The sequence below is a fragment of the Rosa chinensis genome, chromosome 7, assembly GCF_002994745.2.
Source record: "Rosa chinensis cultivar Old Blush chromosome 7, RchiOBHm-V2, whole genome shotgun sequence".
Lineage (NCBI taxonomy): Eukaryota > Viridiplantae > Streptophyta > Magnoliopsida > Rosales > Rosaceae > Rosa > Rosa chinensis.
The window spans coordinates 69,294,813-69,359,189 of record NC_037094.1 but is presented as its reverse complement, the minus strand read 5'-3'; the positions used below and the strand labels follow the sequence as shown (position 1 = coordinate 69,359,189).

General features: G+C 38.7%; 4 protein-coding genes across 4 annotated transcripts; 1 reads left to right on the top strand and 3 right to left on the bottom strand.

Annotated features, from left to right (window-relative positions):
- Nucleotides 1–28,652: 28,652 nt before the first annotated feature.
- Nucleotides 28,653–29,144, top strand: LOC112178491. The gene has a single exon (XM_024316629.1). The coding sequence runs from the start codon at nucleotides 28,653–28,655 to the stop codon at nucleotides 29,142–29,144; it is 492 nt and encodes a 163-aa protein (XP_024172397.1).
- A 642-nt stretch (nucleotides 29,145–29,786) lies between these two features.
- On the bottom strand, nucleotides 29,787–31,010 carry LOC112178489 (transport inhibitor response 1-like protein). The gene is made up of 3 exons (XM_024316628.2): nucleotides 30,826–31,010; nucleotides 29,936–30,437; nucleotides 29,787–29,858 (listed from the first exon to the last, which is right to left on the bottom strand). Exons 1-3 carry the CDS (start codon nucleotides 30,993–30,995, stop codon nucleotides 29,787–29,789), a joined length of 744 nt encoding a protein of 247 aa, XP_024172396.1. The 5' UTR covers nucleotides 30,996–31,010.
- Nucleotides 31,011–40,694: 9,684 nt separating this feature from the next.
- On the bottom strand, nucleotides 40,695–41,210 carry LOC112178488. Its single transcript, XM_024316627.1, has one exon. It carries the CDS (start codon nucleotides 41,208–41,210, stop codon nucleotides 40,695–40,697), a length of 516 nt encoding a protein of 171 aa, XP_024172395.1.
- A 5-nt stretch (nucleotides 41,211–41,215) lies between these two features.
- On the bottom strand, nucleotides 41,216–42,034 carry LOC112178487. Its single transcript, XM_024316626.1, has one exon. The coding sequence runs from the start codon at nucleotides 42,032–42,034 to the stop codon at nucleotides 41,216–41,218; it is 819 nt and encodes a 272-aa protein (XP_024172394.1).
- Between the last annotated feature and the right edge of the window lie 22,343 nt (nucleotides 42,035–64,377).

The window sequence follows — 64,377 nt, the reverse complement described above, 5'->3', positions numbered from 1 at the left end:
GTATAATAGCTTAACTTACAAAATTATTGATGTGAGACACGTATATATTTTTTCGAGAGAATATCATAAATAGTCACTTAATTTTTATCTGTTCAATACTTTAGTCATTCACTTTTTAAATATATAATTTTGGTCACTCAACTTACCTCTATTATTTATTTTAGTCACTTTGTTAATTTTTTCATTAAAAAAAAATTTATTTGTCAGAATATTAAAGATGTTTTCGTCCAACCAATTGTGAAAAATTGAGAAATTTAAATTGAAATGATTGAGAGAGCTGACTTAATCATGAGCACGTGTGATGCATGTGATTTGATTTGTAAGAGTAAAATTCTTCTTACACCAATTTTTTTTGTTTTTTTTTCAAAAAGAAGAAGATATTTTACTAATAAAATATAATTAATTAATATAATAGATTCCGAACTTCTCCATCTTCCTCAAAAGCTTTAATGGCTTCTGAAACTTCATTGCCCCCGCGTATCGCCTCGAAATCAAAGCAAAAGTGTCTTTACTGAGGAGGCCTTTGTTCTTCATGTCATTCACCAGTTCCCAAATTATCTTGAACCGTTTGATCTTACCCAGAGCTTCAATTAGAGCATTGTAGGTCTCTTGTAATCCTTAAACCCTTATCCAATGAAACGGAATATCAAATCGTTCTATAATTAAAGCATTCATTTAGTCTTCTTCACTAGCTCCAATTTCCGCAATCAGCAATCCCTTCATTTAGTCTTCGATCCAAACCCCAATCCCACATTTACAGGGTCCTTCAAATTACTGGATATGTTTGTTCTTCTCATAATAGCTCAAGTCTATGGTTTCAATGATTAATCTTTAGTGTGTAAGCATGACTAATTGACTATTGATCAACACATTGTCGTTTCTTTTTTATTGTAGTCCAACCGAGAGGAATATAGTTACTCGAATTTGGCATATAAAATTATATGTCAAATCTAACTATCTGGTTAACTATGCTGACCTTTACATGCCATTAATTCCACACGCCACTTGAATTGAAACTTCTCCAAACCCAACCGTGTACTTCTAAAGCCCAAGGCAAAGTACTAGATCAATAGATGTTTTTAAATTCACATCGATGAAGAAGTAATATAATGCAACCGGGCAATACAAACACCATATTTGTTACTTCTCATATCTCAATTTACTGATTTACTAGTCATTTGGACGGTAAACGATAATTATTTTCACTTTTTACTTTATTCGATACTTTTAGTGGCCAAAAAAAATTGACTTTTTATTTGGGTCAGTTTTTGAGAAAAATTTCTGAATGAAAGTCGTAGAGAACATTAAACCAAGTCTGTGGACACATGGTACGCTTAAATTGAAGTCCGTATGCGAAAGTTATAGCTGAAAAACTAAAATTACTGTTCATGGTAGTTTGATTTCAAAAGGAAAAGTTACTGTGGTAGGTTTCCATTTCCCGAAACCAACCCTAGTAAATTTCTCTCTCTCTCTCTCTCTCTCTCTGATAGTTCACTGTTTTCCGTCGTTTCTTCACCATCCGACCACTTGATGGCGCGCCACTGGTGTTGATAGGACCGCCTGCTTCTCCCTCTCAAGCCTATAGGGGTGGTTCACGGCGATTTAGCCAGAGAAGAGAGATTGAAGTCAAAAACCTCCACTGTAGCAGTTTGACATTTTTGGTGATTTCTCCCTATTTTGGCCACCATCTTCGATGATTCCGGTCATTCTGGAAAGCCCATCCTCCATTGATGAATCCCTCCAAGTTTCATAACCCAATTTGAGGTGTGGAAAGAGAATTGACGATTTGAATATTTCACTGTTCATATTGGTGTTTTTGCGGTTTTGCTTCAATTCCGGCCAACCAAGGTATTTTCTGGCATTGTCGTAGTTGAGAAAGATGTTAGGAATGTTGAAGTGATCTTGCTGGTGAAATTTGGTGATCTGGTTTGTGGTTGGCCAGCTGCTCGTGGGCCCTACGCGCCTCCACTATGGGCGGCGCGTAGGGTAGGATTTGGGTTTCTGTTTTTCGCTAGTTAAATTATTTGTGAGTTGTAGAACTTGTAACTATGAATTTTGTAGAAATTGGAAAAGTTTGATATCGATTTTGATTTTCTCTGAAATGTGGAGCTTTGATTATTGGCGAGAATCCGACTGTCGAATTTCTCTCGGTTCTGCCCTAAAACCTTTAAATTAATGAATTGGTGTTAGTAGTGAAGTTTGGGTTGAATCTGAGAAGTAATGGAGATGTTGGTTTACGTGGGGTTTTTGGATTTTGTTTTAGAATCGTACTCTTTTGTCGAATTATTGTTTACGAAATATAATTGTGTACATGACAAGGTACTGACCCATCGCTCGACAAGGATCCTTACGCTTGGGTGCCACGTTAGCCGTATACTGTGAGTGGACCTTTGATTTAAATGATGCATGCAAAGATTTTTCCGACTTATTGATTTATTCATTTATCGTTTCAATTATTGAGCATCTATTTTAGTCTCGGATTATAACTTGATTTCAGAATTGAATTGGTTTATTGATTGGTTTTCCATCATGATTTTTGTATATGAGTTGCGGATGCTCGGATTTGGATTCATGATTTATGATGATTTTCGACGAGTTATTTTCCGATATGATTTCCGGAATTAAACATTATATTTTTATTCATTGATTGTGAGATTTCTGCAAGATTTTTGAAAATGGGATTTTCTATGGAATTTTATCTATCTATTATTTTCTCGCTTATTTGTTGCTGGATTTGAGAATAGCATTTTGGCGTGTGTGACATGTCGTTGATTTTATTTTGTTTTCATGAGATTTTCCGAGTACGGTTGGGAATCATACTAGTGCCTTGTTATGAGATTTTGGGGAAGCTTTACTTGTTTTCAGTTTTCTATTATTTTTCTTCACCATATCTGGGTCGATTTATTTATTCTTCTCCTCATGTGAGTGTAGGCGAGCATATTAGTACTCCTCCCTACTTACTATGTGTTTGTAGGTGAGTTGAGCATAGAGCTTGGGAGGCTATGACTCGAGCCTCGGAGGTTTCCCTTCATTGCATGGTGATATTTTTGTGAAGACCCGAAATTTCATTAAATAAATTCATGTAATTCAATGATTGTTTGGATATTTGAATTATGAATATTGAGACTATTTTGTAAGTCGTTGTACGAGAATTTGGTTTCAATTCGATTTTATTCGAAATACATGTTTTAGGGGTTACGAAGTTTGACTTTTATACTTTTAGATTCTGTGAGAACTTCCTTCACAAAAGTTGTAGAGCGCGTCGATAAGAGTTCGTGGACATGCGGAACACAAAAATCGGAGTTTGTATGAAGAAGTTATGGCCTTCGGAAAAAATTTCTATTTTGGGATATATAGGAAAAATCTGAAAATAATTTCAGAAAATCCGAATTTCTGAAAATAGAAAGCTGAGCTCTCTTCTCTCCTCAAATCGGAAATCGCCGATTTCCTTCCACCAGCCATATCTCCCTCCACAGACCACGTCCAACATGCTCGCCTCGACCTTGCGCAGCTGCCAGTGGCAGCTTTGCACAGCGGCGCGGCCTGTAGCAGCGGCGGGAAGCAAATCCCGATCTAAGTACAATTTGAGTTCAACACCGATATCTCGAGTTACCGGCCACCAAAACTCGAGATTCTTAGCTCATTAGACTCGCCTCAACTTGCTAAACAAGTACCAAGAAGGATCGCACCTGAAGTGGAAGTTTTCACGTTCGTTGGAGCTGTCATCGGTTTCTGAAAATTTTCCGGCTACCTCGACTGGTTCTAGGTAATTTCGATCCCTTCCCGTCATTTCTAGCTTACATGCTAGTTAGGAAAATTGTTCAACTCGATGAGACGAAGAAGAGCAGCCTGGCCCCGACGCCATTGGGGTTGGTCGGCGGCTGCAGTTTTGCCTCTAACTCCGGCGGCCTTTTCCAGCCACCTCCGGGGACCTCAAGGGCAGTTTTTGCCCATTTTTATGTTCTACATGTTGATACGATCATGTCAACGTACTTTGCATAATTTTTGGTGATCGTTTGATTTAGTTATGAATTTTACGATTTCGATTGTTCGGTTTGTGATCCGTGAGGATTGGGCCATCCGATCGACTTATAGTTTTGATATAATGATCGTAGGACTGTCCCGATGACTTTGTGTGGTCATGGGTGAAGATCCGATCGCTGGATCTTTGTATAAGTGCGTTTTATGAATTGTGCGCTAAGTTAAATATCATATTTGGTTAGGTGATTGACGGTTTGAGTTGGCGGACGATTGTGAATCGTATTTTGAGCTGTTAAGAAGGCACATCGGGAATTTAGAGGTGAGTAAATCTCACATGGTTCATTTACGAACCGAATTTCCTTATTGCTCAATTAATTGCCATGTTGAAAAATGGTTTTAAGAAAATGAGTTTTAAAGTATATAAAAAAATGAATTTCTTGGTTTTTTTTACTACGTGTAAACTATAGTTGGTATTAGTGGTCATTCCTCAGTGGATGATTTCGTATATATATATATTTACATGAATATATATGGAATGGTGTGACATTGAGCCATTGACGTGTGTGTGGAATTGTGATAACTTGGTTATGATATGATATTGTTTTTGAAATTGCCATGATTATTGACGAATGTTTGTGATAATCATGTTGACCTTGTGAGTTGAATATAAGGTAGAGAATGAAGGTTTCGAGGACCGAATGGTCTAAGGTCCTTCGGTTTAACGATAACCGGAGTGTATGTGTTTTGTGGTTGTGGGAAAGACCACAGTAGTGATAATTATAGGTTGTGGGAAAGACCACAGTGGTGATAATTGTAGGTTGTGGGAAAGACCACAGTGGTGATATTTGCAGGTTGTGGGAAAGACCACATAGGTGACATTGAGGTTAGGGGATTGTTAGGATGTATTCCTTGTTGTTTTTCGTGAGTTGGTTTGACGTTTTCTTTGTGGATGTTGAGATTGTTGGTTGTTTACTTGAGTTAAAAGAATTGTGATTCAATAAATCAATCGTTCATTTCTTGTTTACTCATACGAGCTTTCAGAAAGCTTACCGGGTTTTGTGTTGTTGCAATCCCGGTACACTATTTAAATGGTGTAGTGGATAATCTTGCAGGTCAGGATAACCAGGGCGGTGATCGTGCGGTTTAGAGTATTAGTATTTGATTTACAGCATTTGTATTTGTGAGGTGAGTTATGCTCATTTCAGCCTTACAATGTGATTTGGTGAGAGTGTGCTGTAATAAATAACTTGAGGATTTGGTTTATGTAATATTGAGTGGTGTGAGGTGTGGTTGTTTATGAAAAAAAAAATTTCAGGATATTATTTGTATAAATTGTTTTAATTCATGTTTTAGGATTTGAGTTGTTATTCAAAATCCGGGGCGTGACAATTTTCTTCCCCATATCCTTCTGTTACTTGACTAGTGGAACTAAACCGATCTTGTTAACCAGCGTGGCTAGTCTTATATTCTTGAGTATCGGACTTTCAGCCTTTTTACTTGGTTATTTGTGACTAGCGGGGCTAGTCGGTTTTCTTGAACTTAATATCATTCGGTTTATTTTGCTTAATTGTTGCATGCATCGGGTTTCTAAATGAATAAATGTGGGTGTTGAAACCGAAAAAAATTCAAAAGCCCATAAAGAAAAATATTTTCCGTAAAGGAAAAAGTGTAAAAGAAGCACGTTGATTCTAGGAGTTTATTTTAACTTTATCTACTGTTGGGTTACTCTAGCTTTATTCAAATTCTACAAAGGAGAGAAAGTAGAACAATACAACAATTAATGAAGCTGAAGGGTACACGTTCAGCAGATAAAGGTAGAGTTATTGATGCCAAATTCATCACAAACTCTCAGCCTTGATATGTTTGAGTCCAACTCCATCACTATCACGTCATCTTGGCAAACCCAAGTTGCCTATATATAAAGAGAGACTCTACAGCAAAAAAAGGGGACGGAGGAGAGGAACACAGCAGCTTGAGGAGGACCGTGAAGAAGCAGAGGACAGCAGAGGAGAGGAAGAAAGCAAGAAAGAAGAGGGTGAGACTTCCACCGATCTGCACCTTTTCCTTTGCTGTTCTCAAATGATGCAGGCTTCCAGTGATATCGAGCTCCGACACGGCATGCCTTAGGGTGCCGATTGTAGTCGAGCTCCGGCGCGGCGTGCCCTAGGGTGCCGAAATTGTCTTGAAAGCTCCAGTGGCGGTACTTTAGAGTACCAATACTGTTTTAGAGCTGCACGATGTCGTATCATCCTCAAATTCTGGCGACGGCTTGTTCTTTTGAAGTCCCAGCAGCAAGCCTTGCTCTCAAGTTCCAACAGCGCCCCAAAAGTGCTCTGCTCAAGTTTGCAAGGAATGTCAAACATGCAAGTTGAACTTGACTCTCTCATCCTCACTGACAGCAAAGAAAAAAGAAAGCAAAAAGCTTCCCTGTCAAACTATTCTAACAAAAACATCCGAGCAAAGAGAGTCCTTGAAACTTTGAGTCTGCTGCTCTCAAAACTCAAAGCAAGCTCGGATGGTTTTCTCTTCAACTAGAATGAAAGAACGAAGGGAAAACAACAAAAATTAACCGTGCAGTTCGACACTTTGACTTACCCACTGGAAAGTGGTTCACTTCATTAAAACAAACAAGGATATAAAGAAACTCGAGTGTTTCAGTTGTTCTTCAGTAAGATGACAAAATCACCTCTTGGTGTCACTTAATGGAGCATGATCACGTGATCAAGTTTTCTCCAACACCAAGGACAAAACTCAAATAAAGAGAAAAAGCATGTTAAAGAAGACAATAATTAAGCTTGGCGGTGTGTGTTGCAGATTAATCATGAAAGTTCAATAAAGGTGGCTTTTCTCTTTGCATGAGACAAAATGGAACAAGGTCCGCTCTGTAGTTTTAAACACACGCACTTCAATGTGAAAACAAATGCAAGTGCCAACATGTTCTTCTTCAATGACAACTGCAATCAAGGGGATAGAACTCGAGATAGCGGTTTCGATGATTCAAGGCTCAAAATTGGGTGATTAAAGTAAATTTGGTTTCACCCACAAATCGCTGGAGTCTCTGAATATCAACTGAAGGGGTTTCACCCCAGATTCTCCTAAATCCAGCGCAGGTCATTGAAATTTCTCCTATGAAGAAGCCAAGTCGCGACTTTGCCTTCCAACTGTGCTTTGTTCATCTCCAATTCATCCTCAAGACAGGCTCGTGTTTGTCTGGGAAATAAAAGAAAAAAAGCGGAATAGCTGGGGACAAAAGGAAAATAAGAAAGGGATGAAAATAAAAGCATGGGAGAAGAAAATAAAAATAGTAGCTGGGTGCCCTTATCAAATTTGGGTCTCTGATAAACTTCTCACGGGTGTCCATAATAAATTTGGTGCCTGAGGAGAAAGAGGCTTCATGGGTGTCACCGAGTTCAAGACGAAGACTGCGAAACGCGACTTGGAGTTCACTCGGCATCGTGGGTGTCCAAATAAAAATTATCCGGACATTGGTTCTGTGACAAATACTTCGAAACCCAAAATAAAATTTCTTTTGGTACAAAACCAGGAAAGCTCAAAGCCATAGCGTATTAGCGCTATGAACTACAGTGGTTTGATCCCTTCACAGGGTATGTAGGCAATCTAGCGACCCACTAGATGCAACCACAGATTCAAATCGAATCCCTGACTCCACCAGTCAAATTCACCCAAACACCAGAAAAATAAAATCATTCCCAAATTACCCAAAAGCAAATGCAAGGGCTCTAAACCCTCACAAATATCCCAAACACAAATCTAAAAATAAATGGGTCATCTACCCATTTAAATCCCAAATGCTGGAACTACATGTGGTTTGATCCCGCAAGGGTATGTAGGCAATCTGGAATCAAATAATCTAGATGCAACCGCATCCCAAACACTATTCCTATTCCAAAAACCCAAGCCTTCCAATGGGTCATCCACTCATTGGAACTCTTGAACTACGAGTGGCTTGATCCCTTCCCGGGTACGTAGGCAACCCATTCCAAAATTCGGGTGCAGCCGCAAAAACAAACAACCACACACTGGTTTCTTTATAAATGGAATCAAAGGGTGTTTCCCTTGTAACATGGGATTGTAATTAAAAGACACATTCTGTCTTGAATGGGTCGAACCCGAAATAATTAAAACTCTGTTCTGTTAATGAATACGAGTGAAATTACGTTGGGTGACATTTTACACTTTGTGCAATTTTTTGCCCAACAGTGGGAAAGTATAAAATCCCTCTTCTTTAAAATTATTTATTTTTGTCAACTCACGCTAACATTTGTATCTAATTTTCCCTAGGTCATTCGATTTCAAATGCCCAGTTTGCAGAGTAGCTGTTTGGCATAGTAGGATTCGGGGCATAGCTTATGTCGCTGTTGTATTTCATATTGTAGGTTACTTATTGAACCTACTTGTATCTTGAATTCTTTGCCTCTTTTAGATTGCTCTGATAACCTGTGGGAAAATTGTTTTAAAGTCTGGGAATTGCATTTGTGTATTTGGAACATACTGTATTTCGGATTTCAGTTGCTTATTGTGGAGTTGTTGTGATCTGGGGAGCAGGGTGGCTTCAGGAGGTTAAGGATGGTTGATTAGAAGTGTGAATGTGTTTCTACAAATTTTGGGTAGTCCATTTTTAGGGGTGACTTTGCTGAAATTTCGGTAGACTTATTCAGAAGGTGGGCCCCACAGGGCCACCTAATATTTTAGGGTGGAGTTCAGGGCAGGTCCTGTCAATATTAATAATCAAAGGGGGTTTCTAATAACACTCAAACATCCAATAAACTCAGTAGCATATAGGGAAAGTAACTTCAGCAGTCAAAAATAGAAGACAAATGAAATAAAGTCATAATATCCATTTTAAAACCAAAACTTAATGACTTGAGCACAGTTCTAAGTAGTAACAGAGGGATTTGTAGCTCCAGACAGCCCGGACCTTTTCTTGGCCAAGCCCTCACTCCGTCGTTCTCTTGAGGCAAGGAGTTTCTGGTCAGACTTCGCTTTCACAACCCTCTTCTTCTTGTCTGCAATAGATATTCTCCTTTTCATTATTCTCTTTTTTTGTTTAATAAATTATTTTTGCAAAAAAAAGAAAGAAAAAAAAACACCCTCGTTACATTTGGCTTGGTAGTACCAGTGTGTAAGAGCATCTTTAGCATTGCTAGTTATTTTTTAGTCAAATTTTAGTCAAAGTAGCTAAAAAATCATTTTGGCTAGCCACTTTAGAAATACATTTGCATCAGTGCTCTCTATTTTAGCTATTTTTGAATTTTTATTATTTTTTAAAGAAAGATTAAATAGTTTAAAAGTATTTATAAATTACAAAAAGGGATTAAATACTTGTTACTCCTTGTAATTTGCCCCATAAAACAATTCAGTCCAAAATTTTAAAATTAAACAGGTTAGTCCTTATTCTCTCTAATTCTCACACAGGTCCAAATTCTCACACAATAAATCTAAAATGACTATTTTACCCCTCATTTCCTTTTTTTCAAAAAAATCTCTCTCTCTCTCTCTCTCTCTCTCTCTCTCTCTCTCTCGCCACCGCCTCTGAAAAACGAGCATCTCCGCTTGTCCCGCAAAGACTCAGGCAACAAAGCTGTGGATTTTGCAGAGGTGTCCGACCCTACAACTTGATCTGGAAGTGGACCCGAGAACCCACCAATTGAAGAAACTAGAGGTGGCAAACAGTGTTACACCCCACATCCGATTTACCCCTTTTACTGAGTTATACGAATCAATGTATGTTTTACCATACGCGGGTATAGTTTTATCTTTTAGGGGGGTGGCTAGAAGTTGACTTTTTATGAGTTAACAATTTGAGAAAATTTCCTTCAAGAAAGTTGTAGAGAACGTTAAACCGAGCGCGTGCATATGTGGTACGTAAAAATTGGAGTTCGTATGTGAAAGTTATAGCTTAAAATGTGAAAGTTACTGTTCATGGTAACAAAAATATATATATGGAAAGTTACCACTGTAGGTTTCCATTTTCGGAAACCCACGGTAACTCTCCCTCTCTCCTCCCCCGACCCTTTCCCCTTTCGGCCCGAGCTGGTTCACCTCCGATTTCTCCCTCCTCCGGCCGACCCACGACGGAATCCGGCTATCCCCAAGCTCGTTTCCTCCCCCTTGACACATTGGTGGTGGTATTTTGTGAAGATTTGGCCGGAAAAGCTTGATTTCGCGCCGGGAAGGTAACTGTTGCAGTTTGCGATTTTTGCCGATTTCCGGCGATTCCGGCCTTCTCCGGTCACCAGACCGGCGTTAAAGGTCGGGTTTTTGCTGGAGATTATTTCCCCTAAGGTCTTGCTTCTCAATTTGCAGTGTGGAGGTCGAATCGATCAAACCCGATCCTAGGGTTCTTGAATTTTTCTGGAAAATTTTCACCGGCTTAATTGGAGCTCTTCCAGGTAAAATTGGCACTTGTTGTAGTTGAGAAAGAGATTGGGTCTGTTGAGTAGGTGGTGCTGCCAAAATTTGGTGGCCATTGGTGGTGGTTGGCCGGTGGCGCGTGGGCCTGATACGTCTAAAAGATGCACAACTTAAACCTTGTACTCAAATATCATCGTTGGTAATATAGTGATCAAGCAAGGGTCATTACCCGCTGAAGATTGTTCCTAAACTGCTAAACAAATGTCACAAACTACTCTAAACCATGCTACTGAACAGTTAACGAAAATAAATTAATTAACTAACCTGGACTCGATGGAATTTTCTATAAATTTTACATGACACTAAAGACACATTGAATAATACGTATGTAAAATTTCATTACAATCGGAGTTGATTTGATATATGAAATAATTCACGTAAAACTGAACACAGTAAGATAACAGAGCAGAAACAGATTTTATAACTTTAAAACTATTGACAGATACAAAGCTAAGGACTCATTCTCCACCACCAAACACACTCAATCATATCAAATCTCAGTTATGGAATCTTAATTCTCAATTGAATTTACCCGAAGTTAACTCACAAGCTCGAATTAACCCATTACCCTTTCTTAGTTCCTCGTTAAGTGAATACAAGCTCACCACTTAATCTATTTCCGATTATGCAACCTAGACACAAGCTCGCTAAGTTTAACATATCAAAATCATTAAGCAAGAAAAGGGTTTGGATAAATCTAGGGTCACAAGTACATTGGTAGTCTTGCTAAACCTAGGGCTTGAGTCACATGTAATTCAAGAAAACATTTTGCTACTCAATTGGAATCAACAGACGACATATACGAATCTAGTGTTACTCCTAGCATTAGAACCCTAACCTATTCATTTAGTTGCGCACCTAAACAAACAAGCAAAGATTCATCTTGTAGACACAGTGAAACAAACACTCAATTGATAATATAGAAAACCAAAAACTGAATTGTTATCAATATGAATTGAACATGTTTGGGGCTTTGAAATCGCCCCTAGCTACAAAAGTATTTAGATAGACATAGTCATGAACAAAACAAAAACTAGAAGAAAGAAATAGGAGGAGATGGCGGCTGGATGATGGCAGAAAGGATGCCGTTCTTATTTTCTCTTGTGCGGCCAAACGTCCCTACTCCACTGAATGTCTCCCTTCTTTATTCCTTAAGAGACTTTCACTTCTTTTCCTTTTAGGATTCAAGTAGCTTCTCCTCTAAGATTCCTAATAATTTTCACCCATAAAAATATGTCATATATCTCTAATAAACAGAGATATTCAGTTAATACTCGTCGGTGGGCTTCTAAAAGGAATTCGGGCCTCAAATCATGGATTTCCGTCAAAGTGTCAGATTCTCGGACTGCCCGACCTTGCTGTACTAAATCGGCCATAACTTCTTGTAGAAAAATGATATAAATGAACTGTTAAAAGTTCTGGAAACTAGACATCCAAGGCTTTCCAAGCATATAAAGCTCACTATCTAGTTCATTCTGAACTGCTCTCAGTTTCATGTCGAAGTTGACTGATCTGCACAGGCAGATTTACTGATTTAGCTTCCTTTCCTCTACTTTGCTCCATAACACCTACAAAACATAAAAATAAAGTAAATGACTCAGATAGATGGAAAACTAGCTAAGAAAACATGAAGAAACCAACACAAAATCATATACATTTATGAGCTTATCAAAGTCCCCCACACTTATCTTTTGCTAGTCCTCGAGCAAAACAAAAGAAACTAACTACTATAACAAAGGACACCGACCTAATGTCTTCCAAACATCTCAGAGAACTTATAATGCGCACAAGTATGGTCAACAAAATTCAAGCAGTCACATATCAAAATTCACAATTTCACATAAGAGCTAATTTATTTTGATAACCATAGTGCTAAAGTTATAATACATGAACAATCAAACTAGTGCAACAAAGGATAACCAACTTATTCATGGGTCAAACAAGAGTCAACTCAATTTCTCACAAAGATGCTCTCAATTTCTTTTCACTCATGATTTTCTGACTTGATGTATAAGCATATATTTCGCTCAAGTTATATGTGAGAGGAATGATGTAATAAGACAAACAAATAGCTCACATATAATAATAAGAAAGAAAGGCATTTTCTGAATTTTGTTTACATATGATCCCATGATTGGAACGCCAAGACTAGGACGAAAGGCCAGTGACACCATATGCTCACCCCTCCACACAAGTCTCCACAAATCGAATGCACACCTTCAAAGATCAACAAGGTCTTTATTCAGGGTTGTAATGGGGCCAAGGGTTAAGGTTAAAAGAAAGAAAAGGAAGGAAAATTCAAAGATCCTAACGAACCTAGTGGAGCACTAGAAGAACATAAGAGATAACAAAATCTTGAAACTCCTCAAGATAATCAATCTTCAAACACATGAAGCAAGCAATTATTTTTCAAGGCCAGATGTCATCTTCTTGGGCCTTTGCTTCATTCTAAACCTTTCTTCTATCACTTGTGAAATAGGACAAAGGCCAAATTTTCTTGAACAGGCATTCAACTCAAAATAAACTCCTTATTCATAAAGGGGGACTAAAATCCATACACACTTTTTTTCTTTCTCTTTTGCCGTATACTTATTTTTTTCTTCATATTTTTTTTTCTTTTTCGGCATACATATATATATATTTTTTATGGACAAGTCTTACCCCCACACGTGCTTACAAAAGTACCTCGAACATAAATATATCTCTAAAAATATTTGCTCCACTAATTCCTTAGGATAGGGTAATGATACATCTATACTAAGCTCAGGGTTAAGGAATTTGTGGGTGATGAAAAAAAAAGGCTTAATGTAGGCTCAAGGGGGTTAACTAGGGGATTGCACATCTTGTGTGCATAAAAGGGACACAGGTTAATTTGGCTATAATGGTAATCCTAGTGCCTTTATCCCTTCCCATCCATCATGCAATTCAACCATACGCTTCAAGAGGCTTTGGGGCAAGTTCTAGCATTTGTCCTTATAAAATATGCAAGTCGAATCCGAGTCTCAACCAAGATGAATAAAAGATGAGATCATGCAAAATCCTCGTCAAGAAAATAAGATGATTATATACTAAGCACTCAGAAAATAAATAGCACATATACAGGCTCAAAAGCTCACAAGGGTTTAAATCAAGTTTAACCTGTCATAGCATGCATCCATCAATTCTCAAGTGTTACATTAATCCAACCATCAATGTATATAAATCAAGCACAATAATCATCAAAATCTATTAACAATTATTTGAAATCAAGAATCTAACACATGCCTGCAATCCTTTTGTGACCAAAATATAAATCCGAAAGTTCATGCTCATCATAGAGTTTGGAAGAACCCTAAAGACTCAACAGAAAAAAAAAACTAAGAACTAGACTCTTTTTTTTTTCTTCTTTTTTTTCTTTTTTTTTTGATTGAAAAATAACAAAAAGTTCAAATTCCTTCCCCCCACACTTAAACTAAACATTGTCCTCAATGTTTGATCTAGATAAAATCATGCAATGATATAGTTAAGTATAGAAGGAAAGAGAAAACACAACAAAAACAAAATAGTTAAGAAGAGTAGAGAATGCTCCCTCTTGTAGACCTCCCAATGCTAATGATCTTTGGATATCAACCTCAAGGCTATAAGTCTAGGGCAAGCTCTATGCCAAATGCGCCAAAGATACTCCAATAATGCTCAAAGTCATTAGGAAACATCACTTTTCACAAACTGATTTCAGCTAAAACCTTGCAGCATCCCTATTTCCGAGGTTCATAGCTCATCCAGTAAGAACCGGAATTCAAAGGTTCCACTTGGAGATGAAAGTTCATATTCAGGGATTTCCATACATATATGGCACGCATTCCAACTCCAAGGGATGTAGAAAATAGAGACCTGCAAAGTTAGCAAAAAAATTACAGAAAACTGGCAAAATGCTGACAGAATGACCTTCGTCCATTCAAACCTGAATACAAGAAGCTACAGTGGTCACATTCAGAAACCCTTTGGTATAAATGAAGTAGAAATCCGGGGCTTCAAACCCATATAATTTTGTCTCATTTGGACCCCCGGAAGTATCCCCTGTTTTGCACTTTATGTGGCTCTGATGCCCAGTTTTCTGCTTTTCTGTTCCGACCCTCCTGTACTCAACTGGAAACTGCAGAAGGTGTGAAACTTGAAATTTAGATCTGCCAAAGCCATTAGAAAATAGACATCTGGGGCTTTTGATCCATATATAGTACGTCTGTTGGTTCCAAAGGAGCTGTGAACGACAGCTGTTCAAAGTAGACTGAAATCTGGGCGTCAGAAAAACTGGTTTGATAAAAAGTGACTCCTCTAAATCTTTCTCAACTATGACACCTGCACACACACACAAAAACATAAAACCGAACAAAACAAGAAGCAAAGAAAGAGAAGAAAAGGAATAAAGAAAACATCCCTTAGAAAAATACCGCAATCTTCCTCCTTCATTCATTGGGTTGCCTCCCAAGAAGCGCTTGGTTTAACGTCCTCAGCCTGACAGCCGGGCCAATTCTTTAAGAGTAAGCAGGAGGTTTTGGTCTTGGTTCCATGAGATGCTTGACCTTTTTCAAAGATGCTAGGTGATCCCTTGTAAGCAACTTGTGCTCCTTGGTAACAATGGAAAGAAAGGATTTCAACTTTCTCGTTTTCTTTCTCTTCTTCCATTGTCTCATTCTCTTCTTATGTCCCACAAGCACGGCCAAAAGAATCTTCTTATCAAAATTGGGATATTCATCTATCATCATCTCCACATGATCAACAAACTCCAGAGTTTCTTGTATGGAGGGAACAAATGTAAAGCTCGAATGTGGCAAGTAATGGTCAGGTGGTCGGGCATGTGATAGAATTAGAGGCCCGTCTATAGGAGATTTGCTGGACTCCTCTTCTAAGCAATCCTCCATGTCATCCTTGTATTCTTGATCTTTATGAGCTATGATGATTGCTTTCGGCACTTGGTACTCATTCGCATGAAGTTGAACCTTACTTTCTTTAATGTAAAATTCCTCGTTTGTCAAGGATTCTTCAATATCACTATCTTCATATGCTTCAAGCTCGGTTGTATGGTGTGACACATAATCCTCACACGTCCCAACCTCAAGTTTCTTTTCATAGGGCTCATCCAAATCTGTATCCTCATCCTCATCCAAAATTGACTCATGGAATACATTATGAGGTTGAGGTAAGGCTGTGACTTCAAGGGATTGCCCTAAAGTTGTAGTAAGTGTAGGAGGGCACTCCATAAGTACCTTGGCCTCCAAAGGCTCATTAGCTTCTGCCCAATCTTTTTCCTCACTCGTCAACACCTCATGATATGACTCTTGAACCCAACATTGTGTTTCCCGCTCCTCTGTTTCTTGGTTCAAAGAATTAATAATTTGCTGGATATGTTGCTCAATATTCTCCACGGCTTTGTCCATATTCCTTGATGATTCTTCCGCACTTTTCGCAACTGCTTGTACAATTTCCTCAAGGGAGGGCATCATTGGATCAACCAAGAGGACTGGTACTTGATCTTGGTATGACGGCCACATGAATGAATCCATATTGTGATGATAAGGATCATACATAGGGACTTGATAAGGCTGCCATGAGTTGAACGCTTCCGGATTCCATGAAGAGTTAGCATTAGTCCAACCATTGTTGTAAATGCTTGAGTTGGGATCCTCCCACATTATAGTAGCTTGCTCAAAATAACCTTGGTATTGCAGTCCGCAAATAAAACAAAACAAACCTAAGTTAGTATATTACAAAATTGAAAAACATGCACAAAAATAAAACAGATTAACAATCAAGGAAAACAATCCCCGGCGACACGGCGCCAAAAATTGATACGTCTAAAAGATGCACAACTTAAACCTTGCACTCAAATATCATCGTTGGTAATATAGTGATCAAGCAAGGGTCATTACCCGCTGAAGATTGTTCCTAAACTGCTAAACAAATGTCACAAACTACTCTAAACCATGCTACTGAACAGTTAACGAAAATAAATTAATTAACTAACCTAGACTCGATGGAATTTTCTATAAATTTTACAGGACACTAAAAACACATTGAATAATACCCATGTAAAATTTCAGTACAATCGGAGTTGATTTGATATATAAAATAATTCACGTAAAACTGAACACAGTAAGATAACAGAGCAGAAACAGATTTTATAACTTTAAAACTATTGACAGATACAAAGCTAAGGACTCATTCTCCACCACCAAACACACTCAATCATATCAAATCTCAGTTATGGAATCTTAATTCTCAATTGAATTTACCCGAAGTTAACTCACAAGCTCGAATTAACCCATTACCCTTTCTTAGTTGCTCGTTAAGTGAATACAAGCTCACCACTTAATCTATTTCCGATTATGCAACCTAGACACAAGCTCGCTAAGTTTAACATATCAAAATCATTAAGCAAGAAAAGGGTTTGGATAAATCTAGGGTCACAAGTACATTGGTAGTCTTGCTAAACCTAGGGCTTGAGTCACATGTAATTCAAGAAAACATTTTGCTACTCAATTGGAATCAACAGACGACATATACGAATCTAGTGTTACTCCTAGCATTAGAACCCTAACCTATTCATTTAGTTGCGCACCTAAACAAACAAGCAAAGATTCATCTTGTAGACACAGTGAAACAAACACTCAATTGATAATATAGAAAACCAAAAACTGAATTGTTATCAATATGAATTGAACATGTTTGGGGCTTTGAAATCGCCCCTAGCTACAAAAGTATTTAGATAGACATAGTCATGAACAAAACAAAAACTAGAAGAAAGAAATAGGAGGAGATGGTGGCTGGATGATGGCAGAAAGGATGCTGTTCTTCTTTTCTCTTGTACGGCCAAACGTCCCTACTCCACTGAATGTCTCCCTTCTTTATTCCTTAAGAGACTTTCACTTCTTTTCCTTTTAGGATTCAAGTAGCTTCTCCTCTAAGATTCCTAATAATTTTCACCCATAAAAATATGTCATATATCTCTAATAAACAGAGATATTCAGTTAATACTCGTCGGTGGGCTTCTAAAAGGAATTCGGGCCTCAAATCATGGATTTCCGTCAAAGTGTCAGATTCTCGGACTGCCCGACCTTGCTGTACTAAATCGGCCATAACTTCTTGTAGAAAAATGATATAAATGAACTGTTAAAAGTTCTGGAAACTAGACATCCAAGGCTTTCCAAGCATATAAAGCTCACTATCTAGTTCATTCTGAACTGCTCTCAGTTTCATGTCGAAGTTGACTGATCTGCACAGGCAGATTTACTGATTTAGCTTCCTTTCCTCTACTTTGCTCCATAACACCTACAAAACATAAAAATAAAGTAAATGACTCAAATAGATGGAAAACTAGCTAAGAAAACATGAAGAAACCAACACAAAATCATATACATTTATGAGCATATCAGGGCCCCACGCGCGGCCACTGTGGGTGGCGCGTGGAGCTGCAGTTTATTTTCAGTTTTGGCTCTATAAATCCCTTAACGATTGTAGAATTTTATACATGAAGTTTGGTGGAAATTGGAGGAATTACGAATTGAGTATAAATGGATAATTATCGATTTACGTGAATTCGATCGCCGAAATTCTTTCGAATTCACTTTAGAATTTATATATCGATGAATGAATATTGTTGGAATATTGTGGATGGATTCGTTGTGAATTAAGGAGTTGGATTTTGAAGGGGGGACGTTATAAATTTAAATTTCTAATTATCGTAAAGTTAATTTCCGTCCTGTAAATATTTTTTTACGAGTGCTATTCCTACAGGACGAGAGGAATCTTCGTACGAGGAAAATACCGAGCGACGTCAGGATTGATCACATTCTGTGAGTGGACTTTTATTTTTGAAAGGAATGATGCATGCATTTATTTAATCGATTCCGAGGTTATAATTTATTTATCGATTTACTTTTCCGAGCATATGGTTATTTTCAGAAATGGTTTTGGATATTTGGTTATTTGAAGGTTTTATGGCGTGCGGGGTCACGTCATAGGATTACGCTTATCTCCTCTTATTTATTTATTTCCGATATGATTTTCGGATTTATACTATTTATATTATACTTATATTCAGCGATTTGAGATTTTTATGAAATTCGATGAAGTTAATCTTTATACTTATTTATATCCTATTTATTTTGAACTTGAGATTATCTTGGCGTGTGGGACACGTCGTTGGAAATTCTTTTATGAGAGATGGGGAAGCTTTATGTACTTATGGATTTACTTGGTTTTCGGGTTTCTTTTGCCATACTTTGGGTGACTTATCATTGCTAGCATTGATTTCCGCCTTTGTGGCGCGGTGATGGGATCACCGTAGCCCTTCCGCCTTTGTGGCGCAGGTTACTGTCTCTGTGACAGTAATTCTGTAGCCCGGTATCCTATCGCTACACTTAGTGGCGTAAGGGTATATTACGGGAGTTATGGGAGTATTTTAGCCTGGGAGGCTCACTCGTATGGCTATCGCCTTCCCTACTCACTTTACTACTTAAGTTAGCGGGGCTAGCTCGATTTCCGTGTAACCAGCGGGGCTGGTCTTATTTTCCTTGAGTATTCGAGTTCCAACTTTTTCTTCTAAATCGTATGTGACTAGCGGGGCTAGTCGGTTTTCATGAGTGGAACTCCTTTTGTTTTATTTTCGTTAATCACTGCATGCATCGGTAATTTTTTAAAAGAATAAATGTGGGAAAGTATAAAATCCCTTCTGTTTGAAATTGTTTATTTTTGTCCACTCACGCTAACGTTTTTATGTATTTTCCCCTGGGCCCTTCGGTTTTCAAATGCCCAGTTTTCAGTGTGCTGCTCGGTGTTCTGGAGTGAGCCATAGTGACTGCATCCGCTTCCGTCATCATATTTTGTAGGTTATTTATTTAGCCTACTGTACTCTATGTTAAATTTACGTTCCTAGAATTGCTCTGATTACTATGGAATTGTGACCCAGACTTGTATGGAAATATATTTGAGGTCTACGACCTAACTTTGGAAATTGTAGTATCTAAATTCTTGGAGTTTCTTAGACTTGAAGTATTTGTTAAACTATTATTATTTTGGGCTTGAGTTGGTTGAATGTTGGGAGCAGGGTGGCTCCAGGAGTTTGTGGGCGGATTATTAGAAGTGAAATTTGTTTTCCACAGGTTTTGAGTTGTCCATTTTTAAGGGAGGTTATGCCGAAATTTTTGGTAAACCTTCTTTAAAAGTGGGTCCCGCAGGGCCACTTCGGATTCCAGGGTGGAATCCGGGGTAGGTCTTGTCAAACAGGCCGCTAGAGGTGGCAAACAGGCCGCTAAGTACGGGCCCGGCAGGCTTAAAAGAGGACCGACACTGCCCAAGCCCGCTAGTGGCCTGAAACGACCCGAGCACGTTAGAATAACGGGTCGGGTCGGGCCTAGGAATATTGGCCCATTAGCCAGACCAAGTCCGAGCCCATAATGGGCCCGAAATGGCCCGAGCACGACATATTGTGGGATGGCCCGTTACAGATACAAAATTTCATTTTGTTTTTAAAAATATTAAAAAACCACAATGATGAGATTTAAATATTAGACATCTTTATTTAAAATCTCATGACAATTCCACCAATACTATTTTTTTATGTTGTCAAAATAGTGAAATAAAACATTATATCCTTGTTTTGACATAAAGTGTTTTTTCTAAATATTAAATATATGTTTATGAATAAAGACTAATCTCATAATAATACAACTATAGAATGAAGGAACGAATAATATGATACTAAATCTTCATTATATTAATAAAGATTAATCTCACAATAATATACTAAGAGCAATGTATTTTGAGTTATTTTTTTCTTTCTTTCTTTCTTGTAGTGGAATATAAAAAATTATTAGAAAACTAATCTTAAAAAGCTAAGATTAAGAAAAACATTGTAGAACTTAATTTATTTTAATTTTCTAAATAGTTAAATAAAATTAATTTTTATTTATTCAAATTAAGATTTTAAAATCGTGCTTTATAGTAGGTAGGTGTTTGGCTCCAGTTTTGTTGGGTTGGTCAACAGTCTCTTTTCTTTGGAATGTGATTGCACGAGCGTGCCAGCACCGTAGGGTGTAGTCTTCAGAGGTGTCCTTTGACCTGACTTCTGATCAAGCGACTGAGGACAAGAAGAGCACCAACTTCGTCACCGGGTTCTTCTCTATGCCTCGTGAGTGAGGACTTTTGTAAGGCCCCGTACCTTAAAATCTTTATGAGTTACGTTTTTACCGGTTTTGACCGAGGAGTTAACTTTCTAATTGTCTGTTACGTTGGAATATTCCTTGAGTACGTCGTAGGTTACGAAAAATTGAGTTCGTGGACACGCAGTTTGTATTGATCGGAGTTTTTACAGGAAAGTTGTGATTTAATGTTTGAAGTTATTGTTCCTTTATTTTAATTATTGGTTTCTAAGGGGAAAATAGGTAAATAAGAGGAGAGAGAGAGTGAAAATCGGGACAGAGCCCGACCTCCAACCCTCCCCCTTTTCTTTTCTCTTCTCCACGAACCGGACCCAATTTCCGGTGAATCACCGCAGCTGGACCTTGTTGGACTCGTCCCCGGCCATCGAAGCTTCCTCTCTTCATTCTCTTTCATCTCAGGTACGTGATTTACGTTGGGTAGCCTTGTTTTGAACTAATTTGGGGAGGATTGCCGATCGGGTTTGGGAATTTTCCGATTGGGTTTTCGATTTCCGGCGGTCTCCGGCCGGAAATCCTTGTGATTTTGGTTCTCTGTGAAGTGTTAAGCACATTTCCAACCTTATTGTAGCTTGTTTTGGCCGGAGGAAGTGGTAGTGATGATGAATATTGGTGATGAACAGTAGCCATCGGGTTTTTCCGATTTTGGAGTGAAATTCCGACCACTTCTGCTTAGTTTTAGCTGTTATTGCAGGTATAAAGATTGTTGGGTTTGCTGTGGTGATGTGTTTGGGCTAGATAAGTTGGCCGGATATGGGGTTTAGTATGATGGCGCGTGAAACCAGTGGCGGCGTGTTGAGACTCTGTCAGACTAGTTAACTGCGTTGTGTTGTGTTGTTAAATCTTACTTGATGTTGAGAACCTTCGATTAGCATTGTTTTAGACTTGAGATTAATTGTTTGGTTGGATGTTTTGATTTTATGGTTTACAAATCTTCTGGGTTAATCCCTTGATAAATTGCTATTAAGGCTAGTGCGGAATTGATCTACTTGGTTGAGAATTTGGAGTTGATATGGAGATTTTAGAAAAGGAAATTATGTTATTTTGGTGGATAATTGTGATTAAGGATTTGAAATTGAATTAAATGAGTTATCAAGACGATCCTTGTGAAGATTAGAGAGTTAGCGAGGATGTCGATTAGTTGATGAATTCTGAATTTGAGAATCTGAATTATAAATTGAAGAGGGGGAAGTTTAGAGGAAATTTTGTGAATAACAAGCGTTATTTTTCAAGGGAATGAGTTTAATTCTTTAATTATTTCCTTTGTGAGGTTAATTATATCATGCCCAATTATTACAGGACGTACTGAGCCCTCGAGCGAGGAGGACACGGGCAGACAGCAGGATTAGCTGCGAGACTCACTAGTGAGTGGACTTTTATTTTGTTTAAATAATGCATGCAGTATGGTATTAAGTTTTTAGTTGGAATACTATTTTGAGTAAATGTGATTTTGTGGAAAGAAAAGGATTTAAAAAGAAAGCAGTTGACAAGGAGGCTATCGTTGACGCATGCGTATCTTACCTAGTTGGGAGTCCCTTCTAGGTAATAGTCTGGTTGGCAGTCCCTTCCAGACTACAGTCCGGTTGGCAGTCCCACCCGATGCGTCACCTGGTTGGCAGTCCCTTCCAGATGACATGAGGTAGTTAGTTGGCAGTCCCTTCTAACTACCTGTGGCTAGTTGGCAGTCCCATCTAACCACCGCCTCCTATTCCGGTTGGCAGTCCCTTCCGATGCATCATCTGGGTGGCAGTCCCTCCCAGATGGCATGAGATGCTTAGGAAGCAGTCCTTCCTAATCATCAAATGAGTTTTCTCTTGAAAAGGATTGAGTCGGAAATATTATGGAATCTCGCTGCATGTTGGTTTTGTTGAAAAGAGAAATGGGGAAGCATTCCATTAATTATTTCAGATTTTGTTTCAGTTTTGTCCACTCACTCTAATGGATTTTATATGTTTTCCCCTGGGCCCTTCGTTTTCAAATGCCCAGATTTCAGATTGGCCGAGATCGCGTCCAGGAACTAGAGACTTTGGAATCAGCGCTTCCGTTTTGTCCGTAGGTTATTACTTAACCTACCTTGTATGATATCGGCTTAGCTATTAGTGTTGCTCTGATAACCCTTTTTAATTTGGAGAATGCTTTTGTTTGAGTTGATGTTTATCATACTGAGGTTGTGACGGAATTCGTACCTTCTGAATGTAACATATACGCTTGAAATGTAAATATGGTAATGTGTGTTTGAGTAGAAGTTAAAATTTTAAGCATGTCCAGGTTTTGTGAAATTTTTGGTTAGCTCATTTTAGGGAGGTTCTGCCGATTTTTCGTCAGGATTTCCTTTAAAATGGGTCCCGCATGCTCGTATCTGGGTTTAGGGGTGAAACTTGGGTCGGGTTCTGTCAACTTTTCCTTCGTCTCTTCACGACACTGAATCGATACTCAACGTTGTAGATTGAGCAGAGCAATCACTGGGAAGTAGGAGGGAAGCAGGGGTTTTTGCTAAAGTGTGACTTTAGCTTCGCTGGTTCGCGAGGGCGTTACCCTTGCTTCGCTGGTTCTGTTGGTGTTGGTGTTGTGGCACTGGCAGTCAGCTCCTGGGAATACTGGGACTGGAGTACGCTCAACGGTTTGGTGGCACTAGCAGTCGGCCCCTAAGGAGACTGGGACTTGAGTGCGGTCACTGGTGCTAGAGAGATAGGTTGTAAGGGCGCGACCCAAGCTTATCTGCTGATTAAGAGAGATAGGTTGCTCCGGAGAGACTTTGATAATCTGTAGAGATTAGTTGATTGATTGGTTGTCCTTGTTTCTTCGTCCTAGCCTCAGATATAGGCTACACTGTGAATTCTCGATCCCTACAAAGGTGAAGAATATTCTATTCTGGACCAAAGGTATCGGACCTGTAAAAGCATTACCTTGGGAATCTTGGTAGATACCATAGAAATGTTAATTATCTGTTGATCTGGATATGATTAAAATAAGAGTAAAGCTGATCCCTCATTGGATGCGAGCCGTTGGGATATGGTATTTAAACCTATCCTCGCGAGCATTCTGTAATGGTGGCGCACTCATATAGTCATGATGTTATATTCCTGTTTTTCTGCAAAGCTAACTGTATCCCTTAGCACGCCTAGCATTTCCCTTCCACCGCGAGACAAACCTTCGCTGTATTCTTAGAATCCACGTGGGCATAGAATCTCATTAATTACTCGAGGTGGCCCTCTGGAGCATGGGGTTTGTCTAGGCCTTCGTACAGTATTTGTTGAGGGCTCGTCGTTTTGGGCCGTACCTTACTCATCCATGGGTCAAAGCCAAAAGTACTTTTGGGCTCAAATAGTAGGCACGAGCACGACCCGTTTATTGACCGGGAACAAGCACGGCCCGACATGATATGGGCTCGGGCCATGGGCCGGACCGGGCTTAATGTTTAAGTAAATCGGCCGGCACGAGCCCAACACGATAATAAATGGGCCGGCTCAAGCAAGGCACGAAGCACGACTAGGCCCACTTAAAATGGAATGGGCTGGATCAGGCTGGGCCGGCCGTTTGCCACCTCTAGAAGAAACCCACACCGACAGTACCCACCGAAACCCCACAAGTTCTACCTATTTACGACGCTTGGCGCTGGGTCCTTCTCTAGCTCCAACTCCGGCACCCAGACCCGGCGGTGATGAAGTTCCTTTTCCGGTCGAGGAGGAGAAGAAAGCAATTCCGGTTGTTAAGGCAGCTGCTAAGCCCAGAAGAGGTATGTTCTAATTTCTTCACTATCTAATCATTTTCATTTAGTTTCCATTAATTACTTGAATTGTATATCTGGTTGATTGTGTAGTCTCTCTCTCTCTCTCTCTCTCTCTCTCTCTCTCTCTTTCTCCCTCGTTTTTACAGATATCTCATTTTTACAGAGAGAGAAGCAGAAGAGGTAGAGTAGGGTGAGAGATTGGGGGTTTGAGTCGTGGGCTGGGAGTGGAGCTTGGTGGAGGTGGGTTGGTTGGAAATGGGATTAGAGCTGGGTTGGTCAAAACTGGAATTGGAGTTGGGGAATTGGAGCAGGGAGCTACAGAAGTCGCCGGAGCATTTGAGGGTCTTGTCGTGGAGGCCATGGTGGAGAATCCCGAATCCCCAGACAAGAGACAGAAGCAAAAAAAATAAATAAAAGAGAAGAGAGAAAAAAAAATTATAAAAAAAAAGCGAGGGGTGTAATAGTCATTTTGGACTTGTTATGTGAGAATTCGAGAGAATAAGGACTAAATTGTTTAATTCAAGAGGTGAGGGATTGAACTATTATCAGGAGCAAAGTATAGGGAATAACAAGTATTTAATCCTACAAAAAATAACTCGAAATGAATGTTTTAAATTATAGAGAGCCTCATCTCACTCTCTATATTTAGGAGCGAAATAGCTAAATGTTATAATGGAGAACTACGTAGGAGTCTGATTCAGCTGCTGAGAGCATGTTTAACAATGCTAGCCATTTTTTAGTCAAATTTTAGCTAAAGTAGCTAAAAAGTTATTTTAGCTAGCCACTTTAGAATTACGTCTGCATCAATGCTCTCTATTTTAGCTAGTTTTGAATTTATATTATTTTTTAAATGAAGATTAAATAGTTTAAATATATTTATAAATTATATAAATAACTTAAACAGAATGTTTTAAATTATAGAGAGTCTCATCCCGCTCTCTATATTTAGGAGCGAGATAGCTAAAAGTTATAATAGAGAGCCACTTAGAGCATCGATCTTTAGCAATGCTAGCCATTTTTGAGTCAAATTTTAGCTAGCCACTTTAGAATTACGTCTGCATCAATGCTCTATATTTTAGCTAGTTTTGAATTTATATTATTTTTTAAATGAATATTAAATAGTTTAAATGTATTTATAAATTACATAAAATAACTTAAAAGGAATATTTTAAATTAAAGAGAACCTCATCCCGCTCTCTATATTTAAGAGTGAGATAGCTAAAAGTTATAATAGAGAGTCACTTAGGAGTCTGGTGCAGCTGCTAAAATAAATAAAAAGCTAAACATGCTCTCCAAAATAGCTAAGGAGCCACAATAGAGAGTTTGCTAAAGATGCTCTTAGGAGTCTGGTGCAGCTGCTAAAATAGATAAAAAGCTAAACATGCTCTCCAAAATAGCTAAAGAGCCAAAATAGAGAGTCTGCTAAAGATGCTCTAAAATAGATAAAAAAAACTAAACATGTTCTCCAAAATAACTAAAGGAGATAAAATAGAGAGTCTACTAAATATGGTCTTATGAGGTCAAATTTGGATTGTGAAACAACAGCGAAACTTAGATCAGATGTAATGTCTTTTAGTCATTTGTGTGTGTGATGACTGATGAGGTCAAATTTGGCTTGTGAAACAACAGTGAAAGTTGGATTTAATGTGTTTTAATCATTTGTGTGTGTGATGAGGTCAAATTTGACTTGTGAAAGAACGGTGAAAGTTTGATTTAATGCCTTTAAATTATTTGTGCTATTTGTATGTTCAACAGAGCGCCACTCTCTTCTTAGAGCAAGTGCAGCAGTTGCTCTTTGACTGGGCACCAGCAGGGATTTGCTGATGTGTTGACCGGGTAATTGAATTTTTTGCTTCCACCGGCCCATGTACGACCAACCAAATCTTGGCTTTGCATGACTAGAGGCAAAAAATCGGGCAAGCCCGTGACATTTTTCATGACCCAATCATTTCCACTGCCAGCTCGGCCCGACCTCCACACATGGGTGACGTCATCAACTGACGCCCACTGTTGCACGCGATGGAAGAGAGAGTGAAAGACACGGACTAAGCAGAAAGGAAAGAAGCACGTGAAGGACACGTTTTTGTCACGTAGCGACATCAAATCTGCTTTAGGTGGAGACACGTGCGGGATAGCCGTTGGTGCTTCAGTTTTTTGAATCCAACGGTCCTTTAATCTGGGCCGTTGGTTTCAAACCAATTGGAGGATCCGACGGTTGCCACCAAATATATATTTATTTGGTTTTAACGGTTAGAAACGGTAACAAAAAAAATGTAAAAATTTCTCTATAAATACCTACAATTTTTTCTAACATCTCACACCCAAAAAATTAGATTTTATAGTTACACCTTCCTCCTCTTCATATAGCTCATCATCCAAAATTTTCATTATCCAATATGGCCGAACAAAGGGGAAACACACGTCCAGTGGCCGGACACGTGGGAGATCAAAGTGAAGATGAAAATACCGAAGAGAAAAGGAGATGGACGGATGAGGAAGATGTTCAATTGTGCAAGTCTTGGAAAGTTGTAAGCCAATGTCCGGCTGTGGGCACAAATCAGAAAAAAAAAAAAAAAAAAACGACTTATGGTTGCGCGTGAAGCGACACTTTGACGCAAATTGGCCCAATAGCTGATCAAGCCAATCTTTGTAGGGAAGGTGGAAAATTTTGAAGGTTGAACTCTTTGAGTGGCATTGTGCATTAAGGCAAGCGAAAAATTGGTACAAGAGCGGTTCGAATGCGGTTGATGAGGTATGTATTTGTTGATAAATCATTTAATTTATTGATACATTATAGTAAAATATTACATGATAAATAATGTAGTAATTATAATATCGTTTTAATTGTAGTAATTGCTTTTCGTTACAATTAAGATAATTAGTTGATAAATAATGATGTAATTACAACGATGTTTATATTTGTACTTATTGATTTTTATTGCAAAACAGTGAGATACATTCTTATTAAAATTATGACCTTTATATTTTTTGATAAATCATTTAATTTGTTGATACATTATAGTAAAATATGTCTTGATAAATAATGCAGTAATTATAATATCGTTTTAATTGTAATAATTGTTTTTCAGTATAATTAAAATAATTAGTTGATAAATAATGATGTAATTACAACGTGTTATAAATATAATAAATATGTGGTTGTCCTCGTAAATTCTCATATTTCATGTCCTTATGATGTAAACTTAACTCCTATATAAAGGAGTCTATGAGAATGAATAAGATACACACTTCTACCTCCTCCTATATTATGTTTCTCTATTCTATATTCTCTATTTCCTACAAACGTAAGTTTCTAGTTTATAACACGTTATCAGCATTAGTTTGCTCTAATTTTTCTTCTTCTTTGAACTCCATGATGATCTACAAGTCTTATGTTGCAACATAGTTGCTTATACCAAGGCAAATGATCTATGAGTTCCTTTTTTTCCTATAGATGAATATCGATTTTTTATGCGTTCATATAATTGTTGACAATTTATATTTTCTATACGACAATGAAAACTACATGTTCCATTGCTCAAGACTCGAGTCCTCTGACCGAGTAGTCTTAGAACCTATGGTTCTATAGATATCACACGAATGTTTTTCTGTGTGTTCCCTTTGGGATCCATTGTTCATATTTATGAACATTTTGAAACTCTGTTTCATACATGCATGATTTTTATATCATTGTTCATAAAACATACAGTTCTAATATTATGGATCCTGATATATCTCGTCTTTTCTCTATGTAGGAAGATGACGCATCTGACAAAATTGGAATTTGATCCTCTTGAAATTTCTGGCAAGAACTATTTGAGCTGGGTTCTTGATGCTGAAATTCACCTTATGGCCAACAACCTTGGAGATACCATCAAAGTTGGCAATAAGTCATCTGTGCAAGATCGAGCAAAGGCTATGATTTTCTTGCGTCATCATCTTGACAAGAGCCTAAAACATGAGTACCTTACGGTGAAAGACCCGCCTGAGCTTTGAGAAGCATTGGCTGATCGATTTGCTCATCAAAAAACCATTGTTCTACCTAGAGCAGGGTATGAATGGACGCATTTGCGCATTTGCGCCTTCAGGACTTCAACTCTGTCACTGATTTCAATTCCGCCATGCATCGGATTACCTCCCAACTAAAATTATGTGGAGAACCTGTCAGTGAAGATAGCAAGCTCGAAAAGACTTTTTCGACTTTTCATGCCACAAACATGGTTCTGCAACAACAGTATCGAGAGTGAGGATTCAAAAAGTATGCAAACCTCATCTCATGTCTTTTAGTGGCGGAGCAAAATAATGAGCTCCTAATGAAAAACCATCAGTCTCGCCCTACCGGGTCTCAACCCATACCTGAGGTGAATGCTATTTTCACTAGTGGTCATGCCAATAGACATGGCAACAAGCATGGCAATACTAGTGCTCGTGTTAAGGGACGTGATCGTCAAAGACCTATTGGTCAAGTCCGTGGAAGTATTAACCAACGATTGGATCCAAAGAAAAATGCCAAAATCCACAAAGGCAAGGGTCAGATGAACAAAGCCCCCAAGAACAATGAAAGTTTTTGCACCAAATGTGGTTGCAATGGCCATTTTTGGAAAACTTGTCGCATGCCAGATCATTTAGTGGCGCTTTACCAAGCCTCTATCAAAGGCAACAAAGCTGAAATTAACTATATCGATCAGTCAGATCCTTGGGATTCATCTGAGCCATTGGATACCACTCCACTCGACGTCTCTGATTTTTTTGTGGACAATGGACAACATATCGATGACATGATCAGCGGCGGTGTTCACTACTAGCAAAACAACAATTACCCACGGATTTTAATCTGTGGGTAATAAGACTTTCACACACGGATTTCAGTGTGTGATAGCCTTTACACACAGTACACGCACAGATTGGTGTTACCGTGCGGTTTGGAGGGGGGGTAATGCTCATCTCACACGGATTATGTTGTCCGTGTGAAATACTTACGTGGGCCCCACTATCTTTCCATAAATATAAATTACCGTAATGAAACACAGTCCGTGTGAACAACTCTATTTCACACGGATTTCTGTTGCAAATGTTTACCTATCTCACACGGATTTCTGTGTCAAATATGTACTCATCTCACACGGATTATTTTGTCCGTGTGAATATTAGACGTGGGCCCCACTGTCTTTCCATGAATATAAATTACCGTAATGAATTGCAATCCGTGTGAATAACTTCCTATCTCACACGGATTTCTGTGTCAAATTCTTTTACCCTAACTCTCACTGATTTCCGTGTGTAAAAGTGATAGCATTTATAAAAAAAAAAAAAAAAAAAAAATCTGCTAATTAATTAGGAACCAATGAAGATTCTGCATTACTTGAAGAAAACAAATATCATTCTAAAGATGTCAATAACAGTTGATAATACAACTTAAGAAATGATCAGCGTTTCTGCATATGCCCCTAAAGTTCACGCAGTTCCTTGCTAATTGCAGCCACTGCCTTAAGGCCTTCATCACATACTGAATCGAGTACCTGCATTTAGATAGCAAATGTAAGCTTCAAAGCTACATTTCCTCACAGTTTCACAAATAAGGAGACAGAACACATACCCAGAAAGTCTGGAGCTTGTGGCAGTTTCGTATGACTGGTTTAAGTTGTTCTGCACTGATATTTGCATAGCTGAAATTCAGATTGGTCAGATTAGCACAGACGGGGTAAATTGCAGGCAACTGATCCACAAATATCTCATTGAACCCAGATAGACAGACTATGGATTTGCAAGCAGCAAAAGCAGAGACACAATCCAGTTCTTGATCCCCCTGAGCATTGCCCTCCAATGAACTGAATGAGCCCGTTCTTAGGTGAGTGAGCTGTGGAGCTCTAACCATCAAGCGGTGTAGCTGCCCAATTGAAACATAGCGGTTCAACCTAAGTTTCTTCAAGGAAGTTGACCTAATCACCAGCCTCTCCAATGCCTCGAAATTTACGTGGCATTCTACGCAATCAAACATCAGAGACTCCAGACAGGTTTGGCTCTCAGGAAAACAACATATCCAATCCACATCGTCGTCGATAACCTCAGATTCAATCAAATCAAGCACCCTAAGCTGTCTGCAAAACACACACATTATTAACCTCATGACCGGATTTCCCCCATTGCAATTTCACATTATCCTAGGGCCCTCAATAGACATTCACCCAGAAACGGAAAGAGCATTAATTTCGAGCTTCAAATACTTAATCAGGATAAAAAGTCATTAACTTCCAAACAAACCACCAAAACCATAATAGATCTAAAAACACCAAATCAGATCCAAACAAACCCAATTAAAGCATCACCTTTAAACTGCAGACCTAATACACATTTCATGGATCTAATCAGCCATTTGCTTAAACTAAACAAGACGCCAAATGAATTTGAATCCGAGGCAAATTAAGAAACTATAATTTGGGTAAAAAAAAAAAATTAGTAGTAGTGATAAAGGAAATAGCAAACTACCTGCACTTACTGGCGACCACAGCGAGGCCACTGGTCCCAAATCCATCACAGCAAACCAGAACGAGGCCCTTGAACCTGGGGAACGACTCGGCCAGCAGAGCCAGATCGTCGTCCGTTACGGACATGCGCTTGAGATAGACTTTCTCGAGCCAAGGGTAAGCCTTGGCCATGGCGGAGACCCAGGGCCCAAAGTGGGCGCCCCAATGGGCCGACATGAGGTTGAAGTCGGGCAGTGAGGAAGCAGAGCACGTTTTCTAGAACGTTCTCGAGGACTTGGTCCGGGTAAGGGATGATGTAGTCGGTGCCGCCGCCGCCGCTGCTGCTGCTGGGGCAACCCGACCTGGAGCAGTTGCGGGCTTTGTTGGAGGAGATGGGATCGGAGGAGAGAGAGAAAACCGATCTAGTTCCTCTTTCCTCCATTAAACCAAAATAATTTGGAGATGAGAGAGAGGGAGGCAGAGAAGAGGAGCTGGTATATGAGAGAGAGAGGGAGGCAGAGATAGGCAGTAATAGGCGGAGACACCGCTTCCAGACCTTAGATAAGGCTGAATCGATTTGGGGGAGAAGGACATCGATACGCTTTAGGGGTGGGGGAGAAGGACATGGATCCATATGCTTCAGATTTGGATCAATTTGCTGGTTATAAGCGGAATTTCCACGGAAATCCGTGTGAAATACATTTACCTTTGCTACTGATATCCGTGTGTATGTAGCTCAGTAATCCACGGAAATCCGTGTGTAATACTACTAGGGGAGGGAAATTGAATTTGTTCCAAAAAAGTGAGCGGGAAAAAATTTACCACAAAAATCCGTGTGAGATACATATATATTTACCACTGATATTCTGTGTATTTATCTCGGTAATATATAACTGTCATGTTAATTATTGTTTACACGGAATTCTGTCTCTATTCTATTTTTTCACACGGAATTTAGTAGCTAATTTTTCTTTTGACACAGATATCCGTGTCTACATTTCACACAGATATTCGTGTGTTGCTCATTTCACAGTGAATTCTGTATTAAAAACTTATTGTAACGGAATTCTGTAGCTAATAGAGTTTTCACACGGAATTCTGTAGCTCATGATTCTTTTCACACGGATTTCTGTGTTAACATTTCACACAGATATCCGTGTGTGTTACTCATTTCACACAGATGTCTGTACCAAAAACCGGTCAACCCTTTAAACGCTTCTACTTCCCTAAGGGGAGCCGACCCTTGAGGAGATAAAATTTCAGAAATTTTTACATTAGTTGATATAGCTTCGACACATGAAAGCATAAGAGTTTACAGATCAAAAAAATAAGTTATGAGTGAGCGGTTATGAGCATATTAGTTTTATATACTATTTAAGGTTTAGGATTGACCTAGTAGATCGAAACTCAAACGACGACGAAACTAGCTGAAATTTTGAACACAACCATTTATTCTTATCATGATAACATCTTACGGTCGATTTTGATAAAGTCTATTTCCTATGCATTGTTGCTTATGGAAGGTATACTTTTCATTATAACTAATAAACTAGTTATACCACATTATTAGACATATAAGAATTTTGTGCAATCCAATAAATCAAAATTGAAAATTAATAAATTTGACATTACCCATCTATTTATATCGTATTAATAGGTATGGTGTAAAAAAATTAACTCAAATTAAAGCCATTATTTCAATATCAAATAAAGTGGTTAACCTTATATACACCGATACTTCCCTAAGGGGAGTTAAACCACGAGGAGATAAATTTTGCAAAATTTTTACATTATTTGGTATACCTCATATTCATGAGAGTATGAGAGCTGACAGATCGAAAAAATAAGTTTCGAATGAGCGGTTATGAGCATATTAGTTTTATGTGGTATTTAGGATTCATGGTTGATCTAGTAGATCGCGACCTAAACGATAACAAAAATTGTTGAAATTTTGTCCATAACTATTTATTCTAATCATGACAACATCCAACGGTCGATTTTGATAAATTCAATTTCCTCAACATTGTTGCTCAGGGAAGGTATACTTTTCATTACAACTAATAAACTAGTAATACCACATTAGTAGACATATAAGAATTTTTGTGCAAACCAATAAATCAAAATTGAAATCTAATAAATTTGACATTACCCATCTATTTATAGTGTCTTAATAGGTATTGTGTAAAAAAAATTAACTCAATCCGCCGTTATTTCGATATCAAATAAATGGTCAACCTTATATACACCTATATTTTTTCACACGGAATTTTGTAGCTAATTGTTATTTTCACACGGATATCCGTGTGAAAAGATTTTATTTTTTACACAGACATCAGTTACTGTTGTTTATTCACACGGATTTCTGTGTGTAGTCTCCTTTTTCACACGGATTACTGTGTCAACATTTTCACACGGAAATCCGTGTGTATTACTCATTTCACACAGAAATCTGTATCAAATACTTATTGTAACGGAAATCCGTCCCTCCATAATTCACATAACATAAAAAATTAATGATTTAGAAATAAACTAATTTATAATATGTACAGAAATCCGTGTGAATTGTTTTTCACACGGATATCCGTGTGAAAAGGTTTTAGTTTTTACACAGGCATCAGTTACTTTTGTTTATTCACACGGATTTCTGTGTGTAGACTCCTTTTTCACACTGATACTGTGACAACATTTTCACACGGAAATCCGTGTGTATTACTCAATTCACACAGAAATCTGTATCAAATACTTATTGTAACGGAAATCCGTCCCTCCATAATTCACATAACATAAAAAATTAATGATTTCGAAATAAACTAATTTATAATACGTACAGAAATCCGTGAAATCCGTGTGAATTGTTTTTCACACAGATATCCGTGTGAAAATGTTTTAGTTTTTACACAGATATCTGTGACTGTTGTTTATGCACACGGATTTCCGTTGATATTGTTATTGTATAAATTATTGTGGGCCCCGTTATGCTCATTTCACACGGATTTATGTCAGTATTTCTATTTCACACGGATATCTGTGGCTTTTAACTACAGTAAATCCGTGTGTGTTGTTATTTTGCTAGTAGTGGTTCTTGGCACCGATTAATTTGAAGCCTATGTTTAGGCATTTTATCTATCTATCTTTGTTTTGTTTTGTCATTTTTATTTGTCTTTTCCTTATCTAGTTTTTCATGGTTGTATTTTCTGATTTGAAATTTAATAAAGGACGTTTTTTAAGCGTATATATTTATGTTCAATTATGTAATTATCTTTAATTACGTTTTTCAATTATGCTGACCATGGATTACGTTTTCATCATGAATCATGTTTATTTACATTTAAATTTGAATTACGCTCATCAAGGTTCATTACATTAATTGTCTTTATTATAATTCATTTGTTGAGATTATTTTGGCTAGACATAAGTTTTTAGTCATAACATAAGTTGTAGTCTTTCATGTAGCTGATATACCGATATTTTTTTAATTATGTCTAAATTATAGCCACACCATATTATTTCGTTTTTTTTTATCTTAAATAAAATTAAAAAAAAAAACGTTTTTTTCCCATTGCTGGGATTTGAACCCAGGTTTTTTGAATGAGAGCCAAATATCGTAACCAATTAGACTACAACAAATTGATGGTTATTTTGTTATAATGTTATTTTTAATGCATGTATCATTTATTGTCTCAGCAAACTATTTATATTTTACTATTATGTTAATCATTTTTGCTACATGCATATTTTTGCTCTAAGCAATTTATTTATTTATTTATTTTCTCTTATGAAGGCAATGACTATGATTCATGGATGCCCTCAGCTCCAAAACGATGGAGATCATATTTGTCTTGCTGATAGTGCTACTACGCACACGATTCTTCGAGATCGGACATTTTTCTCCACTTTGGTCCTTACTAAAGCTAATGTGACCACAATATCTGGATCCATAGACCTGGTTGAAGGCTCTGGTAGAGTCCATATTAAACTACCAAATGGCACTATATTGTCCATTCAAGAGGCTTTGTTCTCTTCCAGATCCAAAAGGAATCTGCTCAGTTTTAAGGATATCCGTTTAAATGGGTACCATATTGAGACCACAAATGATCAAAATGTGGAATATCTTTGCATTATTTCCAATAATGACAACCAAAGGCGCATATTGGAAAAATTGGTTGCCCTATCATCTGGGTTGTATTACACAATCATTACCCCAATTGAGGCATATCATGTAATGAACCAACAATCCAAAGATCACCATGCATTTGTGCTTTGGCATGATCGTTTGGGTCACCCCAGATCTACTATGATGCGGAGAATAATTACAAATTCCAATGGTCATCCATTGTTGACTAAACATGTTACTTTGCCAAGCAACCCTTGCAAAGCCTGCTTGCAAGGAAAATTGGTCATCAGACCATCTTATGCCAAGATTGATAGTGAATCCCCATCTTTTTTGCAAAGAATTCAAGGGGACATTTGTGGACCTATCCAACCTCCTTGTGGACCATTTCGATATTTTATGGTCATGATTGATGCATCTACAAGATGGTCTCATGTTTGCCTTCTATCCACTCGTAATATGGCATTTGCCAAATTCCTTGCTCAAATAATTAAATTACGAGCACAATTCCCGGACTACTCCATTAAGTCCATTCGATTAGATAATGCTGGTGAATTTACATCTCAAACTTTTGATGACTACTACATGTCTATGGGAATTGACATTGAACATCCTGTTCTTCATGTTCATACTCAAAATGGTTTGGCAGAATCTTTTATTAAGCGCCTTCAAATAATAGCGCGTACCCTATTGATGAAAACTAAGTTGCCAATTTCTGCTTGGGGACATGCTATTTCTCATGCGGCAACACTAATTCGGTTGAGACCCACAGCCAACGAACAATATTCCCCATTACAACTTGTCCTTGGGAGGCAGCCCAATATCTCCCACCTTCGAATTTTTGGTTGTGCTGTTTATGTGCATATTACACCGCCACAACGTACTAAAATGGGCCCTCAACGTCATTTGGGAATCTATATTGGTTTTGATTCACTATCTATTATTCGATATCTAGAACCCCTGACCGGTGATATCTTTACTGCACGTTTTGCAGATTGTCACTTTGATGAGACGGTATTCCCACCATTAGGGGGAGATAAGATTGTTCCTTTTGAACGTCGTGAATTATCGTGGACTGTACCTACTTTATCTCATCTTGATCCTTGTACCAAACAATGTGATAATGAAGTACGAAGGATTCTTCATTTACAAAATATTGCTGACACAATGCCTGATGCATTCACTAATACAGCAAAAGTCACAAGATCACATATTCCAGCTGCCAATGCGCCTGTAAGAATTGATGTCCCAATTGGACAAAATAATGTGGCAGCTAATGAGCCATCTGTTGCACGCTTGAAGCGAGGCAGACCTATAGGTTCAAAAGATTCAGTTCCTAGAAAAAGGAAATCAATGGCACTTATGAATCATAATGAAATCGCTCCCGGGCAAACTTTTGGGCAAGATATCAATGTCGGACCAACAACTCATGATTCTGAAATTACAGAAGAGGACAATGTTTTTGGTGACACACAAGTCTCAACTGAGGCTCAGGTACCTGAAAATAAGGAAATTTCCGTAAACTATGTGTACACCAATGAGTTGTGGGATCGTAGAGATATGATCATTGATAATATATTTTCATTCGCAGTAGCTACTGAAATAATAAAAGGCAATGATACTGAACCTCGGTCTGTCAATGAATGTAGACAGAGACATGATTGGCTCAAATGGAAAGATGCAATCCAAGCAGAATTAAATTCTCTAGACAAGCGCTGTGTTTTCGGACCTGTTGTTCAAACACCACCCAATGTAAAACCAGTTGGTTACAAATGGGTGTTTGTGAGAAAGCGCAATGAGAATAATGAGATTGCAAGATATAAGGCGCGACTTGTGCCACAAGGTTTTTCACAAAGACCTGGAATTGATTATGATGAAACATATTCCCCCCGTGATGGATGCCATTACGTTTCGCTATCTAATAAGTTTGGTGGTTTCAGAAAAACTTGATATGCGACTTATGGACGTTGTTACTACATACCTATACGGGGAATTAGATACTGATATTTACATGAAAGTCCCAGAAGGGTTTATGTTGCCTAAAGCAACCACAAAACCGCATAACATGTACTCAATCAAATTGAGACGATAATTATATGGACTTAAACAATCTGGACGAATGTGGTATAATCGTCTTCGTCAGTATCTGCTTAAGGAAGGATTCATCAATGATCCTATATGTCCTTGTGTTTTCATTAAGAAATCAATTTCTGGTTTTGCAATAATCGCAGTCTATGTCGATGACATGAATTTAATTGGAAGCTCTGAAGAGCTTGAAAAGACTGTTGAATATTTGAAACGTGAGTTTGAAATGAAAGACCTTGGTAAAACTAAGTATTGTCTCGGTTTGCAAATCGAGCATTTAGCTAGTGGAATTCTTGTCCATCAATCAGCTTATACTGAAAAAGTCCTAAAGAGATTTGGTATGGACAAAGCTTACCCACTAAGCACGCCAATAGTTGTCCATAGTCTTGACACCAATAAAGATCAATATCGACCAAGACAAGATGATGAAAATATTCTTGGTCCAGAAACACCATATCTTAGTGCTATTGGTGCTTTACTTTATTTGACACAATGTACAAGACCGGACATTGCTTTTGCAGTAAGTGTGTTGGCAAGATATAGCTTTGCTCCAACATTACGCCATTGGAAAGGTGTAAAAGATATTTTACGCTACCTTCGTGGTACTACAGACATGGTTTATTCTATGCAAATAATTCTGTCAATGGTCCAAAAATTGTTGGATATGCTGATGCAGGATATCTCTCTGATCCACATAAAGGTCGCTCTCAAACAGGATATGTATTTACTTGTGGAGATACAGCAATATCATGGCGATCAACAAAGCAAACACTAGTGGCAACTTCCTCCAATCACTCTGAAATAGTTGCACTACATGAAGCTGGTCGTGAATGTTTTTGGTTAAGATCAATGATCCGCCATATTTGGAGTACTTGTGAGTTACCTTCAGTGACTGACGCTCCAACCATCCTTCATGAAGACAATGCGGCCTGTATTGCTCAAATTAAGGAAGGATTCATCAAAGGTGATAAAACTAAGCATATTGCACCAAAGTTCTTCCACACTCATGAGCTTCCGAAAAGTCAAGAGATTGAAGTTAAGCAGATCCTATCTAATGACAACCTAGCTGATCTCTTCACCAAATCCCTACCGAAATGCACTTTTCAGAAGTTAGTAAATGGTATCGGTTTGAGGCAACTCTCGAAGCTATCAAGTGACACATCCAATGATCAGGGGGAGATTCCAATCAGAGGGAGCATCAAGAAACATGCTACCTAAGACATATGCGCGTTGTACTCTTTTTCACCTTCGACCAGGGTTATTTTTATCCCACTGGGTTTTTGTTACCTGGCAAGGTTTTTGACGAGGCAATATTAAGCGCGTCCAACACCATATCACAAATTGGTGGACATCCAAGGGGGAGTGTTATAAATATAATAAATATGTGGTTGTCCACGTAAATTCTCATATTTCATGTCCTTATGAAGTAAACCTAACTCCTATATAAAGGAGTCTATGAGAATGAATAAGATACACACTTCTACCTCTTCCTATATTCTGTTTCTCTATTCTATATTCTCTATTTCCTACAAACGTAAGTTTCTAGTTTATAACACAACGATGTTTATATTTGTACTTATTGATTTTTATTTTAAAATGGTGAGATACTTTCTTATTAAAATTATGACCTTTATAATATATGATATTTCATAATAGCGTTTATATTTGTACTAATTGCATTTTTGATTGTTTTTTTTTAATTACGTAGCAAGATGAAGCACATAAATTGTGGCATGCCGGGATGAAGAGAAAAAGTGGGAAGACCAAAAGACACAATTTTCAGAGTTTTGATAGTTACGCTGTTGTGGAGGGCTTTGCACAATTTAAAGATATCCCTAGCCATACATCTAGGGATGGCAATAATCCCCATAGGGTAGGTACCCATCGGGTATTCGACCCTAATGGGGAGAAATTTGGGGGAAATCGGGTAACGGGGATGGGGATCCCCAGTATTCGAATTCTGAAATCGGGTACGGGGTGGGGATGGTATTTTGATCCCCATCTCCATACCCACCCAATAAGAATTATCTAATATATATATATATATATATATTATATTTTTTATATTATTTATAAATATATATCTATGTAAACTTCATCTTTTTGTCAATATTTAAATTCTGTCAATATATTTTTGATATTATTCAATTCACCTTGTTTGAGTGAATGAGTAAGTGTAAGGTTACACTAAGCAGTTGATTGTTGAATTTTTTTGTCAAATGCAGACTTTTATTGTTTTTTTTTTTTTAAGCAAGACATATATTTGTTTTTGTTTGATTGAAATAAAAAAATTTATTTTATGTTGATGTTTGATTTTATATAATAAATTAGTAATATTGTTAATGGGGATTGGGGCGGGTACGGGGACCTAATCCCCAATGGGGACGGGGACGGGGAATCCCCAGTTTCTTATTACGGGGATTGAGGCGGGTAAGGGGATGGGGAATGAAGTCGGGTATGGGGATGGTAATTTAATCCCCTTACCCTACCCTCCCCATTGCCATCCCTACATACATCCGGAGGAACATCAAATGAAGGAAATCAACATATGCGCACACAACCAATTCTTGGAAATTCTCCCATCAACTTGGACATGGATGTAGATGAGGTAATTGCAGGTGAAACTGCAAATCCTAATGTGAGGCCTCAAGGAAGGAAGGCTGCAAAAGAAGCAATACGGAAAGGAAAGAAGGCAGCCAAAGATCAAAGTCTTTTGTCAAGCACACTCGAGAGTATAGCGAACAACCAAATAGAGGCAACCGCGGGCAAGAACAAACTCGATGAGGAATTCGCTCGAAGTATCCAAGAGGAAAATCAACGAGCATGTATCCTTTTGCAAATCGAAATGCGAAAAGAGTAACTCCTATTACAGGAGAGGGAAGAGCCAATTAAAGAGAGGGAACAGCGTGTTATGGAGATTGATACAAGTCAAATGACGCCAAATAAAAAGCGTTATTGGTCAAGAAAGCAAAAGAAGATAGCGGAGAAAGAAGAACTTGGCGAGCAGATGCCACCTTCTATGGGTGGATACTATCCGCAACCAAATTTTGGTGGTGCATTCCCACAACCAAATTTTGGTGGTGCATACCCACAACCTCCTTACCCTGGTGCATACCCACAACCACCTTACCCCAGTGCATACCCACAACCTCCCTTCACTGGTAGATTCCCACCACCTCCATTCACCGGTGGATTCCCACAACCCCCTTACCCCGGTGGATAATATCCGCAACCACCTTACCCCAGGGGATATCCTACACAACCACAATTTTCACCTTTCTCTACGGGTGATTCCACCAACCCTAACCCTAATGATGAACCTTCAAACACAAATTGGATTCCTAGAGAGGATGAGGATCATGATTTGAATAATTAGGTGATTATGCATGTTGTGTAATTGTATTGTACTTATTCCTAGTTTTTCATTTATCATTTATGTAAGCGACAATTTAATGAAATAAAAGTTGTATTTGAAAATTCCTCTTATTAAAGCACACACCTTATATTCAAAATCATAGCACATAATAAACATAATACAAACCAAATTAAAATCACACTGACATAAAAAACATAGACATTAGCCAAATTAAAAGCACACCAACTTCCCAAAACATAATACAAGTACTGGTCAAACCACACAAACATAACAAAACATAGATATTAGCCAATTATTCCAAAAAAACCTATATTATGATCTAGATCTCCATGTTGCCTTGAACGTTCCAGAAATGCTCTATCAGATCTTCTTGAAGGTTTGAGTGACTGTTTGCACTTCTAATGGCATCATATCGATCCATGAATCCGTTGAAGTAATAACCATCTCTACCAACAGGATTGAAGTCATCACTGGTCGGTCCTTCCCAAACCTGGGCCAACCTGGGCCTCATATTGTTATCCTCTTCTTCATCGGACTCCAAATCCTCATCACTGTCATCTGCTCTTTCATCCTCGATTATCATGTTGTGTAATATAATACACGTCAACATGATGTATCGAATGTCTTCTCTATCCCAGCCACGAGCCGCTCCTCGAACAATACTAAAGCGCGTCTGTAAAATGCCGAAACATCTTTCCACATCCTTCCTGTACCCCTCTTGAGCCTGGGAAAACTTCAAATCCTTGGGTCGTGTAGGCATTGGAATTGATTTCACGAAAGTCGCCCATTGCGGATAGATACCATCAGCGAGATAGTACCCTAAATTGTGAATCATGTTATTCACTTGAAATTGGATCTGAGGGCTCGACCAGTAGTGAGCTCGTCAAACAACGGGGACTTAGCAAGCACGTTGAGGTCGTTGCATGATCCAGGCATTCCAAAAAAGGCATGCCATATCCATGTGTCATAAGAAGCGACTGCTTCGAGGATGATAGTGGACACACGTTTTCGACCACTGTATTCTCCAGCCCAACCTGTTGGGCAATTCTTCCATTGCCAGTGCATGCAGTCGATGCTTCCAATCATCCTAGGAAAGCCTATTCTCTCAGCTTTGGCGAGAAGTCTTCTGAGGTCGGCCGGAGTAGGAGCCCGGAGGTATTCTGCCGAGTATAGATTAACGATTCCTCTTGTAAATCGTTTCATAGCCTCAATGGAGGTAGATTTCGCTATCCGACAATACTCAGCCCATTGATCTGCCCCGGCACCATAAGCAAGCATTCTTAAAGAACATGTCAGCTTCTGCTGGGGAAGTAGTCCGACTTTCTTAACAGCATCTGATTTATGGACAAAGTACTGGTCATAGCGACAAAGGTCACTGGAGATGCTGTTGAATACATTGTGACTCATCCTGTACCGTGTCCGGAATACCTCTTCACTGAAAACTGGACGCTCCACAAAGTAATCTTCCATCATGTTGTTCCCTCTTGATTCCCTAAATCGCTCCTCATTCAGTGTACTCCCCGGTTGAGAATCCAGTCGTCGTGATCCTGAGGAAGCTTTAGCTTCAGCGACTGCTGCTACCACAAGAGCATTAGTCGTACACAGCTCTTCATGATCTTCATCTCGAGATTGTCGATACTTAGCCCACAATCTCTTCATTCAAATGAGGGAAAGAGAGGAAATATGTTGGATCTGGAGATATGAAAAAGAAGGAGATTTGTGAATATCAGCTTGTGAGGAATGGTGTGCTGCCTCTTGCTCTATTTATTTACAATTTTCACATAAAACGTGATCATACTTCGAGGACACGTGTCCACTCCTGGTTCGACGTAATCTGATCCGAAATCTTAGATAAGATTACATCAACAATAACCGTTAGATTGAATAGTATGCAAATGATCTGGTCCGTTCAAAGATGTCGGTGGTTATTTCAAGCGTTTCAAAAAAATTGTCGGTTGTGCCTTCACTCATTTCAAGATAAATTGTCGGTGGCTCATAATTTGTCCACCGAAAATATTTTTGAAAAAAGTAAATTGCATAATTATGACATTAATTATCCATAAATCTCCATTATTATCATCAAATATATTTTATTTTTAAAAAAAATTCAATGAACAGAAAAACAACTTGATGAACAGTGAAATTACATGAACAGTGAAAATGACCAGTCAAGAAAAAAATGGGTGGAAACCCATGTCCAGTGGCAGTGAACAGTAACTTGACTGGTCGAATTCTTGACTTTTCGACCTTGACATTTCTTGACTACGGGTGAACTTGCTCTTAACGTACTCGTTGGTTTAGAAGTAAACAATCCAACTCCCAACATCTTTATTTTTTTGTTTAGCTAAAGTTTGGATTTTTTTTTTTGAAGAAGTCATTCAATGCTGCATCACCCTTTTCAAGTTATGCGCATACAAATCCAACCTCAAATTATACTAGAGAGGATTGAGCCTTCTCAATAGGCGTGGTAGATGAGCCTTCCATATGCCCGTCTTCTTCTACCATATCATGACAAGATTTATGAAGCGCCGAGGAAGACTGAGACTAAGGCATGATTTCTACATGCGTTTCCTCAATCTTTGAAGTAGTCATGATTGGCTCTGATGAGTTGACAACAATAGTATCATTACAATTCCCAACCCATAACTCTCCAACTCTAAACTTCTTTCCATCACTCTTGAACACAATTGTTGGAAACACCCAACCTTCTTCAACAAAGCCAAACCGCCATATATTAAGCCCGCCCATAGAAAAGCTTCAATTAAGGCCTTCAAGCACCATAATTAGTAGCTCGTCAAGAAATAAAAGATGTGATGTGGACCCATGAGCACAGTCTAAACCATTTTTACGACTACGAGAAATTGAGTTTGACAGAAATTTTGGCAAAATCATCTGTTTGATGCATTTGTCAACTCTCTATCGAGTGTGCTAGAAATTGGATCTCCCCTGCAAGGTGAAAGACGGTGATTATAGTTAAGCGGACAGACAAAAACTTGCCATCACTTGTTATAAATTAAACACATTCTGAAAAGTAACAGACAGCAACCTTCTTGTAAAAGGGGCAGAAATACATTTAATCAAGTGACTTGTTGAGACATCCTTCTTCTTCTTGAATAGAGTTCTAAAGAACCGAGAGAAAAAGCACTGGCACTGAAATGAACCATATCGAGCATAGGTCTCACTCTACAAGTAGGGGCGTAACCAGTCACAGGGCTGGTTGGGCTATAGCCCAAGGCAGAATCAAGGAGAAAAAGGCCCAAGTATAGGTATTGCCCACTTAAAAAAAAAAAATATATATATATATATATATACACATCTAATATAATTATTAATCCTCAGTCTTCCTTTAGTTCCTTACCAGAGAGTAGCCGACAGCCCGACAACGTTCCTCTTCCTGACTTCCTCAGTTCCTCCGACCGAGCTCATCAGTTCGTCAGTACCTCTTCCTCAGTTCCTCCAACCCGATCAGCTCCAGATCACCCACATAAAGGTACTTCTAAGTTCTAATTTCATCTCTCCCAAGCCCCATTGATGGGTTTTGCTTGCAATTGACTGTGAGCTTTGAATTTCAGAGGCTTCAATTGAAGTATTCGGAAGACTGGAACTTCGTAACAAATCATTGAATGGCAGAAGTCTGAAATCTTTCCAAATCCTGTCATTCCTGTGAGTTCTCCCTTTCTAATTCTTTGCTTAATTGCTTTGAGGTCATGAGGTGGCCGGTGGATGTTCCGGTATATCTGTGGTTCAGTGGATGTTTGAAATATGTGATAGGGATGGCTGATGGGCTATTGATAAATGATAATCGGTATATTAGTTGCTTTGCGGTGGATTAATTGGTTTGCGGTGGCTATTGGAAGCTTGCAATATTAAATATGGATGTTTGAAATATGCAATATTATAATTTATATGTGGTTGCTTTGGTAGATTTCTGCCGACATAGGTTTACGAGCTTGCAAAATTTTTATGCACTTAAATCCAGCCCAACCCTTATTCACATCCTGGATACGCCACTGTCTACAAGTTCAGTTCGATGAGCTCCTATCGGACCTGTGAAAGTCTCGTTTTTGACTAAATTGTATTTACGGGTCTCGATCAAATAGGGCAATTCATAATGTACAGACAGAATAGATATTCATGGATAGACAGACATTCCATTGATTCTTAGTTTTGGGGTTGAAAAAGCTCGTCGATCCAAATGAATCATTCTTCTAGTCTCTATTCGCCCCCCGCCCCGAAACTGACCCGCAGCACAGCACCCGCAGAATGAATCGGTCCCTAAGGAACCCCCGCAAGGGCTGCCGTCCGATGGGTACACGAAAATCAAGTCCAAGCAAGGCGTGAGCGGAAAGGCAACGGGAAGTACATGAGACAATATGAGATCAGGATATCCATTCAGCAGGAAATTTGATTTATTGGCAACAGCCTCCATGCTACCGTTGGCGAACGGACGATCTGATTCCTGTTCAATATCTGAGAAAGTTGAGATATTAAGAGGTGGATGGGGCAAGAGATGGAGGTTATGGAGCTGCTCTCCCAGGAAGGAAACTAAGTTCAGTTCGTCTTCCCTGCAACGTTCACGAAAACCAAGACCAATTTGTGCTAACGCTTCATATCACATATCTAAAAGGAGAGACAGAAAAATGAGGATTGAACTAAGAGAAAGAACTTAAACTCTAATAGCACTTACATCTCTGCATATATTTTCCCTTTGCATTGTTTTGTTATGAGATATGGCCGTATCCTTGTATATTCAGCTGTATTGATCGATTCATTTGATGAGACCCCCAGCTTTTCAGTACTCAAATTGTTTCTTCCTCCATACACCAAAAGGAGAAACATGTCCTTTGACCTTCTCAGCAATAAAATTGCACTTAGCGATCACATCAGGGACTCTGTTGCCTACCCAAGGTACAATTTAATTTGTAAGTTCCATTTTCAAGATTAATGATCCCACTAGCCAAAACGTCAGGTATGTGATTTTTCAGAGGGAAGTTGACTTTGCCTAGGAGACTGTAGAACCCAAGCTGTAAATGTCCACTATGATATTAGATGGATGTCAGAAATGCTGCAAGAAAAAACGATTATAAGTAAGGTAATATACCTCAGGAAAAAAATTACAAACAGTACTCAACTTATGGGCCACTCCGAATTTCTATACCCAAGCTTCCGAAACTATCACAATGGTACCTCAAATATCCCACCCGACCCAACATTCGTACCTGCCATCAAGGACGGCGTTAACTATCATGCCATGTGGCATTTTCTTAGAGGTAAAACCGACCCTCTGTCTTTACCTCCAGGGAAAAAAATACAAATAGTACCCAACCTATGACCAACTCTGAATTTCTGTACCCAAATTTTCAAAAACTATCACAAACCCAGGTTATCTAGCCCGACCCAACATATGTACCCGCGTCCCACGCTTGCGCAGCCCACCCGCGCCCAAGATGATGGGAGAGTTGGGAGGAAGAAGAAAAGGAAGAAGAAAATGAAGAGAGTTTGAGGAAGATGAATAAAACTGGTGAAATGACGAGAATACCCCTCAAAGTTTGACAGTTGACTAACTCCGTAACGGCCAACAGTGTTCTAGGTACTAAAGTTGGGTCGGGGTCCGAACTTCAGGTACCAAAGTGATAGTTTTGGAAACTTGGGTACATAAATTCGGAGTCGACCATAGTTTGGGTACTGTTTGTATTTTTTTCCCATCCATAAAATGACATTTCCAGTCCTTCCTCAACAAAATTTGATTACACAGTTGCTTATTTAAAAAGCCTGTTGGAAAAAGACATATTACTACCTAATATCATATTAGGAGATGATTTTAAAGAGAATTCATAGGTATATAAGAACATCTGTGCCTCAACGCTCATAAAATTCATTGTTTTTGTACGATGCTACATTATTTGACATCTGAACTTACAAGTTGAATCAACAAAATAATAATAAAACGAGGTATCCCAACATAATACTATTTTCTGCAACCCTCAACTCAACTTCATTGATTAAAATCTTCTAACCCTCAGTCGTTAAGGTAACTTTCAAGGGCAAAGTGATAATCTAGAAAACTTGAAGGTAATACATTTAGTTCTGTGATGGCTCAGTCCTGCATAGGTACGCTCATAGTCCCCTCCACCCACAGCTTTGATATAACAGATTCAATGGTTCATGACCTTATCATAAATACATTATTGTAAGAAACTACACCAGACTTTCCTGGCAACATTGGTGTTCCTAAAATATCGTTAAAACAATGAATTCAAGATGTAGAAGAGAGTAGTATAGGTGAACCATTTTTACTCTAGAGAAACTAGTCTAGAATAGCTTGTCATTGTATTCCTTACCCATTCTTTTATAGGAGTTCAGATACTTGAGAGAGTAATATATATAGTGGAAAAATTCTTTACTCTAGAAATGGAGACATCAGTGCACGCAATTTAAAAATTGTGCCATTATAAAAGTAAATTGAGATAGAATTGATTTACTCATTTCATTTCATAGCCCCTTTATATAGGGAGAGAATTACAACGGCAATATCGATTATATTAATGATACTAAATGCTGATTGAGCTGTAATTGTAATTCCTTGATTCCCTTCTAGTCAGTTGTTTTGACGAAGGCACAGAATGTGCTTTTTCTTTAACACTCCCCCTTGTGCCAAGTCAAAGACGAAATGGTGCATGAGTTGTTGCATCACTAAAAACCTTGCCAAGTAACAATAAAAACCTGTGGGACAAAAAATAAACCTTGGTCGAAGGAAAAGAGCACAACGCACCTTCTACATTTGAGAATGACATGTGTGTGTTAGACTTCCCCTGACGTCTACACCTCCCCCTGATCTTTACATTAATCAAGGGAGCTTGGAAAGTATTCGCATTCCTATGCTTTTCACATGTTTCTCAAATATGGTCTTAAGCAATGATTTGGTGAACAAATCTGCCACATTCTCTTCAGACCTTACTTGATTCACTTGAATCTTGAGGGGAGCATGTTGTTGCTGATTGTAGAAAAACTTTGGCGATATGTGTTTTGTATTATCATCCTTGATATATCCTAGCTTCATCTGTTCGATGCAAGCTGCATTATCTTCATAAATGCAAGTAGGCTCTTCAGTGGTAGAACTCAAACCACTAGACCCTCGAATATGTGTAATGATAGCTCTTAACCATACACACTCACGAACCGCCTCATGTAGAGCAATGATTTCTGAGTGGTTTGAGGAGGTAGCCACAAGGGTTTGCTTGGTTGATTTCCAAGATATCGCCGTGTTCCCAATGGTAAATACATAACCAGTTTGGGAACGACCTTTATGTGGGTCAGAGAGGTATCCAGCATCAGCAAAACTGACCAAAGCGTCATTTGGAGTTTCAGTGTAGTGAGTGGCTTTTTCGCCATCTACATTTCCTTTAGGGATTGCAGTTCCATCTGCAGTCCCTGTTATCTCTCTGTAGGGAAAGAATAGTCCCAAGTTAATGGTTCCTTTTAGGTATCGAAAAATATTCTTGATACCATTCTAGTGACGCTGCGTTGGCGCTGAGCTAAATCTAGCTAACAAGTTCACTGAGAATGCAGTGTCTGGTCGAGTACATTGGGCTAAGTATAATAATGCACCTATTGCACTTAGATAGGGAATTTCAGCTCCCAACACCTATTCGTCATCTTCCTTTGGACGAAATGGATCTTTCCAAACTCCGATCGATCATGGGAGTGCTAGCAGAATGCGCTTTGTCCATGTTAAATCGCCTTAGCATCTTTTGGACACACGCAGACTAGTGGATTAGTATTCCACAAACTCGGTGTTCTAGTTCAAGTCCTAGACAGAATCGAGTTTTCCCAAGATCCATCATCTCAAATTCTGATTTTAAGTAGTTCGTGGTTTCTCTTATTTCATCAAGAGTACCTATTATGTTCATATCATCGACATATACTGCTACAATTGCAAATCCTGAACTTGTTTTCTTTATGAATACACAGGGGCACAATTCATCGTTCTTATATCCCTTCCCAATTAAGCAGTCACTTAGATGGGCATACCACATCCGCCCGGATTGTTTCAATCCGTAAAGTGAGTGTTTCAACTTAATTGCAAACGCACTCTGTGGTTTAGAGTCACTTGACTTGGGTAATGTAAGGCCATCAGGCACTTTCATATATATCTCTGAATCTAGATCCCCATAGAGATATGCAGTAACCATATCCATGAGCTGCATTTCCAGTCGTTCGGAAACTACCAAGCTAACTAAGTAGCAGAATGTTATAATGTCCATTACGGGAGAGTATGTCTCCTCGTAGTCAATTCCAGGGTGTTGTGAGAAACCTTGCGCCACAAGGCGAGCCTTATACCTCAGGACTTCATTCTTCTCATTACGCTTTCTAACAAAGACCCATTTTTTTCCTACAGTCTTTACACTTGGTGAGGTTAGCACTACCAGACCAAATACCTGTCTCTTTGTCAGAGAATCTAATTCTGCCTGGATTGCTTCTTTCCATTTAGGCCAATCTGCTCTTTGTTGACATTCCACAATAGAAAGTGGTTCGATATCATCGTGCTCTATGATTCTTGAGCAACACTGTATGCAAATACATCATCAATGTGTATGGAAAATCTTTCTATCATCTCATACGCACTCTCGTAATCCATTGAGATTTGTTTGTTCTTTGGAATCATTTCAAACATCGGAGCGTCCTCTAGTATTGATTCATGGACATAACTATAATCAGAGACAATCTCAAGAGAGGGATTCTCAACATTGATGATTAATGGATCGGTTTGTGCCTTACTCGCCCTCTTCTTCCTTGGGTGAGTGTCAATCGAACCAAGTGGCCTCCCCCTCTTCCTTTGGGGAGCCACGGCCTCAACCACACCTCCACTAAGTGTGGTTGTAGTGCCTCTATCTGCGGCACCGTGCCCCTTGTTGGGGACTTCTAACCTTGCAGGCACATTTGCAGCTGGTATATGTGATCTCGTCACTTTTGCGATATCAGTAAACGCAACAGGCATCGAATCTGCTACGTTCTGAAGATCGATTATTCTTTTCACTTCACTTTCACATTGTGAAGTGCGGGGATCAAAATGAGACAGAGTGGGGACAAACCACGACAATTCATGTTGTTCCCTTGGAAAATCCTTTTTCCTATCTCCCCCTAACGACAGGAAGACTGTCTCATCAAAGTGACAATGCGCAATTTAGTGGTAAAGAGATCGCCTGTCAAGGGTTCCATATAGCGGATAATTGTTGGGGATTCGTATCCAAAGTAAATACTTAATCGTTTCTGATGACCCATTTTGGTGTGCTGTGGGGGCGCAATAGACACATATACTGCGCAACAAAATATGCGTAAGTATGAAATGTCAGGCTCATATCCAGTTACCAACTGGTACGCAGAAAATGGTTGGCTAGCATTGGGTCTAAAACGAATAAGTAAACCTGCGTGCAATATTGCATAACCCCATGCAGATATAGGCAGGTTGGTACGCATAACCAATGCCCTAGCCACCATCTGTAGCCTTTTGATGGTGGCTTCTGCTAGACCATTTTGTGTATGCACATGGGGTACAGGATGCTCTACATCGATCCCAATAGACATGCAATAATCATCAAATGCTTTTGATGTAAACTCTCCAGCGTTATCAAGCCTTATAGACTTGATAGGGTGATCATAGTGGTGAGCCCTTAAGCGTATAATCTGTGCTAGGAGTTTTGCAAATGCAGCATTTCTTGTGCACAATAAAACGACATGTGACCAGCGTGTCGAGGCATCCACCAGAACTATAAAGTACTTGAATGGTCCGCATTCTGGATGGATAGGTCCACATATATCTCCTTGTATCCTTTGTAAGAATGGAATGTTTTGTTTTGTATCTTTAGCATAAGAAGGTCTCGATCCTGTTTTTGCTAAAGAGCAGGCTTTGCAAAACGAGTGATGTGCCTTTGAAATAGTCAATGAGGCATGATGGGAGGGAGGTAGTGCTTCTGGTACTTCAGAAGGCAATGGCTGCATTTGAGCAGTACTAGGACCGACACCTTGCAATGTGGGGGATTTTTGTCCCATTTTATTTTTCACTTGAAAAAAAGGATGTCCGCATGAGTTCTTTAAAATACGGATTAACATGTCACGACCGGGGTGCCCTAGGCGATCATGCCAAAGCCTGTATGAGTCAGTGTCCCACATTTCATTGTTTGTGACAACATATGATTCAATGATCCGAATCGTAGTGAGGTACAGTCCACTAGATTGACTTATAAGTTTCTCCAAAATGCGTTTTCTTCCACATCCATTAGAGGTAATATAAAGGTATTCAGTTCCATTCTCACAGTGTGTTTCTACATGATAACCGTTGATACGAATATCTTTGAAACTTAACAAGGTTCGATTAGCTCTTGATGCATATAGAGCGTCTGTGACTTGAAATGTTGTGCCATTAGGCAGCAAAAATTTGGCAGTTCGTCGCTCTTTTATTACTTGTGATGATCCAATCATCGTAGTCACAGAAAAATTATAGGCTATTAATTCAATGAATAATTGCCTATTCCTTAATATGGTGTCGGTAGTACCACTATCCACTAAGCACTCAAGTTATCCTCGATTCATTCCTACAAATGGATGGGAGGTATTGTTAATTAACTCGAAAATATATCTCATATTCTTTAGAGTATTTCTATTTGCGTAGAATGGTATTCTTTTCATTCTAATAATTTTTTCTAGATGTATTGCTTTACATCTTTATAGCGCTATTTCGAACCACGTAAATATGTGTAGTAAATAAAAGTTGAACGAATTCATTGCTTCAGAATAAGATCCGAAATTTATTAACAAACCAACGGTAATCAAATCAAGGTTTTGTTCAGAAATCTAATTTATCAACTCTTTCCTATTTGACTGAAGGGTTCTTCGGTGCCCTTTGCACCTTGTTTCCATGACCACTAGGGCCAGCACCACCATCTCTGGGCCATACATTGGGAGGGCCTCCACGACCCATACCACGACCCCCACGTCCCTTGCCACGTGAGTAGGGATCAGCACGTCCAAACCCCTATGCATTGGGGTTCTTTCCACCTTTCATTTTTCCATAATTAGCCTCGGAAATTTTCTTTGTCCCAGTGGGCCTGGCATTATTGTTCAAGAGAACCTCATTATGCCTCTCAGCCACTTGCAGTAGGTTGATCAGCTTATTGAAGGTTGTGATTCTTTTATTGTCCCACTTCGCTAGTATGAGTGCTGAAGTGGGAAAAGTGGAAAGAGTCTTCTGGATCATATCATCTTCTGTGAGTTCATTTCCACAGTAATTTAGACGTGCCTTTAGGCGCAACATGTCCTTGTTGAAGTCATTGACCCTTTTGTAGTCAAGCAAGCGGATTTCATTCCACTGAACGGTCAGTTCTGGGAGCAAAGTAACATGAATGTTCCCAAAACATCTCTTAAGGGCATCCCACAGTTCTTTGGGTGTATTCAACTGAAGGTACTCCTAGTGTAGGCTAGGATCAATATGTCGCCTCAGAAACATTAAGGCATTTGCTTTCACCTTATTAGATAGTTCATCATCTTTAGGGTCAGTAATGGTGGCAGTGTAGTCTTTTGCCACCAAGACAGTTTCTACATCGGAAATCCAACAATGGTACTCAAGTCCTTCTGAGTCCAAGATGTCAAATTCAGGTTGAGTTGGATCAGCCATCTATATAAACAAGAGGGAAGATATAGATTACGCAGTCATAAAGACATCCACATAAATTATTTTCCAAAAATATGAATTAGATTTCAAAACCAAGATTCGTAATGGTCACATTTTTTTCGATGCTACGTGAAAATGCTTTATCACGGTAAGTATGTATTTATAATGCGCATGAATTTTCATTATCATGGAAAAAACGTAATTTTTATATAGCATTCTAAATAAGGAATAATCATAGCACATAATAAAGTATAAAACATAGCATATACATAGCATGCTCAAAATTCACCAATATACAACAAAATATATGTTACACATAATAATAGCAATAATATATCATGCGTAAAATAAAATATAAACAATAGCATAATATAAAGGCATGCTTAGGAGTTAGGAATAATTATATAAGCGTAAATAAAATTCACAAAACATGCTTCAAAATTGCATAATAAATATATAACAAAAAAAAAAAATATGGCATGTTCAAAATAAAGTATAAACCATAGCATAATTAAAATATGCTTAAACATAATCATGTAAAACATAAATAACAAGCCATGCTTAAAATGATCAAAATTATCTAACTAAACATGCTCAAAAGTTCTAATTATAAAAATATATCAGAGTATGAAATTAAATAAATAAAAGAGAACATACTTGTTGTAGAGAAAATAAAACAATCCTATCACACGCGCGTGTTGATGCAAGCGTGCATAGCGATGTTTTTAGACTTGAGAAAAACTAGGCCGCTTGCTCTTTTTTCAGCAGTGCGCCACTTTGCCTTTGTGTTTTTTTTTTTTTTTTTTTTTGGGGCCAGAAGGCCTGCTTCTTTTTTTTTTTTTTTTGTCCGGGCCTTCAGTTCTTTGGGCCTTCTATTATGTTTTTTTTTTTCTCTTTGTGTCTTCTTCTGGTTTTTGGTTCTCTCTCTTTTTCTTGCAGAGGCGGCTGTGTCGTAGCCGGTGGCAGGGGTGAGCGTTCGGGTTGGGCCGTTCGTGATCTGTACGCCACGGTAGTCGGAAGCAACCAATACCTAGCCGGGAAGCCACCTTTCCGACCTTGCCAACTTGCAAGCACAACATGCTTTGAAGACTAGAAGTTGGTGATTACACGCATTCTTATGCGCGTAATTACACTCTAAACAATAGAATTAAGCTAATCTCCAAACCAATTATTATGTAGTTAATTCATTTTTATTCATTTTGTAGTAAATAATCGGAGTTGTGGAAACCGGACAAGATGGTGCGAAAATGTGCAAATTGGAGTATTCCGACAAAATGATGAAATTGTTGATGCGGTCAACCATAAGTCAAGGCGGTCAAGAAACGTAGAAGTGATTTGGAGAAAAGAAATAAAGAAAAAATAATAATAACAATTAGTTTTAATTAACCAATGATTAAGCAAAACTAATGACCTGCACGTTGGCTTCATTAAAAGAGGTTGATGACCAAATGTTTTTGGTGACAAATGGCAGCACTACAATTAAACATGGTGGTTTAATTATGCAAGGATGAGTACTTGGGCAGCCAACGTAATAGCTGCAGCCCATTTCTCTTTCTTTTCTTTTTTTTTGCCACGCACTGCAACCCATTTTTTGGATTTCTCCTCTTCTCTTGTTGCACGTGCAACATTACCCAGCTCTTGTTATCCACCCATTTTCCCTCTCATATATAACAACCCGACCATGACCTAATATCCTCGACACACAACAGCCGCAGCACACCCCAATCCTCTCCCCAGATCCATTTTCTCTTTTTTCTTCTCTACAGCCGCACACCACCCCCAATTACCACTTTTCCATAACTCTCTCACCCACTCTCCCATTTCACTCACTCTTCCACATTAAATTATTGGGCTATCCTCAAATTTCATCAAAGAAGATCATCAAGACCTTAATTTCATCTTGGGTAGTTAGGAGGATTCAAGCTAGCTTAGTTTTCTTTGCTTTCTAGCATTGTTGAAATTAAGCAAAGCTTATCCTCTCTCTTCTCATCTATTTTAATTGTACATGGTTTTGATGTTAAATCTTGTTTTAATTATGAGTGAGTAGTTTAATTTTGGGAGTTAGGGTTGTGAAGCCCTAACTCATCTTGTATAAATATTGATGCTTTAATTTTAATAAATGCAATTTCCATTGTGTATGCTTTAAATCTGAATTTATTGGTCCTTAGAAGCATGTTTCTAGGCTTTGTCACCCTTTGAAATTATGTTGTGGGCAATTGTGATGAATAGATTGATAAATTGACAACTTATTAGTCTTGTGGCATCTAGGATTTAAGTATAGTGACCATTAGCTAGCTTAATTGTACCTAAGCTTGCTTGGGTCTCTATTATCTTGCTCTCTAGGCCTCTAATTTTGGATATTGCGGCCTTAACCGGCGTAATGCCCAAATTAGAGAGTTGATTGTGGCCTTAACCGGCATAGTCAATACACCGAAAGGATAATTCGTTTAGTAGCCTTAACTAGTACTAGATACGGGACTCGACACATATAGGAAATGCATGCATTTGTGAAATTGACATCGATATTTGCAAGATAGTTAGTGTGAATCACCCGACATTCCCAAGTTCCCATTAATTTAAAAATCCAAATTTAATTTCTTGCTTGATAATTAGTTGTTTGCTTTTATTTTAGTTTGCATTTAATTTACTTAATTCCCAATTCAAAAGTTCCAAACAAAATTCTACCTTCCATTGTGTATAACTCATTTGGGCTACAAGTTAGTGGCTTTGATTAGGTTTAGTGTGAGCTAAGCCGAGGCTTGGTGCCTTGTGAATAGTTTCTCATCACAATTCTTAACGGAGCTCCTCTGACACATTTGTCGTCAATCACAGCCATCCGCCAAGACTCGCTGCTCTAGCTGAAGAGCTCATCCACCACCTGCCATCCTCCATGCGATGGAACCTCATCTCCCCGACTTCCTTGTCGCACCCAAAACTTGATTATCATTCTTGCTCGTTGCATCACTCCCCAGCAGCACAAACTCCAACTCATTCACCACTAAGCTGGCACCGCCAAGCCCCCACAAGCTTCGTCAATACAACTTGACGAAAGCCAGAGCTTCTTCTCCTCCATCAGTACGTGTTGACGACCGTCAATACAACATGACGGAAAACTCTCTTCATCTAGTGTGTCGTCGTATAAAGCTCAGCCAAGCTTCAAGCTTCTTGACGCCAAGCTCTGCCAAGCTTCAATTTCCTTGACTCACCGTCAAGCTAATGCCCTCCCAACGTCTCAACTCAAATGGGCAATGACACTACGACGATGTTCGTCAATCACAAGCACTATGGTTTCCTTTACGCTATTCTGACAGTTCGTCAAGCACCCATTGATCTTACTTGGACACCCTGAAGCATCTCTCCTGTTGTTTGGAGTAAACGAGTAAAAGAGCCTCAGAGCTTTTCCGGATATCTTACTACAATCAGTTAAGTTCTTTTCTTTTCAAAACCATTACTCGCTACTTCTGTATTTATTCAGAGGCCATTCAAGCCACTACATGCCTACGTGTGCCGACCATATGAAACCACACATATTATGCTTGCTTCTATACACGTGATGCTCTAAACTAATGACATGCACACATGTAATATTGTCTATTTGTGCACACCTACAGCACACATATAGCTGATTTATATATGTTCTATATGCATCCTAGAGCACATGTACTTAATTGATAAGTTAGCTGATTATACAAGATTGCTTTTAACTTATTTACTAGTTCCAAATATTCAATTATAATTACAATTAAGCATCAGTACTCCTACATTTTGAGTATGCACTTTGGTATGAGGTTCATATTAGATTACTGATGCTTGGCGATTGATAATATTTTGAAGTTGCAAGCAACCTATTCAGTTTTTATGCTAGCAGTAGACAATCATCAGTATCTCATGATCACAGCAAATTAGTTTCAATTTTAGCTTCACATAATTGAAGTGGAATTCGAACTTGCTCGTGCTTATCATTAGTTCACAAACACTACTACTAAAGTGCTGCACGCTATCAAATGATAAGCTGCTATACCTACTTGTCATAGTAGAAAAAAATACTTCAATTCAGGGTTAATTCGATGATTCTATTCATCCCACAATGAGGGTATATATACAAGTACAAAGGAGTAGTCTAACTCTAATAGGAAACAATCTTTCCATAATTACATGATATCCTAATTAAATAAAATCCTAATTATATACAGATTTACAGCGATTCTACACTCCCCCTCAAGTTGGTGCATAGATGTCTATCATGCCCAACTTGCCAACTGAGCTGTCAAATTCCTTTCTGCACACTCCTTTAGTAAGAACATCAGCTAATTGCTCCTCTGAGTTTACAAATGGAAAGCGAATAACCTTTCTGTCAAGATTTTCTTTAATAAAATGACGGTCAACCTCCACATGCTTTGTTCTATCATGCTGAACTGGATTATGAGCAATCTCAATGGCAGCTGTATTATCACAATGCAAATCCATAAGCTTTTTAAGCTTGTAACCCAGGTCTTTCAAGACATTACGAATCCACAACATTTCACAGACTCCGTGTGCCATACCTCAGAACTCAGCTTCTGCGCTTGATCTGGTAACAACTTTCTGCTTTTTGCTACACCAAGTGACAAGGTTCCCTCCAACAAAAGTGAAGTACCCAGATGTAGAACGTCTGTCAGTTTTATCACCAGCCCAATCTGCATCTGTGTACCCAACAACTTCCAATTCATCTTTTTTCTGAAACAGTAACCCTTTACCTAGCGCCATCTTCAAGTACTTCAAAATACGAAAGACTGCATCCATATGCTCTTCATTAGGACAATACATAAATTGACTAACAACACTCACAGCATAAGCAATATCAGGTCTAGTATGTGAAAGATAAATCAACCTTCCTACAAGACGTTGATACCTCCCTTTATCAGTTGGAACTTGATCAGGATAAATAGCAAGTCTGTGATTCATCTCAATGTGTGTCTCCATTGGTCTGCAGTCCAGCATCCCCGTTTTAGCAAGTAAATCAAGGACATACTTCCTTTGTGAAAGCAAAATCCCCTTCTTAGACCTTGCAACTTCAATTCCCAGAAAATACTTCAGTTGTCCCAGATCCTTCATTTCAAACTCCTTTGACAGATACTTTTGCAATTCACTCATCTCTTTTGGATCATCCCCTGTAACAATCATGTCATCAACATACATAATATGAGCTGTAATCTTACCATTCTTGCGTTTGATAAACAAGGTATGGTCAGAATTGCTCTGTCTGTACCCAAAGGCTTTCATGGACTTTGAAAATCTTCCAAACCAAGCTCTTGGAGACTGCTTCAGGCCATACAAAGACTTCTTCAATTTACACACCTTGCCATCATCACTTGGGTAATTCTTAACACCTGAGGGCACATCCATGTACACTTCTTCCTCCAAATTCCCATTAAGAAATGCATTTTTCACATCAAACTGGTGCACGGGTCAATCTTTGTTTGCTGCAAGTGAGATTAGAATCCGGACAGTATTAATCTTTGCCACATGTGCAAAAGTCTCCTCATAATCAATCCCATAGCGTTGTGTATATCCTTTGGCAACCAACCTCGCCTTGTATCTATTAATAGTTCCATCTGCATTAAGCTTCACAGTAAATACCCAACGACATCCTACAGTCTTCTTTCCAACCGGCATAGGTACTAGCTCCCATGTTGCATTCTTTTGAAGAGCTTCCAATTCTTCATTCATCGCCTTTATCCATTTTGGATCGGTCAATGCTTCCTGCACATTACTAGGAATAGATACAGTAGATAATTGATCAACAACAAGTGCATGTGACCCAGAAACTCTATGGTTAAACATAAAATTAGCTATAGGGTATTTAGCTTTGGCTTTGATATCTGGTTCATATTGTTTCTTAGGAATTCCCTTGGTAACCCTTTGTGATTTCCTAGGTTCGACACTTTCTAACCCAGAAAATTCATTAAAGTTTAGGGGTACCTGAGGAGGATCATTCTGACCGGGATCTTCAGTTGGTGATGCAGAAGGGGGAATATCTTGTGTGTGAGCTTCGGATACGTCTTGATTTTGATTCAAGCTATCCAGAAAAGTCGTCTCTTCTGTCTCGGAATTCACAACACTCTGTTCGGCAGTTACATTTTCTGTTTCGGAATTCACAACACTCTGTTCGGCAGTCGCATTTTCTGTTTCGGAATTCGCAACACTTCGTTCGGTAGTCGCATTGTCTGTTTCGGAATTCACAATGCTCTGTTCGGCAACTGCATTTTCTGTTTTCGAATTTCTACCCTCAAATCTATCCTCCAAATTTTCCAAGTCTTCAAAGACATCAAAATCGACATCAAAATCAATAATAGAACGAGGATTCCCTTCACAACCTCTCTCCCCCTGAAGGGAAGACTGAGAAACTCCCCCTGAGTAATAAGGCTCGGATTCACGAAAAGCAACATCAAGAGAGACATCTATAGTGCCAGTAAGGGGATCATAACATTGATAACCCTTCTGGAAGTCAGCATAACCAACAAAGATACACTTACGGGCACGGGGATCAAGCTTGCTGCATTGAGGCTTGGGAATATGAACATAGGCTGTGCACCCAAACACCCGGGGCTCCAAATTAGGCATAGAAGGGATGGTCAAAAGTGTATGAAGCTTCTGATGAGGATTCTAAAACTCAATCACCCGTGAAGGAGTACGGTTGATAAGATATGCTGCTGATTTTACTGCTTCTCCCCAATAGGACCGAGGTACGTTCATGCCAAATAAGGAAGCACGAACAACTTCCATCAACTGCCTGTTCTTCCGTTCTGCTAAACCATTTTGTTGAGGAGTATAAGAATTGGAGGTCTGATGATGAATTCCATGTGACCGGCAAAACTCAATCATAAGGCCATTCACAAACTCTCCACCATTGTCAGACTGAAACACTCTGATGGATTGTTGATACTGAGTTGCCACCATTTTGTAAAATTCGGTAAACATTCCAAATACATCACTCTTATTCTTCAGTAATGACACCCATGTCATGTGAGTGCAATCATCAATAAACGTTACAAAATACCGAGCTCCAGAAAGAGAATTAATTTTCGCAGGACCCCAGACATTGGAGTGAATCTTCATAAAAGGAACAGGACTTTTATTAAGACTTGGTGAATATGAAATACGGTGACTCTTGGCCAGTTCACAGATGTCACAGTGGAAATTCAAATCACTAACAATTGAAAACAATTGAGGTTGCCACTTCTTAAGATAATGAAAGGATAGATGACCTAAATGGCGATGCCATAACCATACAGCTTCCTTCGCATTCTCTACCCCGTTGATATGATTAGCCTGTCCCAAAAGATGCTTCTGTTTCTTTCCAGTCTCAGTCAAATCCAGATAGTATAATTTCCCCCTTCTAACACCATAACCAAAAATCCGTAGAGTCAGAATGTCCTGAAACACACAGAAAGACGAAATGAAGGTCACAATACATGCAAAAGCTAAAATAACTTGACCAACAGATAGGAGATTATAAGCTAGTGATGGAACAACTAAGACAGATTCAAGGGTTAAGGTATCAGATAAAGCAATAGAACCTTCTCCGGTGACCGGAGTTGGAGTACCATCAGCAGTAGAGACAACGTCTTGAGGGGAACATCTAAGGTTTTTCACAAGACTTGGGTCATTGGTCATATGGTCAGATGCACCTGTATCAATTATCCATGTACTATTAAAAGTAACCTTACCCTTCATACCTGACTGCACTACATTAGCGGAGACATTGTCTAGGTAAACTTCCTCTTTAGTAGCAACAGCGGCCTTGCCCAGATTCTTTCGCGGTTTCTTGGTGAAGTCCCACCAATCAGGGTAACCAATCACTTCATAGCACCGCTCCTTGCTATGACCTAATTCCCCACAGATAATGCATCTTTTGTTTGCATATGGATTTGGTTTACCTAGAGGACGGTGTGGAGAAGGTCCTGAGAAGGCTGGAGGAGGACCCTGTTTGCGTTGAGCCATAACAGAAAATTCGGTAGTTACTGAATGCCCTATAGCCTGTTTCTTTGATTGCATCATTGAGGAATTCATGATTTTCGCAGGATTGGATTTTCAATTCAAGATGGATATGAATGTTTTGGAAAAAGAAAAGTTTTTTTTTTTTTTGTTTCTTTTGTCCGAAAAAAAAGGTAGGGTGATGGTGGTTTGAAATTCAGGATGGTTTGATTTCAACGGTGGTCGTTCGCAGCGGTTTGTGGTGTTCTTCGGGATTCAGGATTCAGGATTCAAAGGATGCAGCGCAAGTTCAAAGGATTGAACTAGGCTTTGATTCCAAGTAGAAAAAAAGACTTCAATTCAGGGTTAATTCGATGATTCTATTCATCCCACAATGAGGGTATATATACAAGTACAAAGGAGTAGTCTAACTCTAATAGGAAACAATCTTTCCATAATTACAGAATATCCTAATTAAATAAAATCCTAATTACATACAGATTTACAGCGATTCTACAATATTTTCATTGAATATATGATCTGTTATGCCTTAATCCAATGCCACATATCAACAGCATGACACACTTGTCCTTCTAAACATGCTTCACGTTTGGTCATTCAACTAAAAACTTTCTCAATTTTGTCTTCGTCTAAGGAGTAATCTATATTGCTATTGTATCTATTACTACACATATGAATGGCTTGCGTCACTTAGTTCATAGACAATGCCATGCGCCAATTGTGACTACACATATACACCATGTCCCATACCTTCTCTCCTTATGCAATCTTAACGGAGTCAATTAAAGCATCTTATTCTTCCAGTAAGAATGAGCGAAAGTTTTACCATTATAAATCCAAAGTTTTCCCATTATAAATCCCCCATGCCTAAATGGTTTTGTTACATCTACTTGCCCATTTGACATTCAAAATAGCTATACGCATAATCAAATGTCACTTGCCTTCAAGTACTGTATACCTGCCGACATGCTAAAATTGATTCTTCTCTAAATTTCATTGCCAATTCGAAATTTATGTTAGAAGCATACAATCAAACATGTCATTTGTCATCAACTACTACATCGCTTATACACTTTGTTTAAAGTCTTATCAAAGAACATATGCAAGATAATGATGTTGATTTTACATACTCATGTCTAATCACCTATTTTGTTTCAAGGAGACATAATCCACGATCACCTCTCAAATTAACGAAATCATCATCCTTCTACTAAGGTGCTTCGCCGGAGCAATGGAGTGTCATGCTTGGACAACTCCAACATGATTTGGGTACTTATATTGATTTCAATTCACACCCACTCCAATTGGCATAAGATAAGTAAAATGCTATATCTCAATACACGCTCTTGCAATTAGAGCTATACATTGTCATGCCTTTACATGCTTTTACTACTTTTAAGCATGCCTATAGTATATCACACTTGATATGCATTTACATGTTTCTATGACTTTAAGCATGCTTACAACAATGTAAAAATGTTAGTAGCAACTTTACTACAAGTACATGCTATACACATACCATGCTTAAATCAATTTAATATGACACTCACTTAAACAAACTATGCCATGCTTGAAACATTATGACACTAATGAATTTGTTAAAAGTTTGGACTACCGAATCTAGACATTGGATTATGACACTAAAAATTCATAATACCTACCAAGAATTCAACATTTTAGTCACTTTGGATTCTTGTTTGACCATCCATTTGAACTGCGAGTAGCATGAAACTATGCAAAATAGTAGCTTTGCATGTCTACTTGAAATCTGGAAAGTTGTGATTAAAATCACTGAAAGAATAGTTGTTGGTGAATTTTTCCAAAAGTTTGGACTACATACGCATTAATGCCTTGAACCCACTATGTCAATATTGACCCGCCCACAGAGTCATATATTGACATAGTGGGTTCAAGGCATCAATGCGTATGTAGTTTAAAGGGAAAAAAATTTCCAGGTGCTTGGTATTGATGGTTGAACGATCACGCATATGTAATTATGGGATTACATATCGATTTTTATTTGTGTTAAAAATAAGGGGCGTGACAGTTTGGTATCAGAGCGTAAGGTGCATATTTAGTGACAATCAATACTTCTCGAGTGATGGCCCGTCTCCAGCGGATCCCCATCCGATGCTCTTTGGTATTGATATAGTCATTGGGTATGCAGTGAACATTGGAATGTGAGTCTTCAGGGTAGTGTTGGCTCAGTGAACAAAGTGTAGGAGCTTAGGTAGCTTCTAGGAGTTATAATCTTTTGAGGAATGAGGACCTTTAGATTTAACTCTTGTTTACGTAGGGGATAGAATTGTATCTTCTGACGTAGTGTTGTGGTTGATTTAGTCATGATGTTGACTTATACTTGTAGTTGGAAGTTGTACAAGTATTAATCACTAGTTGTTATGCTCCTTGGGTGATGGATTCACAGGGAGGCCGAGCTGGGGGTCGAGGTAGACCCAGAGGCAGGGGTAGAGCCCGAGGTAGGGGCAGGATTCCTCCACCTGTTGAGGAGATGTTTGAGAATGATATTGAGGCATCGAATGTTGAGTTGTCTGTTCCACCTGTTGTGGAGGTTGCGAATGTTGTAGATCCCACTCGTTTGTCGAAGTTGGCAAAGGAGATTTCGAGGTTGGGAGGAGTTCCATTCCAGGGAGGTACGGATCACATGTTGGCAGATCAATGGATCAAGAACATGAAGACCTACTTCGAGATGGTCGTCTGTGATGATGTTGAGAAGAGAAAGATTGCGGCGTTTATGCTCCAAGGCGATGCACGAGTATGGTGGAGCGGCACACAGAGAGTTATGGATGTGTCCACCATGACCTGGGATGAGTTTGTGGAACTGTTCAGGAAGAAGTACTTTCCGCCTTTAGTGAGGGAGCAGATGGAAAGGGAAAAAAATTTCCAGGTGCTTGGTATTGATGGTTGAACGATCACGCATATGTAATTATGAGATTATATATCGATTTTTATTTGTGTTAAAAATCAGGGGCGTGACATTCGAGTCAGGCCAGCCCAAAGCACTAATTATTGGATGAAGGTGTCAAGGCACCCTACCACTTGGCCTAATTCTTAGGAGAACCAGACCTACTCTCATGGGGCCAAAAGCACCCAAATGGCCCAGGACCAAACCCTGATGCCCAAACCCAACCCAAAAGGTCATCATATTGCATCGCCTCCTGTGCTCGTAGCACCATCGTCTAGTCCAGAGGACGCCTACCCCAGCCTGCCATCCCCACCACCACTGGAATGCAACCGAGCACCGATCAACCAACCACATCTTCGATACCCAATCACCATAACAAACCTCCTATACTCACAAACCCAACTCAACTCCAATCAATAGCCTCGTTGAATCAAAATCATAAACCAACCTTAAAACTCTCTCCCTACAAGAACTACTGACTCGGGCCGATACCTCCTCTCCAAGGAAATCCGATCACCACCACTCACTTTGATCGACAGTGACCACAACCCGAGATCGCAGGCTGGACTAATAATGTCAACTCCCTCAACACCTCTCCCTACACCGAGAGCGACACCCAGAGAATCAGGCTCGCCTGCCTAAACTGGCGTCAGATTCAGACGATCAGGCACCGTCGATTTACATGAAATCCGAAAGCTAGGGTTTGAACTCGTTCCTCACTTGTTGTACTATGAATTAATGAGTTTTTTTTTTTCTTTTTTCTTTAGGGTGTGTTTGGATGATAAAATTATAAAATCCGTAGGAATTTATAAATGATGGAATCTTTAACTGCAATTTCTATTTTTTGGTTGTATCTATTTAGGATTTGAAATGTGTAATAAATTAAGAAAGTTTAAAACTAATAAAAAATAAAATAGAAAAAAGCCTTGTTTTGGAAATGAAAATTGAATACTGTAAAGGAAATCGTAAATGACACCTATTTTGGTGGAAATTGAAGTGAGGAATTTAAATAATGAATTCATTCGTTTTCTCCGCAGAAAAATTTAAATTTTCCAATCTGATAATGCCAAACGGAGGAATTGGCTTTTGAGGAATTATGAAATCCTCACTTTCAATTAAATTCCATCATTTTTTTCCTCATCCAAACACACTCTTAGTATTTTGGGGAAACTACTACTAGTAGGAATGTTGAATGTAATTTTGTTTGATCAGAAAATATTTTTTTCTTTCACAAATATAAGATAATGATTGTTTGGCCCAATATCATATGGGCTAATAGCATTATTCTTTCCTCTGTAACTAGAGATCTTGAGTCCTTTCAAAAAAAAAAAGAGAAAAACTAGAGGTCTTGAGTTTGACTCATAAATGAGTAATTGTTATGTACTCTTAATTGTTAATAAAAGGAATATTAATTGCTTAATATTAAGACAAATA

Coding starts and splice junctions, on each gene's coding strand:
- LOC112178491 (XM_024316629.1), top strand. CDS start 28,653: ATGAAAAACCATCAGTCTCGCCCTACCGGGTCTCAACCCATACCTGAG.
- LOC112178487 (XM_024316626.1), bottom strand. CDS start 42,034: ATGAAGAGATTGTGGGCTAAGTATCGACAATCTCGAGATGAAGATCAT.
- LOC112178489 (XM_024316628.2), bottom strand. CDS start 30,995: ATGGCCAAGGCTTACCCTTGGCTCGAGAAAGTCTATCTCAAGCGCATG. Junction 30,438..30,825: donor GTGGTCGCCAGTAAGTGCAG/GTAGTTTGCTAT, acceptor TGTGTTTTGCAG/ACAGCTTAGGGTGCTTGATT. Junction 29,859..29,935: donor ACAAGCTCCAGACTTTCTGG/GTATGTGTTCTG, acceptor ATCTAAATGCAG/GTACTCGATTCAGTATGTGA.
- LOC112178488 (XM_024316627.1), bottom strand. CDS start 41,210: ATGATTCACAATTTAGGGTACTATCTCGCTGATGGTATCTATCCGCAA.